Source organism: Adiantum capillus-veneris, chromosome 10, assembly GCF_014529385.1.
Source record: "Adiantum capillus-veneris isolate H3 chromosome 10, ASM1452938v2, whole genome shotgun sequence".
Taxonomy (NCBI): domain Eukaryota; kingdom Viridiplantae; phylum Streptophyta; class Polypodiopsida; order Polypodiales; family Pteridaceae; genus Adiantum; species Adiantum capillus-veneris.
In genome coordinates, this window is record NC_140940.1 from 89689097 (window position 1) to 89761185 (window position 72089).

Sequence of the window (72089 nt, forward strand, 5' to 3'; positions counted from 1 at the left end):
CAAAAAATTGTGTGTGACTAAACCTTTCCGTACAATAATTATTGAAGAATTGCACAAACCACCCTATGCTGGACATAGAGGATTTGATGTAACTTTTCAAAATTTATGTGGTGGTTTCTATTGGCCTACTATGAGAATTGATGTTAAAGACTATGTCTCAACTTGTTTGATTTGTCAAAAGATCAAAGCAGCTACAGGTAAGAAATTGGGACTCTTACACCCTCTCCCTATTCCTAGAAGACCTTGGGAGCACATTTCAATGGATTTTGTTACTGGTTTCCAACTCACAATGCACAAACATGACATGATTTGGACTATTATTGATCGTTTCTCTAAACAAGCGTATTTCATTCCTTGTAAGAAAACACTCACAGCACATCAAGCTGCACTTTTGTTTCTTAAGACTATTTTGTCACATCATGGTTTTCCTAAAGTGATTATTTTTTATTGAGATTCAAAATTTTGTAGTGCTTTTTGGACTACCGTGTTTGAAAATCTTGGCAGTACACTTGACTTCACTTCTGCAATTCATCCTAAATCTAATGGTCAAACCAAAATCACCAACTGCACTATTATTGACTTGTTAAAGGCTTATGTTTCTTCTCAACCTAAGAAATGGGATGATTACTTGCATATTCTACAATTTACATACAACATTACCACTCACACTGCCACGGGTAAATCTCCATTTGAAGTTGTATATGGTCACTCTCTTCCTACTCCTGCTTTATGTCTTTCTAATGTTGTGCCTGTCGATGATGATTTCACTCTACTGACTTTTCATGATATTTATGCAAGTGTGCATTCTGCCATTAAACACTCAGAAGAACTTTACACCAAGCATGCTAACAAGCACCGCAAGGCACACCAATTCAAAGAAGGTGATCATGTTTTACTTTGCATTGAAAAACGACGGATCAAAAGTGTTGATACCAATGTCTTTTTTAAGCTTCCTCCTCGTTTTTATGGACCTTTTAAGATTTCAGCTCTCATTAATGATGTTTCTTTTTGTTTAGACTTACCTGCACATTGACACATTCAGAATGCCTTTCACATTAGTCTTTTATGTCCACACACCACATTTATGAAGACCCACCTTCACTTGTAGACCAAGAAGATCAACTCATCCCTAGCAAAATAGTTGATCACGAGACCACCACTACACGCACTGACATGGTTTATAACCGTTACCTTTTGACTTTCAAGGGCCACCCTAGAGAAGATGCGAAATGGATGCCTGAAAAGTTTTTTCGCAGCTTCCCCAATCTTCTCTACACCTTCCATCACTCACGGTCCAGTTGGTTTCTCTATTGAGCAACTGAGGACAGTTGTTATCCCTTGTGGGAGGGATGTTATGAGACCGGGCACCCTCTTGTTGTAGTGGTTAGCTGCAATTGGGATAGATGACGTAATGGTGAATTATGTGTTGTCTATTTATTTTTTAATTGAGTTGATGATAATTTTGTAGACTGGAATGTGGGGAGTTGATGAAGAGACGCCAAAAATTACTCTTGGCCATTTTTTATTTGCACAGTATTTTAGAATCTCATTTCAATAAGCCACTATGGCTCTGTAAATATTTCTAGTGGGAACTCCCCTTATGGGTCATGCAAGAACTAATGAGCTTCACTCATTTACAAAAGTGAAGTGGTTGTAAAAAGAGGGGCCTCAATTTTTGGCACCATAAACTCAAAAATAATATATTAAATACCAACTCCACAAGAGAGGTGCCATGGATTTTGGGGCTAACCTCTTATGCTATGTTCTATTTGTTGTGTACTCTATAATTTAGTCTCCATCTCTTACATATCTCTTACACTCTCTTACAAGCATGCCTATGCCAATTCTATGTTGTGTGTGTGTGCGTGCTTGGAAATTGGAAGAAGAGGTGGACATGTTGATGGTGATGTTTTGGAGCATGTGTTGAATAGATTAAGCATTTGATCTCCCCCTCTTCTCCCAACAAGGGAGGCCTAGTCACTATATGGCACGGGCGTGTGGCTCCGAGGGTATCTAGGGCTCAAATTTGGGGGGGTGAAGCAGCTTTAATATGGGCCGTCGGATCCTTCAGTGAACTAGGGTGAACTAGGGCCGGCTAAACTAGGGTGTGGTTGTGTGCCATGCTCATATGGACAACGACACGCGCTAGCGTAATGGTCAGACTTTCGTGTGGTTCTCGAAAGGTCTCGGGTTTGACCCACACACCGCGAGGCGGGTGAAATGGTGGTGAACTGAGGGTGTCATTTTTATCCCCGAGTTCACCCCTAGTTCACCCCCTAGTTAACCAATCGATCGGATGGTCGAGATCTAAGCCGCTCAACGCCCCTCAATTTGGACCCTAGGTTTCCTTTGGCTGACCCCGTGTGAGATAGTGACAAGCGGAGGGAGAGAATCAACATGATTTAATCTTAACTAGCTTACTTGTTTACTTTTAACTAGTGCACTTGGTTTCGTTACACTAGGAAACCTTAGATTCTTAACCCTCAATAGATAAATTTTAACACTAGGTTGGTAATGGGACACTTTTATGTCCTTTTAAGTGACCATTTTCCTTGAATTATTTCAAGAGTTTCAAAATGGATTTTGAGGTGCTATCTGTCAAGAAAGTTGTCTCATGAGCTGAAAAAAACTCGACATTTTTTTGGAATATCAATTCCATCTTTAAACTTGTCCTTGCACAAGATTTCACAACCTAAATTATGTGAAAAAACGGGTCCTGTTTTTGGCTTTTTTCAACTTTTTGCAACTATACCACTCTAGAATTCATGCTTGTGAGGTGTATAATGCTAGAGAACTATCTTTAGTAGTCCTCAACATGTCCTGATGCTTCTAGGGAGAAATAAATGTTAAAGTTGTAAGTTATGACAAAATTACAAAAATTGTCAAATCCTGTTTTTTAGCCAATTTTAGCTCTTCTATGATTTTTTTGGTGGCTTTCATGATATCCAAATGTAGTTTTGATTTTCTATGTCGCATATTGTAACATAAAGCTAATATTCCTTGAGTTTTGGGGCACCTAATACCCTATTTTGCATAGTAGACAATGATGGTTGATTTTTTCAATTATAGAAGAAAACGAAACATTCTAGTATATCAAGTATAGCTTTTTCAATATTGCTAGTTTCTTGTGACAACTACATGCATTTTGTAGGTAGTAACCATATCTAGTCATAAGGATCAAATTTGGCTAGATATTGAATAGTTTCTATGGCATTCTACAACTCATAATGTTGAACCCAGTTTTTTCATGTTTGCTGTATTTAGCGCTTCATTTTTGTCCCCAAGATTCCCCTTGGTAAGAGATGTATTATTCTTTTGACATGCTCCATGGCTCCTTATGACCCTAAAGGACAATAGGGAACTACGAAAAGATGCATATATTATTTGTATTGAGCGTGGCTATAGAAACTTTGATGATAGGTTTGCAGAATGGTAAAAATTCAACTTTTTTGTACCTATTTCTTTTGGCAAAACAAAAAATAGTGAGTGAGAAGCAATCATATGTTCTCATCACCAACCCATTGAAGTTAACTAGGGATTTTATCTCAAGTCCTACAAAAATCCCTAATCTTATTTTTATGCAACAAAATGTAAGAAATGACTGTTTTGATGAAAATGTAATGGTCCATCAACTTTGGAGGCTTGGTGTGACCAAAATATGAGAAATTTTACAAGTTTCTTATTTTTTCCATGTGTAGTAGTCCTTGAACTATAAACCTCATGAAAGGATTTTACAAAATGAGTGGATCTACTATGGTTTTGGAGGTTTTTTTCAAAACCCTGAAAGGACACTTTTATGTCCTGTTAGGTTACCAACCTAGTGTTAAAGATGGTTAGTGAATAAGGTTCTCCAATAAATTTTTAGTTTTTAATTGAACTTTTGTCGAGCATCAAATGATCGTTGTCAAATAACGCAAGATGATGTGCCATGCTACGCCATGCATATGGCTTCCCATGTTTAACAACAAAAGCACTTCAAGAATATTAGCTTCAAAGGCATAAAATTCAAGTAGACTTTGGATAAGGGCTAATTTTTGAAGGCTTTGATGCCATTCGAAGGCATTTTTACCCTTCAATAAAGGGAAAAATTATTTTTACCCTTCAAAAAAGTATAGAATATTGAAAACTCTCTGAGTATCCCTTTTAATTTTGTCCTAAATGTAGCTTAATGGAGGATAGCTAAAAATTTACCCTAAAATCTTCAAATGAATGATAAGGGTCACCCTTGAAAAATGAGCCTTGCTTTGGATCACCATTCACAACCTCAAGAATCATTGTTTTTGAGTTTATGCTGACAAAGGAGTACATATTTTAGCATTGATCAAATCATCAATGTCAATCATACAAGATGATGTGCCATGCATGTGGCTTTAAATAATCGCTTCCCATGATTACTATAAAAGCAATTAAAGTTCAGCTTCAAAAGAGATAAGATTCAAGTAGAATTTGGATCACCATTCACAACCTCAAGAATTATTGGTTTTGTGTGTAAAGCTAACAAGGAAAAACGTATTTTAGCATTGATAAGATTGCACAGTGGTGGCCATGGAACATTTATTGAGAAAACACGAGCTTAGTCAGTAGAAAGATGGGATTAAACTCACCCTGAGAAGAAATCTACACAAAAGCATGTATGTCACCTAAATTTTTGTATTTACAATCAATAGTTTGCTTTCTATAACTAAATATGTCGTTACTCATATTTGATAGGATTAAGGGATTACTAAGTAGCAATTGAAGTGATGTACTTATTGGAGAGAGATAACATACACGAGAACGAGAGAGAGAGAGAGAGAGAGAGAGAGAGAGCATACAAAAAATATACAGAGTTCACCCAAGTGTGGGCTACATCCATAGGAAAGCAACCACAAAGAGCTTATAAGCCCTCAATTGTCATCTCTCTGATTCTCTCTCTACCTTGCATTTCCAACTTCTTCATCATGTGTAAAAGAATCCTTCTTTTATAAATGTCAAGGAGCCTCTAGGTGGCCCTTCCACATGAGAGGCAATTGCCCATGTGTAGACATGTCCACCTACCACATCGGCCATTCACCACTGCCCACCAGCCATGGACCACTGGCCGGGCACTGGCCAAGTATCCACCGACCACTTTTTAATCATTATCTATTCAAGATCTTTTGATGAAAAGGGAATATTTTGGCGAGCCCGATCTCAAGAAAAGATCAAGGCTAGGGCTTGATTTTTGTTTTTTCGACGAGTAATTTTTGTCATGCATGATGGCTTCTCCTCATAAATGGGTAAATCAAGCTCCATACTTAACAATATCCTTGATCTCTTCCATTCTTGATTATTTTACACCCACAATGGAAAGATAAGCCTAGCCTCATTGGAGATGTAAGAAATGCGGAATACAATAAGGGTCTAGTACCAAGGAGAGTAGAGAGACACACGATGCAAAGTAGATTAGTGGAAAATCAAAAACTTTAGATTAGCACACTATTACAAAGTGATGGCGTCATCCACCCATGCGCTCTCAATGTAGAGCTTAGATGGCAATTTAGACAACTAGAGCAAGTACGAATACAAGGGACTAGTAATCCTTACACAAGGATGTGCTATGTGCATCAAGTGTGCACACCATTCTGCCAAAATACTCATGAAAAGGCCTTCTTATATAGATGTAAGGGAGCCTCTAAACGCCCATTTGCAGCTGCCCTTAGATAGCCAAGTCCAAGTAGGACTCTCCCATGAACCCATGTGTAGCCGCTTTTGGATAGACAAGTCCTCCTAGAAATCGGCCACCGGCCCGCCGACCACCAACCAAAGACCATGGACCACTGGCCATCGGCCACCAAACGACCATTTTTTGATTGTCTTCCGAACGTCGTCCAGCCAAGATATTCCAACAAAAAGTAATATTCCGGCGAAGGGGAAAAAGAAAGTCGTGGCGGCTTCCGCCCCGGAGGCCCACAAAGTTGCCTCTAAATTTTCTCCGTACCATCCACGATCACAAATAGAGATCTCATCAGAGTGCAAAGTTGGAATCTACCAAATATATGTGCACCATTGGCTTCTCCTTATATGGGGGCCTTACAAACTATGCAGCATATATTGGGGTGGCAAAACTTAGAGAGGTGGGCATTGCAAGTATACCAATAGGAGATACCCAAATATCCTTGATCTTTGTCCTGTGAGCTTATATCTCTTACTCTAGTACAGTACAACAAAGGCTAAATAGAATCTTCCACAAACACAAAACATCATGTGAAACCAAGATACACTTCGTTTGTGTATGGTATAACTAGTAACCTTTGCTTTCAGTACTATAACCAACGAAAATGCATTTGACACCCTTATCATCCAATTTTTTGTGTTGCATTTGTGGCACCAAAGCACAAGCCAATCAACCAAAAATGTACATGTGATCAATAGATTGCTTTTTGTCATTCCATGCTTCATATGGAGTCATAGATTTCAAAGCTTTTGTAGGACACCTGTTAAGTACACAAGTGGTACACATGATGGCCACAAGCCAAAAAAAGTGGCAAAGCTTGACTCTTGACCATACATCGTGCAATCTCCGTGAGTGACCTGTCTTTCCTTTCATAGGCCCACAAACATCACTATGCACAAGCTGCATCCTACATGTAGCCCTTCCTGAACCATCATTTAGAAACTTCGAGCACTGCATCTTACCCAAAATACAGCCTTTACAAACATTCTTCACAGGTGCTTCAAGAGGCGGCAAAGAAGCAACCATATTAGATTTTTCCAAATGTCGCAAAGTGGCAAAATTTAGATGTCCAAAACATGAATGCCAAAGTTTTACATTTAAAATAGTCTTTGAATCTACAACTACATTTGGAAAGCTCTACCCATACTCGTCATACAAAGTGAGCTTATAAACCCATGACATAAGATGCCACATGCAAAATTTCATCACCAAAATTGAGATCATAAAATGTACATCTTTCATTCACAATTTTTTTATCTAGCAACAAGACCAAGTTTAGCAAGTGTAGACGTAGATTATCATAGGCACATAAAGTGCATCAACAAGTGTGAAAAACTGCCACTTCACAGAAGTCAGCACAATCTTTCAACTCCTTGGACATGATAAGAGGCATTGTTGCACAAGTGACTGTATTCCGATGAGGACACCTCAAGAGAGGTAAACAAGTCACGATGTGCGGTAATGTGCTTTGTAGCACCACTGTCAAAGTACCACACATGAGAATTTGTAGAAACTAACATACATGCATCATGGAACGAAGGATCATTAGTGCACTCTCCACTAAAATGCCCACTTTGTATCTACATCAGCATCACAATATCCTTTCATAAAAGACTACAATAGCTGCACTTGTAGTGAAACTAGCCTCTTTCTTCTTGGCCTCCTTTGCCTTCAATTTAGGACACTGCTTAATCAAGTGATATTGGCCTTGCAATAATGGCAATGCATCTTCTTTTTGTACTTTTCATCAGAATTCCCATCCCAGTAGAAGCTTCAAGAACATGTGATTTTCCACTCACGGAAGAACCATGAGAAGTGGCTACATTGTTGTTATCACTTTTTCTTTGAGCAACAAAAAAGCCTATTCAATTGCAGGATGTTTAGACCTATTCTTTCTTGTAAGTGACCCTTGCAACAACACTAGACAACATCAGGATTTCCCTGGATCATAAGTCTCCAAGTTCTAGGAAAATTTTGGTAAGCATTTGGCAAAGCATCAAGGATAGTTTGCACCCAAGGGAATTGTCTGAAAATGACTTCACTTGCGGAAATGAGTTTCTCATTTATATCCTTGATACTAGCAAGGAAAGTGTCCATGTCATTTTCCTCATGCATAATCTTCTATTCTAGCTCTTTAAGCAACAATGCAATTTTAGCCTCCCTGCAACTTGCCTAAAGACCAGCCACAATATCCCAAGCATGTTTTGTAGATTTAGTGGAACAAATGTGAGGAGTAAAAGTGTGCTTTACAGACAATGCAATCAATGCATGAGCTTGTGTGCGCTTTTCTGTACGTTTTGGAGGCTGGGAGGTTGCCAAAACACCATGTGCAAACCACGAATGGCTGCAATCACACAACTAGACAGTCCTAGCAAGCTCAAAGGGGCAATAGTGTGTCACTCACCGCTCAATGGTTCCGTCGTGAAGGACCATGTGCCACGAGGAAGAAGGAGCCGTTGCCACCACCGCGCTCAACCACCTCACCACCATCGATGCCGCAATGTCCGATCAAACTCTCTCTCTCTCTCTCTCTCTCTCTCTCTCTCTCTCTCTCTCTCTCTCTCTCTCTCTCTCTCTCTCTCGCACGTGCGCCCACACACACACACACACTTATTACATGACAGAAGATAATGTCCCATTCTCTCATACTTACTGACTTGATGCACTATTTTGTGCAACCTTGGACTTGGCATTTAAATAGCTTGCTCTGCCTCACAGTATCCTTGACACACATAGAGAGTAGAATAATGTTCTATGGCAAGGTCTTGGTTTCACCACCAACAATTATCCGAAGGAGATTCTCTTTCATTAATAGGGTTAGCCGAGTCCCCACTGGCTGACTCAAAGTTACATTAATACCTTCACATACAAGCATGTATCCCAATTGGCATACATATACCCTAAACCTGCCACCTTGTTCGACTGGATGGATATTGGAGTTTGACTGGACGGTTATTGGAGTTTGGTTCATTCAATAAATTTATGCGGAGTCCTATTTACAAATTTATGCATACCTTGTATATACACAAGGCTTTATACATCCTGGTGTTGCTCACCCTTGGCTTGGCGATACATCCTGGTGTTGCCCGCCCTTCTCAATGGTGTGCAGTAAACACACAAAGTCAGTAAATTTCCGAGCACCCACTCACTCGAGGAAAGGTGGTAGCCTTTTACTTATTTATCTTCTTTATCATAAACTGAGGGTCGTGATCATAATAGTTGTTGGTGACCTTAACAGGCATTGAAGTGACCCCATGTGGATATACCTTGCCTTGTAGTGGCGAGGATCCAAACACGGTGGGACCTTATCCTCTTGGCAGTTTTGGGCTCTTTTAATATCTCTCTAAGCTCTCTATTCACCATAACGCCGGCGGTCATGATGCCATGATGCCATTATACAGGCCTTTGTATTACGCATCCCCACACCGACAGGATCATGCAGGCCTTAGTATCACACACACACACACACACACACACACACACACAAAATCCTTCACTAGACAAAAAAGCTTAGCTGATAATTATTTCAGGAGCCCTTCATCTACATCTCTATTAAACCACCCATTACATGATCACAAAAACAGGTGTCATACTAAAAGCAGGTGTTTGGATGCTCTGCTAAAGGTAGGGCACGAGTCGCCATGGCTACCCCATACTCCCGAGTGCGGGGAATACTATTAAAATATCCTCTTAGTTGATGACCATAACTACGGTACAAGAAAATCTTATGAGGTGGTAGGAATTGAGCTAGCAGGTATAACCGCTTAGAGAAATCTGGCTTCAGTGAATGTTCTATGTAATAATACTGTGGCCCTAGGCCCAGAGCCTCAGTTACCATCGGCAATTTGATATTGTTCCTAAAATGTTAGCGACCCCAAAGGGTTACACGAGTCAATCAGTGCTGATATGTCCACCATTTAGTTTGGGAAACAGAGGTTCCTAATTGCGGGAATAGATGAAGTTCATAACGGAGTAAAGTTTCTCTTCCAGTAAATTCACCTGATTGATAAAGGTGAGTTGTTGCTATGGAAAATACCATTTCTTGACAATAAGCCATAATAGGTTAGATACACCTGAGGGGCAAATAAGCTGATATGTTAAAACTCGATAAAGTTACTCCATCCTGATACTATGGAGGTGGTTGTGTTAAAATGTCATCTGTCTTTTATAGAGTTACTCCATCCTGATACTATGGACGTGGTTGTGTTAAAATGTCATCTGTCTTTTATAGACTCACCTTATGACTTCAAGTCAAAATTGGAAATAATAAATGATTACCTAAAATTGTTGTCTCTTAGTAATGTAACTCACACTGTTAAGATCGGGGCATGAATATTGTACCCTAGTGCATAGCTATATGACATAACCTAATTGTAGGGATCTGGTGGAATAGATAATGGGTTGTGTATGATCAACCCTGGCTAGGTACAATAAGCTCCTAATGGTTTACAGACCGGGTATCGACCGCATAAGTGGTTTTTTAATGGTTATGTATGATCAACCGGGGCTAGGTACAATAAGCTCGTAATGGTATACAGACTGGGTACTGACCACGTAAGTGGTTTTTTTTCGGTTGCCATGGTGGAACTTGGGTCTATATGACTTGATCTTGCATTTTAACTTTAAAAAAATATCTGCTCTATACTCATAAGAATACTCAGTAGCCTTTAATGTCTTCTCTGCATTGTGTTCGCGCTTACTGCTACATGCCACTGCGTGTATGCTAGGGTTTGGTTTGCAGGGGATTGCAGTAGCATGTGTGGTGCCACTTTTTCTGGAACAACCGGATCTCTTGCTGGGGACAATCCCTGAGAATTTGGCCGAATGGTCGACCACGAGTGTGGGTAGCCTGTCCGAGACTGTGGCGGATCTTCTTCTGATTTGCATCAGCAAATATAAAAGCCCCTTAAAAGTGACTACTCATACTCACTTAGCATAGTGCATTGTATTCAGTTGTGCGTGTTGATTCAAAATTGTGTGAGTAAGAAGCTATTTACTACTGTGTGCTCGACATGCCAAAAAAGATTGGGAAGGAGATTGTGGAGGCTTCTTCGTCTCCTAATCTATAGGTTAATAGAAAATCTTTCTTGCTCTCAAAGACTATCAATAGATACTATGAAGCTTTGCTTTGAAAAAACCAGCTAATAGACTTTTCTTTATAAGTAACCTGTTCCGGAAACTATTCTTAATGATTTATGGGGAGAAATGTATGTGGTAGTGTATGATTACTTTGGGACAGATGGGAAGTTGAGATTATCTTTGACTAATGATGTATATTGCTGTAAAATAACCATATAAAAATATATATAACCATGTTCTAGAACCTGGCTCTTCCTGGTTATGAGAAGAAGTGTGAATGTCTCATGTAAAACTAAGAACTACCAAGTATTTTCAATGATGGAAGTAATACATCTGGTTTTCACAAAATGGACTGTAAAACTGGTTGTTTTGAGGAAAAATTTATCCTTTATAGATTTTTGAAAAAAGGTAGAATGCCAGGTATGAAGGATATCTTAACATATGGCTGCATGGAAAAGAGGATGGTGTGGTATTTAAAGGAAATGGTTTGTATATATGGTTGATTTTGGTGAAATAGCTACTCAATTGGGTAATGTACTTATGAAAGGGGTACTGCAGATTTGAAACTAACCTAAATTTCACAAAAAATGAGCTGTATAAGATTTGTTGGATAGTTGGTTACATTGCTGAGGTAATTTGGGTAAGAGGACAGACCCTGAACTGATTCGGTTTCTAGTTCGGGGCCCTATTTTATTGAATCTGCTTAAGATTATTCTGAGGTCATTGAATACAGGTTTCGGAAATGTTGCCCTGTCTTCTGATATTACAGTAGGTAGTGTGTGGCATCACATACCCGATTGTAGGAGTAAATATTGTTTCTGCAAATTGACTCGACCTTTTTTACCATAATACATCACCTACAGCTAAGATTGATTTGTTTTGTTTAGTCCAGATGCCTATCTTACTGAATCGGCTAAAAGTTATTTTGTATTTACTCAGTACTTGCTTCTGGTATGTTGCCCTATCTCAGATATTCTATAGAAATAAGGTGGCATCACATACCGATTTGAGGTTGAAAAAAGCAGATTTCAAATTTACTTGATTTTTCTCATCATATGCTAGGAAGATTAGTGATACTTTCCGGCAACCTATCACTGATTCAATGTGTTGACATATTTCTGATGGCCATGGTTATGTTTACCCTCGGCTATTCAATTTAATATGCTTGCCATCTTCTGATCGTCTCTTATTCTCACTCAAATATATAGGAACTGGTCCTTACTACCATCTTGCAGTATATACAAAAAAGCCTCTAGTGGGTTGGTTTAAAAGGTTCTCGATACTATAAGGAAAGTCATATATTTCCCTTTAGCAGATCCTGGCTAGTTACTCTGAATTTTTTAGAACAGACAATGTAATTTACTGATTTAACTAATAGATACTCTGAATTTACTGAATACTTCGGGGATATTGCCCTAGTTTCAGATATTTGGTAGGAAATGAATGGCCTCATATACAGGAGTGTGGTAGATAGCTGGTTTCAAATATACCTGGACTTTTTTACCATAGTACTTCACTAAATGGGAATATTAATGAATGTTTCCTATTACTGCTCACCTAGTCAGCATACACATTGATTTTCACTAGCCATAGCTTGTTGGCACCTCGAATATTCAATAATATTTCCTAGCAGTGACTGCTGGTTTTTTAATTTTTCTCTCAAAGTATATGTTAACTGGTCTTTTTCTAACATCTTGCAGTATATAACACAAAATGATTCTAGTATGTTGGTGTAAAAAGAAGGGGGGTGCTTGATATGATGAGTAGGTCATAAAGTTTCCCTTTATCTGAGCCTGGCCGGAGACTTTTTAGATATTTCTCGGACGGAGTCTGAGCGGGCTCTTTGTGACTGAGTCATCCAATGTATTCTGGTTTTCATTTGTTAGCTGACATGTGGCAGCAGTATGATTGACATGACATAATAGCAAGGTTATTTGGTGATAATGGTTATGAATTCATCTAAGATAGGGGTATCTGAGGTAGGTAAAGTGGTAAATACTGTGTTTTTTTGGGGGGATATCCCAGCTTGATTATATAACTGGTTCCAACAATAGGATCATTTCCAAAAGTTGTTTATATACAAGGAAGTGGTAAGTTTAGGTCTAGCTTAAGATTGCTTATACATAAATCAATGGAATATAAGTCGCTCCTATCTCGTTAGGGATGAAGTTCAGGTAAAATTTGATATTCTCTTTAACTCCTTTAATGTTAAGGATTGGTAAATAACTCTTTTTATATAAAAAAAAAATCAGATTTATGCTGCTCTATGGGGTTGATCACTTTCCGTATCAGATTGGCAGAAAAGCCAAGAATCTTCGTTTTTTCTAAAAGAAACTTTTTTATCTAAAAGAACAAATTACAAGTTAAGAACTAGGTTTTTTTAATGGTGACATGGATAACAACTGGGATGCCCAGCATCACCTGCGTATAGTCACGTGCTAACGAATTGTTTTCTTGTGGCTATGGGTGCAAGCGAGGGATACCTTTCTTGATTAAAACATTCTGTTCTTAACATATGGAGGATATCTTAATGTGAAGCAAAAGTTCCCAGACTTTGGGCTGGCGGTTTCCCGAGCTATAATCTGTTTTCTTTATTACCTTGTACAAAATTTATTTTCAACTACAAATAAATGATTGTACAAATCCATTGTACTTTTCTAGAATTGTTGGTCTGTGAACAGTTAGTGTTCGTTTGCATATATATATATATAGATTTAAAATTGCTACACACACAATAAACGAAAAAGAGAGATTGACTTGGTTGTTGATCTCTCTCAGACTATGGCTGTAGAAATCATCGCCTATTATAGTAAAATTTATTATACTCTAGTAGGCAGGGGTGGTATCACACAGTCTTAGTGGTTCTTTTTAACCTGACTCGTGAAAGGTTGCTAGCACTACCACTCCACTCTATATTCTTGATTCTCGTTCTCACTTTACTTTAAACACTATCATTTCACAAGCTATTACTTCGGTTTACCAGGGTTTGGGAAAGATCACTCCAAGAATTAAAGTCTGCTCTGACCCAGAAAAAAGAGCTCTGATTTCGGAGAAGTTACGACTCGCTAAAGAAATAGAAAAGACCTTCCCTAATATCTCACTTAGAATTAGGCCTTATCTACATAGGGCTGTAAAATTCAAAAAGATGTAACTCTTTGTGTTAGATCTTCAGGTCTACACTTTTCTGACAATTCTATGGAATTCTAACAACTGAAAATTTTGCAAATTGTTTCCCTTTCCCAAGGGCTCGCTCTTCCTGTGGAACCCCTTTATGCTGCTTCTCTTCTTGTACTAAAATGTATACAAGATAGAGAAGCCTCTGCCTTAATTTATGATTCTTTGAAGGAGTCTAGTATGTCTCTTGTCCAACATATTTCATTTGACCTATGGGTAAAAGTACTAGCTCTCCTTGTTAAGAATAAATCTGATGGTATCAACCTTTTGATGGAGTTTACTTCTAATCTGGCTGGTCTTTCCAAAGCCCTTATTAAGGACTTAGCATCTTTCTCTTCTAGAGGCTCTGAACTTTCCAATATTCTTAGAAAATTTTGCGGGCTTAGTCCCATCTTTGTTACGGCTCCCTCTACGCCTATAGTCCCTCCACCGAATAGCCTCTTTTGTAGAGATGCAGATGCATTAGAAGCAGTAAAAGAGTTTCAAAAGGACCTTTGTTCACCCAGTGAAGCTTCGCTTTTGGACATGGTATTCAAAGTCTCTAGGGCCTTTCCTTTTTTACCTTCACGACAAATCGAGGGAGAATCCTTGGGGGTAGAGCACAGACTGTGGATGTTCCCGAAAAAAGGATTTCTTGCACCGATTTCTATGGAAACCTAGGTCTTCCTGGCCAACCTGGCCCCTGCTACTATTGAGGAATGAAAACTTAAAGTTCTTAAAGGGATCTAGCTCTTAGACAAATGGGATCTGATTAAATCTCCATTCAATATGAGTTTCCTTGATGATAAAAAATGTAGTTCGAATGTAGGTTTATATGCAAGAACTAAAGGAGTGATGACCTTTAGTAAAAGTAATGCTGATTCCTACACTGAGACAGTGTGGAATGTGTTCAGGCCTTACCTTAAGTGTGCGTGTAGATTCTTAGACCCCAAAGCTTCTTGTGAGTCAAGCATAATTTGGTTTGACCATGCTATTTGGTACTCCCTCAACAATATGCCTAGTATCTTTCCTGACAAAGTGGAAGATTTTCACCTTTCCCTCTTTTGCTCTTGGCTTGGTGGACAAGCTAAGGATCTGGTCTTAGCGCAAATTGCCTTTATTCAAGACAGATTGATTATGTGTGACACACTTGAAGAGCTTGGATCGGATGGGTGTGGTACTCTGCTAACCACTTATGGCGGCTTTAAAGGTATCAAAAGCATGGTTGGGCAAATCAAACCAAATATTGAAGATGATGAATCTCAAGTTTCCAAACGACCTAATACTCTTATCTCTCCGGCGGCGTCTTACACCTCTTTCTTAACTCCCTCCTCAAGTGAATCTATGTTTGGAAGAGGGAGAGGTAGAAGTTATGTGAGAGGGTGGCTACGAAACCTACCAATCAGAAACCTTTTGGATATGTAATATGCAGGTACGAAGGAATGCGTGTGGAAGACTTTACCTACCTCCAAAAGAAGAAGCATGTAATATGATTTTCTCACATTGCTTGTTTACTAGCAAGATTTTGGATTTCTTTACTCCCCAAGCTATTTTCTTAGAATGTTTGGACATATTTTTGGATCGAATTTATTACTAAAAGATGTGATGATTGGATGCAAATACTCGCCACCTATTAAGAATCTTTTTTATTCAAATGAATTTCTCCATAACAATGAGATTCCTATCTGCTCTTGTCATCTATTTCATAAATTCTGTAAAAAATTCATTGACTTTGGATTACATGTTTGTACGTCTAACTTAGAAATCATTTCAGATCCACAGGTAAGGAGCCTCTTGAGTAAAGGCTTAAATCATATTCCTCCTTTTCCACTAAATCCTCAAAGTGCCTTATTGGTGCTACTTGAATGCCTGGCCGACTTGGCCTTAAAACTCCAACTGGAGGAGGAAGTTCACTTCCAACTTACCTCAGCACTCAAAGGGTTTTTTTGGAAAAAGACCAGTCTTATGCCACAAGTATGACTAAGCACTGATACTACCTGGCTTACGCCTAAAATTAAGACCTCTATTTTTGACTCAAAAAAGAAATGGCTCATTATTGCCTTAGATAAAGCCTTAAATACGGCGTGCTTTATATGTAAAAGATTAACATTCGAGGCTGCCAATTCAAGACTTAATAGTAAGGTCTTTCTTAAACTTGAGAACTCTCCGCTTTGTGTAGCTACAACATTAAATAATGAATTATCGGTACTTGGTTATTGTCCTGATTCTCTGAAAATTCCAGTACTCTTCCCAACATATAAGAATCATAAGCATAAACTCAGATGGATTTCTAGCGCTTCAAAAATCCTATTCTCTTGTGTTACGAATGATATCACCCACTGCTTAAATTTTGTTCTACTAGAAATTGAAGATATCTGTGCCATCAAACATAGAGATATAAAAAGATTCAGAAATATAAATTATTGCCCTTTTTGGGTCATAAAAAATGCAGCCAAGGTGTCTATCAACCTCCCAGAAAACACTTTCTCTGTCTTCATGGCAGACATAACTCAATGTTATGAAAATATCCCGTTAGATGGACCGTATGGGCTTGTTAATACCTTATCTTATCTTATAAACATTTCCTTTGCCCACAGAATGAAACTTGGGTATACATGCATCTCACTAAAAGGGAATAAAGGATGGGTGAAAAAATCCAATAAATCTACACCTTTCATCTTTAGAGAGGATGATTTATATAAGTATATCTTTTGGCTACTTAATAACAATTGTATCCAAGTAGGTGATAACTGCTACAAACAAATTCTTGGTATCCCAATGGGATTTGCATGCTCTCCGATTATGTGTAATCTCTATCTTTGTTACTTTGAATATCAATGGCTCCTAAAAACATTAAATAACCCAGCAAGTACTTCGCTACTTACACACTTTAAACATTCGTTCAGATTTATGGATGATCGTGTAGCCTCAACAGTCCTATGTTTGAGATTACTCTTAAAGATATATATCCACCTTGCCTTATTCTCTGAGAGAGTTCTGTGGTAGGATAAATGGATTTTTCTTAGAACGCACTTCTTGAATATTGAGTTTACTTTGACTCCCCCATTCTTGGGAATTTTTTATACTCACTTTTTTTTAAAAAGAGAAAAGCTTAAGCTTGTGTCCTCTAAATTTACAAAGAGGAAAAGCAATAGACCTTTCAAGAATTCTATACACACCTGTCTAGGAATGGTTTTTCTTATAATGTATGACTCATCCAACTGTTTTAGAGCATATGAAGAAATCAATACTGTAATTACCAAGTTCATTAATAATGGATTTACAAAAAAAGACCTTGTTGCATGTATCTGCAACTCCCTAGAAAAACACAACTGGACCTACCTTAAGTTTGACTTACAAAATTTGATAAGTCTATTTAAATCAGAACAAAATCTATCTACAGCATCGCATGTTGCAAATTAATATAAACACTTCCTGAGGTAGTAGGCCCCTATTCCATGCGGTCTACTATCTCATAGGATATGGTGCTTGGGTATGGGTGGGCACACACACACACACACACACAAAATCCTTCACTGGACAAAAAAGCTTAGCTGATAATTATTTCAGGAGCCCTTCATCTTCATCTCCATTAAACCACCCATTACATGATCACACAAACAGGTGTCACAGCAAAAGCAGGTGTTTGGCCGCTCTGCTAAAGGTAGGACACGAGTCGCCAAGGCTACCCCATACTCCTGAGTGCGGGGAGTACTGTTAAAATATCCTCTTAGTTGATGACCATAACTACGGTACAAGAAACTCTTATGAGGTGGTAGGAATTGAGCTCTCAGGTATAACCTCTCAGAAAAAACTGGCTTCAGTGAATGTTCTATGTAATAATACTATGGCCCTAGGCCCAGAGCCTCAGTTACCATCACCAATCTGATATTTTTCCTAAAATGCTCGCGACCCCAAAGGGTTACACGAGTCAATCGGTCCTGATATGTCCACCATTTAGTTTGGGAAACAGAGGTTCCTAATTGCGGGAATAGATGAAGTTCATAACGGAGTAAATTTGCTCTTCGAGTAGATTCACCTGATTGATAAAGGTGAGCTGTTGCCATGGAAAATACTAGTTCTTGACTATAAGCCATATTAGGTTAGATACACCTGAGGAGAAAATAATATGATATGTTTAAACTCGAATAAAGTTACTCCATACTGATACTATGGATATGGTTGTGTTAAAATGTCATCTATCTTTTATAGACCCACCTTATGACTTCGAGTCAAAATTGGAAATAATAAATGATTACCTAAAATTGATGTCTCGTAGTAATGTAACTCACACTGTTAAGATCGGGGCATGAAAATTGTACCCTAGTGGATAGTCGTATGACATAAGCTAGTTGTAGGGATCTGGTGAATAGATAAGGGGTTGTGTATGATCAACTCGGGCTAAGTACAATAAACTCCTAATGGTTTACATACCGGGTATCGACCGCATAAGTGGTTTTTTAATGGGTTATGTATGATCAACCGGGGCTAGGTACAATAAGCTCGTAATGGTTTATAGACCGGGTATCGACCGCATAAGTGGTTTTTTTTCGGTTGCCATGGTTAAACTTGGGTCTATATGACTTGACATTGCATTTTAACTTTAAAAAAATATCTGCTCTATACTCATAAGAATACTCAGTAGCGTTTAATGTATCCTCTGCATTGTGTTTCACGCTTACTGCTACACGCCATCGCCTGTATGCTAGGGTTTGGTTTGGAGGGGATTGCAACAGCGTGTGTGGTACGACTTTGTCTGGAACAACTGGATCTCTTGCTGGGGACAATCCCTGAGAATTTGGCCTGTATGGGCGATCGCGAGTGTGGGTAGCCTGTCCGAGACTGTGGCGGATCTTCTTCTGATTTGCATCAGCAAATATAAAAGCCCCTTAAAAGTGAGTACTCATACTCCCTTAGCCTAGTGCGTTGTATTCACTTGTGTGTGTTCATTCAAAACTATGTGAGTAAGAAGCTATTTACTACTGTGTGCTCGACATGCCAAAAAAGAATTGGAAGAAGATTGTGGAGGCTTCTCCGTCTCCTAATCTACAAGTTAACAGAAAATCTTTCTTGCTCTCAAAGACTGTCAATAGATACTGTGCAGCTTTGCTTTGAAGAAACCAGTTAATAGACTTTTCTTTATCAGTAACCTGTTTCAGAAAATGTTCTTAATGATTTATGGGGAGAAATGTATGTGGTAGTGTATGATTACTTTGGGACAGATGGGAAGTTGAGATTCTCTTTGACTAATGATGTATATTGATGTAAAATAACCATATAAAAATATATATAACCATGTTCTAGAACCTGGCTCTTCCTGGTTATGAGAAGAAGTGTGAATGGCTCATGCAAAACTTAGAACTACAAAGTATTTTTAATGATGGAAGTAATAAATCTGGTTTCCGTAAAATGGGTTGTAAAACTTGTTGTTTTGAGAAAAAATTTGTCCTTTATACTTTTTTGAAAAAAGGTAGACTGCGAGGCATGAAGGATATGTTAACATATGGCTGCATGGAAAAGAGGATGGTGTGGTATTTAAAGGAATGGTTTGTATATATGGTTGATTTTGGTAAAATAGCTACTCAATTGGGTAATGTACTTATGAAAGGGGTACTGCAGATCTGAAAATAACCAAAATTTCACAAAAAATGAGCTGTATAAGATTTGTTGGATAGTTTGGTTACATTGCTGAGGTAATTTGGGAAAGAGGACAAACCCTGGACTGATTCGGTTTCTAGTTCGGGGGCCTATTTTATTGAATCTTCTTAAGATTATTCTGAGGTCATTGAATACAGGTTTCAGAAATCTTTCCCTGTCTTCTAATATTACAGTAGGTAGTGTGTGGCATCACATACCCGATTGTAGGAGTTAATATTGTTTTTGCAAATTGACTCGACCTTTTTTATCCTAATACATCACCTACACGTAAGATTGATTTGTTTTTTTAGTCTGGATGCCTATCTTACTGAATCGGCTAAAACTTATTTAGTATTTACTGAGTACTGGCTTCTGATATGTTGCCCTATCTCGGATATTCTATAGAAATAAGGTGGCACCACATACCGGTTTGAGGTTGAAAAAAGCAGGTTTCAAATTTACTTGATTTTTTTCATCATATGCTAGGAAGATTAGTGATAGTTTCCGATAACCTATCACTGATTCAATGTGTTGACAGATTGCTGATGGCCATGGTTAGGTTTACCCTCGGCTATTCAATTTAATATGATCTCCATCTTCTGCTCACTTCTTATTCTCACTCAAGTATATAGGAACTGGTCCTTACCTACCATCTTGCAGTATATACATAAAAGCCTCTAGTGGGTTGGTTTAAAAGGTTCTCGATACTATAAGGAAAGTCATATATTTCCCTTTAGCGGATCCTGGCTGGTTACTCTGAATTTTTTAGAACAGACGATTTAATTTACTGATTTAACTAAAAGATACTCTGAATTTACTGAATACTTCTGGGATATTGCCCTAGTTTCGGATATTTGGTAGGAAATGAATGGCATCATATACAGGAGTGTGGTAGATAGCTCGTTTCAAATATACCTGGACTTTTTTACCATAGTACTTCACTAAATGGGAATATTAATGAATGTTTCCTACTACTGCTCACCTAGTCAGCATAACATTGATTTTAACTAGCCATAGTTTGTTGGCACCTCGAATATTCAATAATATTTGCTGGCAGTGACTGCTATTTTTTTAAATTTTTCTCAAAGTATTTGTTATCTGGTGTTTTTCTAACATCTTGCAGTATATAACACAAAATGCTTCTAGTATTGATAGCCGTTTTTCGGCTCTTTGTAATTGCCACAGTGAGTTACCTCACCCTACCAAAATCACCCAAACAGTGTGGCTATCCCTACCATTTCACTGTACATAGGCGTGCGTGAGTCACGGGACTTTTCCCATATCTTCTTAAAAAACCCTCAATTAGCTAGTCATTGGGCTAGTTGAGCCAAAAAAATTAAAAAATATAAAAAATATAAGTATATTATGGCCCATGCATATGTAAATATTTCTTTGTATATAGGGCCTAAATAAAAGATTTTTTCATAATTATTTTGGTATTTATTTAAATATTTCTACCTAGGTGTGTGCTATTTATGCTCTATACATTGCCTCACCATTACCACAATTTTTTCTTACCATTTTTCATACTCTTTATTCCATATAGAAATATTTTCATGTAAGCTTCTCTTATATTTGGTGTAACTCCACCCCAACAAAAATCCAAAAAAACTAGTTTTATTTATGTGTATATTTTTTCACTATTGTGATTTTTCCCTTCCTACATCTATTTTGTTTTTTTTTTCTAAAAAATTAGAACACCAAAAATATTTATCTTTTTATGGTAGCCTCATAATGAGAGAGATTTCTTTTGACCCCTTTATATTTTTTCCACTTATATTATTTATGTTTGACATGTACATATTTTTTAGACCCCTCAATATTTGATTTTCTTAGTTGTACTATTCACTTATATCATAATCTCAACAATATCTTCAATTATAGACCTACCAAATAAGGTCAAGGGTAGGTGGCATGCATACATGCACTATGGAGGGCTCACTCTTGGAGGTATTCAAAAGAATCATCCAAAGAAGGACCCCACAAGGACCTTGTGCAGTGGAAACAAACGGTCGGTTTTTCTGAATTTTTAAAGTTCACTTGATCTCCGAATTTGAAAAGGTGATACAAACAAAAGTTGTAGCTCATGGGCTGAACTTTTGTCTCAAATTTTTTCATATTTTTTTGAGCTACAAGCTGTGAGCTATGATTTTATTAGTGGACCCCAGTTTTCCCATGCTATGCAGCCACACTCTCTCTTCCACTTTATCATTTTCCTCTTTCACACACACTTCTCCACTCATCATCCCCACCTCTCTCACTACTCCTCTCTGCACCCTACTCAACTTCTCCTCAACCTTGAAGAATAAGAGAAACCATGGTGAACTCATACCTCCCAGACACAATTCCATTCCAAAATTGACCACCTAGTCTCATTTTTCCTCCTCCAATTTACCCATATCTATCAAGAAAACCACAAAATTCAGCCTCTTCTCTTAAAAAGACAGCATCATGGTGGTTGATTACTCAGCTTCAATTACCGTGTCTCTCAAGGAAGGTCAAGAGTGGAGAAAAAATTTACCGTCAAAGCTAGTGGACCGTCAACAAGCGTCAAAAATTGGCCCTACTCAAGACACTTGGAGTATCAACCTTGTAAGAAATCCACCTTTTCTTACCTCTTAAGAGTTTTTCTTCCTTATTTGTATCCTACATGGATACTCCCATTGTAAATATCCAATTCCATTTGTAAATTAATACTAACTCTACTAACACTAACCCACTATGAAAAGTCCTATCACCTCCATTTCTCTCCTCTCTCTTTCCCCACCAACTTCTTGATAATTCCAAGCAAAAGAAATTAGATAAATTGCGGAAAATCTAACCCAACCATGGTTAGAGGAGTAACCCTAGCCTTCAAAATATCTATAAAAGGAGGGTGTAGCTAGCACAAAAAAGGGGGAGCGATAAGCAAGAGCACTATGCTATAGCTTGAGAAGCCAAGCTCAACCTCTCTAGAAGGAGCTCTTGAGTGGAAGCTCATTGTCTTATGCATGTGCATGTGTTGTAATAGGGGATTAGCAAGGGAACTCTATGCCATTTGTAAGAGAGAGAGTGTTCATTCAATTGAGAGTAGGAAATCTATCATTTCTCCTACTAGTGTAAGCCCAACATTTGCTGAATCAAGGAGGGTGGATTTGGACTAATCTTGGATACTTTGTCTACCTTCCAACGTGAAGTAATGGACAACAATGATGCGTAAGTGTCTTGGTGTTTTTTGTTAAGTTCTTGATAGTTTGTCTCTGGTGTTGTCATCAATCTAGCCATAAATACCACATACTGTAAGAGGGCGACAGGGTGGAGAGGACTCCCCTGGCCTTAAGACAGTGATTGGGGTGGTTTTTCTTGTGATGCGTTGTGGTGAAATTTACGCAAGCTATGTTGAACAAATACTAATCTCACTTTGATTTGTCATGACAGATTTGTAAGAAGGTATTAATGCAACAAGCACCCTCTCCCCCTTTTTCTCTCTTTCTTACATATATATATTTATGTTTGCTTGATCATTAACGATACACTTCAAAGCAGCCCGAGCACCATCTCTCTCTCTCTCTCGTGTTTTAGTGTGTGAGAGTATTCCATTGGTGTTAGGGTTAGTGTAAATTCCTTGCTTGTTTGTGGGTTGCTCTAACGATTCTCCTCTTTTGCGTCCTAGTTCGCTCTTAAACTAGGTGGTGCCTCTTGTGTAGTTGGGATTTGGCTGGGGGTTTGTTGTTTTGGTTTGTGTTGTGTTGTGCCCCAGCCCCATTGAGCATCACGGGAGCCTTGAAGGGTGTCTAGAGGTTGCTCTTCTTGTTGCCCGCCCCGGACCGCTTCAGTATGTTGGTGTAAAAAGAAGGGGGGTGCTTGATATGATGAGTATGTCATAAAGTTTCCCTTTATCTAAGCCTAGCCGGAGACTTTTTAGATATTTCTCGGACGGAGTTTGAGTGGGCTCTTTGTGATGACTGAGTCGTTCAATGTATTGCGGTATACATTTGTTAGCTGACATGTGGCAGTAGTATGATTGACATGACATAATAGCAAGGTTATTTGGTGATAATGGTTATGAATTCATCTAAGATAGGGGTATCTCAGGTAGGTAAAGCGGTAAATATTGAGTTTTTTTGGGGGGATATCCCAGCTTGATTATAAAACTGGTTCCAACAATAGGATCAGTTTCAAAAGTTGGTTATATACAAGGAAGTGGTAAGTTTAGGTCTGGCTTAAGATTGCTTATACATAAATCAATGGAATATAAGTCTCTCCTATCTCGTTAGAGATGAAGTTCTGGTAAAATTTGATATTCTCCTAAACTCCTTTAATGTTAAGGATTGGTAAAGAACTCTTTTTATAAAAAACAATAAAATCAGATTTATGCTGCTCTATGGGTTTGATCACTTTCCGTATCAGATTGGCCGAAAAGCTAAGAATCTTTGTTTTTTTCTAAAAGAAACTTTTTTATCTAAAAGAACAAATTACAAGTTAAGAACTATGTTTTTTTTATGGTGACCTGGATAACAACTGGGATGCCCAGCATCACCTGCGTATAGTCACGTGCTAACGAATTGTTTTCTTGTGGCTATGGGTGCAGGTGAGGGCTACCTTTTCTGATTAAAACATTCTATTCTTAACATATGGAGGATCTCTTAATGTGAAGCAAAAGTTCCAAGACTTTGGGCTGGCGGTTTCCTGAGCTATATTCTGTGTTCTTCATTACCTTGTACAAAATTTATTTTAACTGCAAATAAATGATTGTACAAATCCATTGTACTTTTCTAGAATTGTTGGTCTATGAACAGTTAGTGTTCATTTGCGTATATATATATATAGATTTAGAACTACTACTACTACTACACACACACACACACACACACACACACACACACACATACACACACAGGTGCTTGAAAGTTCGCAACAACTAATGATCGGATTTCTTCCTTGGTGACACTATCTACAGAGTATACGCTCTCTCTCTCTCTCTCTCTCTCTCTCTCTCTCTCTCTAACACACACACACACACACAAGTTGTTGGACGGAGTGACTCACACACCCATGAAGTGCATGCAAACACTACCTAGATCAACATAATGTCAATCGATGACACAGATGACACGATAGGCACACGGAGGAAATATCTTTAGCTCATGAGGCTGAGACCATCCTACACATACAACACTCTGGAAGGCCAACTAAACCACAATCAAGAACCTCACTGCTCTCAACTACACCACCTAGACACATACACACATACGGAAGGTAACTCACCTAATCATGCCAGATTCGTACGAAACATAAGGAACACCATCCCCTCACTAGGATACACTTGTCCCTACACTTCTACACTCAAAACCCTCACTCTAAACCCGTCTGCGGAAAACGCATAGGATGACAGAGCAAAATTTTGAAATTGACCGAAATTGATATTTATGAGTACCTATGCATAGTTTATGTCACCACGATTCTATAGACTACTAGCACGTGAAAAACAGACATCGTTTGATACAATTACGGCCACAAATAGCTCGTAGATGCATCGGCGTGTGCGCTTTGTCTCGCATGGAATGCTTGGCGTTGTCGCGTAGCTCTCCTCGAGCCTACAACAATGGTGCAGTCGAATCTCCAATGTGTTGAGCGAGCCGGGCGTAGCGAGAGGATAAAGCTCACGCTCACTCTCTTTCTCTCTCACACACAGTAGTCGACAGCGCTAAGTTTTGATTATGATAAAAGTCTTCTTACAAAATGACCTAGGTACCTTATATACTAAGGCTACCTTAGGTTTAACCAAAAATGGGGTTGAAAGGGTCAAATGGCTTTGTATTTACAATCTGTAATGGCGATTTCCCGTAGAGGAGCAATAGGCATTACGGGAATGATTACCCGCAACTACATTATATGAACATCAACATATAGAATGACAAGAGAAGGAAGTACACAGTACACAGGCCCAGAACACCTCTTACTTCATTCATGTATATCTAGAGACAGAGTTACAACAGTAGATGCCCTGAATATCATAGAGACTGGCATAATAGACAGGTCGGAACCATCCTTGACTTTGTTTCTGCATCAGCACACTGCGAATAGCTCGATCCGAAGCATCCACAAACACATGAAAATCCTGATCCCCAATTTGGTGCAAGCATAATCCGAGCTTTGGATAGCTTAAGTTTTAATATCCGAAAAGACAAGTCACATTCTTGTGTCCATTCAAAATAGATAGCAGGAGATGCCTGAGTAATCGGGATTGCTAAATGCGCGACAAACCGCAAATGCCTCCCATGCCAACGAGCTTGTCCGAGGAAAATCTGGCACTGTTTCTGGTTCTGCGGTGGAGGCGCTTCAATAATTGTGGTAATTTTATCCGGATCCACGGAAATACCATCTTAAGAAATTATATGCCCCAATAGCCTGCCACTGCGAATAGCAAATGCACACTTTAAAGGATTCAAACTGAACTTCACCTCTCTGCATTTCATAAAGCATAACCGTAATTGCTTCAAATGCTCCAATTGCTCTCCAAAAACACTGAGATCATCCAAAAAAATTCTCATAAAATCTGTCAAATAAGGACCAAAAATTTGAAACATATCCCTTTGAAAAGTGGAAGGTGCATTCCGCAATCCAAACCACATCACTGTGCAGGCAAACAAACCCCATGCGGTAATAAAAGCTATTTTTGGCTGATCTCGCAATGCCATTCGGATTTGATTATATCCACTAATCCATCCAAAAAAGAATACATCTCATGTCCTGCTACATCATCCAAAATGGAATCCAAAAATGGAAGAGGAAAAGGATCTGGAACAGTAGCTACATTCAATTTCCGGTAATCCACACAAATTCGGATTTGCTTATTTTTCTTTGGTACTACCACAATTGGAGAAATCCACTCCGGATTATCAATAGGGGTAATAAAACCCACTTCCAACAGGCGATCAATTTCCATCTTAACTTGCTTTGCCACATTCGAATTCATCCTGTATGAGTGTTGTTTCACTGGCACCGCATCCGGTTTCAGATTGATCGTATGCTGATAAAACTTAGGATCCAATCCCTGCATATCCGCATATTCCCATGCGAAAACATCCTTAAACTCTGTCAGTAACTTGATCAAATCATCTCTAAAAATGGCCTCTAGCTGCTTATTAATGTATATAGGCTGCAACTCCACTTGCTCCCCAAGAAAAACCTTCTCTAATTCATCTTCTTTAACCCTTGTAATTTTTCCCATTTGCGCCTGAAACGCTCGTTCTTGCTGAATCATGTCCTCCAATGATTTAGGACTTGGAAGTACCTGTTGTTGCTCTCCTATTCCTGTTGGAGTTCCTGAAACCCCCACCAGATTCCCTTTCGGAATCAGAGAAATATCCGCAAGATATAAAGAAACCAAATCCGGATTAGCTTTGAGAAATTGTTCCTCTTCATCCTCTTCTAATCCTTCCACCATATTGACTGTTTCTGCTATCACCGGCCCAGGCTGCCTGAACTGGCTGTCTGCATTTTCCCAACATCACACGCACTTTTCTTCTACCCTTCTTTACTGTAAGCATATTTGCTTCCCAATTATGCTTTACCCTCGCTTGTCGTAACTAGGGTCTCCCCAAGATAATGTGATAATCTTGATTATGATCTTCAATATTCAAGACTACTAAGGAAATAGCAAAGAATAAGCCCGCCACATCCAAAACAATGCCCCGAAGTAAACCCACTGGCTGCACTCTTCTTTGATTTGCCATGCGGACTACAAAGGGTGCAGGCTCCCAATCACTGAGACCAAAACGCTCACACGCTACTTGGGTGATAATGTTTACTCCCGCTCCACCATCCAATAGTACATTGTCAATGTATGTTCCATGGTATCGAACTGAAAGCTCCGGAATGCAGGTATCCGTGATCCTATTCATCGCCAGCAACAGGGCTGAATCATCCTCCTCGCTTTCAACTTTCCCAATGGAGACTCCCCTCAGCTCAGTGGTCGTTTGTCACAGCAATGCATTATGGAAATTTGGGACCAATTTCAGCAATGAACCCAGAGGTACTTGAATTGGTGACGTGAGGACCTCTTTCAAAACTGAATTCCAATCCTCTTGTTCTTTAATATCATTCTTATTTCCAGTGTTTCCTTCCTTTATTTCCAGGCCCACAGTCGATGGTCCTGCTGTCTTCACTGGTGAAGCGGATTGTGGCAACCAGGACACAGTCTTTTTCCGCACCTCTTCCTGAGCTCTCCAATCCGGAATCTTCACATTGGGAGTTGGAACCACATTTTTACCTGATCACGTGATTAATGAGACCACTGGATTAGACTCCTCCAGTCCTTCGATCTGAACCATAGCCACACTAGGCTGTTTCCCTGCAGCGCGTTCCTGCTTTTTTCGATCGTATTCCATAGCTTCAGTACACTCAGATCGCCAGTGTCCATCCCCCAAAACAGAAAAGGAATATCTTGGGGCGATTAGGATCTCGGCCACCTCTTCCGCGACCGTGTCCTCCCCCTTGACCCCGTCCTCCTACTTGACCTTGCACAGGCGTCTCTAATGTATGAGCATGAGCCATCACCACAGCAAGCTCTTGTCCCTGCCCTATCTGTGGTTGTTGCCAGGTAGAAGAGTCCCCTCGACTGCGACAACCCCGGACATTGAAATAACATTCCACTATATTATGAGTATTGGTCGTGCAAATCGTACACCACTTCTGATTCATTGTGCACTCCTGAGCAGCATGGCCCGGATTCCGAAATTGGGTACACCATAGTTCCTTCAGACTTTTAGCCACCGCAGCCAATTCCGACCATCCAGATGAAACACCTTTCCCGTGATGCTGGGATTTTTTCTGCGGTGTCTCTTCCGATTCTTTCTGCGAATCTTTGTTGCCTGAGTCCGAGGAATCGGATACTGCGGATTCCGACTCCGAACTATCACTGCCACTCTCTTGCGACTTGCGATGAGATTTCTTCCTATCTTTTTTCTTTGACTTCTTTGGAGATTCCGTATCCTCTAAAGCCTCGCCTGCTACTACAGCCCTAGTGATTACATTATCCATTGGAGTAGTTACCTTATCCACTGTTGCCATAGGCATTCTGAGATCCTTGTTGAGCCCCCACAAAAAATAATCATTCAGCACTTTGGTTGCCGGCCTTTGTGCCTGAGGTACCCTCTGCAAAAGCATCCGAAATGTTGCAGCGTAATCCTCCACTGGCAATGACTTCTGTCGGAGCGTTCGAAGCTTCTCCAAATGTTGAGGGACTGTCTTTTCCGTTTGAAACCTTCGTAGAAACGCTATGGATCTGTCAGCATATGTCTGGAAATGATCATCAGGGTATTCGGACAACCATTTCGCAGCTTTCCCTGAGAGTGTAGATTCAAACACTGATTGTTGATGGAGAGGAATCACCACCCAAGGATGATTCAATCCATAAGCTTTATTGAATTGGTGCAAATGTGCATCAGGGCTTCACTCGAAAGACCTCGAAACCGACTATACTTAATCTGAGGATGAGCCATCACCCCTTGCCCAACTGTTCCTCCTCCTCCTGGAAAAAGATGACGAGCACTAGGAGGTGGAGACAGTGGCGAACATACCCCCGGACTGCTTACCGGAGACGGTGGTGAAGCAACCTGTGTGGGTGAGGGTAAACGTACGACAGGAGGACATGAATGACTGCGCGGAGTATGTCTTGCTCGCCGCAAATGCCTACCACGCACTAGGCTTGGTGATGGAGATACAAATTCCTCAATCTGCAATGAAGAAAAAACAAATTCATCTGAACCGCCTCTCCTCCGATGTCTTCCTACAATTGGAACAACAGGGTCAGGTGGACCCTGCGAACTAGTACGCATGCATATTCATCGCAAGCCGTCCATCACGCATCGTGGTCGCCAGATGTAATGGCTATTGCCCGCACAGGAGCAATAGGCATTATGGGAATGATTACCCGCAACTACATTATATGAACATCAACATATAGAATGACAAGAGAAGGAAGTACATAGTACACAGGCCCAGAACACCTCTTGCTTCATTCATGTATATCTAGACATAGAGTTACAACAGTAGATGCCCTGAATATCATAGAGATTGGTTAAGTTACATCAAAACATAGGTATGCCCCTCCGTATACAACCGTTGCTCCAGCGCAGATCGGGAACGGTGCACACACTCCTGTCCCATGATATCCTGTGAGAATTGCCGCTACGGCCGCCGCATACTGCATACCCCTGTGTCCAGACCTCCGCAGGTCCACATGACCGCATGTGCGGCTAATGCCGTAACACAATCTGGAAGTGCCATTGCACCCCGGCTTCTGAAACTAGAAGAACTACTCATTACAAATGACATTTATAGCCATAATCCGCAGCATTTCATAACTCGCAAAAGATAAGACTTTGGTACGAAACTTGAGTTATGTTGTGTTGTTGACCCAGCGGTCAACATTCCCCCCTTCCGCATTCATGTCGTCCCCGACATGACCTAATTGTCGATGGCGATGTGGGCTTTTCTGTCGTTTTGCTTCATCTGTTGCACTGCTTGTAACTTTTTCAAACCACAACAAGAACTATGATCCATTAGATCGGAAATTCTATCATCATAACCATTCATCTTTTGACATCCTCTGATTGCTTTTATGTCTGCTCTTCTTCATTGGGGACTTCTTTGTTCCTGTGCAATCATGTTGTTAGTGTTGTCTGCAGCTTTCTCATTGTAGGCCATTCTTTGACTCGCCATTGAGGAGAAGTATGCTATGATCTGCAATTGGTGCTCCAATTCATTTGTCAATTGATTTGAGTAGCATTTCCTTATTGTTGATGTAGAAGGAATATGTACAAGAGGATGGTGATAGGTGTCTTTAGATTAGGGTCTAAAACGTGGATGACCAAAGAGAAAAAACCCGATGGGAAAAAAAATGCCTTTGGTATACGCTCTTATTGGAGTTGAGGAGTTGAACGTGAAGTACATGTTCATGAAGGTTGAGTGCTTGGGTGAAACACGGAAAGAGTGCCCGATGTATGTGCCAATTATGGGACAGTCTATATGCTTATGAGAAATTTGTCAACAAAAGCATGCAATGTGAAAGAAGGAGATGATGGGTGTTTCGAGGAATAAATGTAGCACATGTGACATCAAAAAAAGTCTCAATAGCTTCCACCTTTCCAAGAAGGGTTTTCGATGTAGAAGTTTCTCCACTCGTATCTCACTGTGCTCAGTATGTGAGTGTCTTTTGGACCTTCTCCATCACTTCACCAGACTTAAGTACTTAGACTTCGACTCTTTTGCTCACCTATACTAGCATGAGTGACACAATGTAAATATGCTCAACTCTTCCAGCTTGAGCAGTACCTAGAATAGCTAAGACGCTTAGACCACATAGAATATTCTTGAAGCTTTGGGACTAACACCTCACTCATTTTTGTGGCTTAGCCACTCAATTCTGACTTTTATGACTTGTCGGTTGCATGTTGACACTGCTTTGTGACAAGTTCTTCGGCTGTTGTGATGACTGCTGAGACATACTTTGTGAAGTTTCATCGTTTTCCTGTACCTTCTTCTCCTTGTAGTGCTCAGGCCTCTCGTCAGTCTTTTCTTCATGTGGATTATGGATTTTTATTTTATTTTTTTCTTAATAATAAACAAAGAAAATCTTAAAACAACTCAACAAAAGAAAAATCAATCTAAATGCTATGTACACTATACACATGTCCCTAGGGGCTCATATATGGATTTTGTCCCCATACTCCTCTGTAACACTACTATGAGTACTCTAAATTTCGTCAAAAGATTATCACAATAAAACGCAAAAATTCAATGCCTCTCACAAAACATTGCCCTCTAATAGTCATAATGTTAGGGCCGCATTCAGAATGCCTCCCCCCTTCCTATTTGGAGTCATCCTTTACGATAGGGTATCGCAAAGGGTATGTGTTGTGCTTGGGCAATTAAAAGTTGTGCCTATGTAGGCCTTGTAATGTAGCCCTATTATGCATACACAGTCAATGCATGGAAAATATTTATGTTGTGCAAGATGTGGGTACAAGCAATTTGCTTATCGGAATTTGTTGGCGAGGCTTCCTATTCTAAGCAATGTAATGGTCTTTGAAGCTTCTGTATCATTTCTTGATTGAAGCGACTTGCTCTCTTCTAACTATACTGTAATCGTAGGAAGAATTGTAAGAATTCAAGCGGCGATGCACCAGTAGCAATTTTGTTGTTCTTCTTTGGGACCCATTTCTTTGTGATTATTGGCTGTTTTGTTGCTGGCTCTCGTTTGGAAACCCATACTTCCCCGTGCTTCGTTTGAGTTTGAAGAGACTTCTTTGGGATCCACCTTTTTGTTGTGTGAGTCGATAGTGGTCTTTGCTTCAACCCTTGTACGCTTGGTTGGGGACGGGATTTAGGCTTTGAAAGTTGATACTGTGGTTGTTTTGGAATCCAAATGAATTCCTGACTTTTTCATGCTTGAATCAACTTCGTTGGAGCCCAAACCTGGGTTGTGAAAGCTTGCGACTTTGTGATACTCTTACCCGTTCGTGCACGCTTTTCTTGTTTTTGTTTTGGTGCTGGATCTTGTGATTTGTCATTAGAGATCTTTGTCTTCTTCATATCTGTTTTTGGCTGATCTGGCTTTTTGGTATCCAAATTTGTCGAGCTTTTTGGCTTTGACTTGTTGTCCTGTTCTTTTGACCTGTCATGGTTGTTGCTGAAGGGGTTGGTGATAGTGATGGCCTGAGTTGATGATAGGGGATGTCAAGGTTGACTTCTTGTACTTTCCCTTGATTTTTTGGCTGGTAGTGGAAAGTTACTGTCTGTTTGCTCGTGGGTGGTAGTTTCTTGGAGAACTTTTCTAGCCCATTGATTAGAGCATTGTTAGCTTGTTGCTCTGGTTGCATTCCTCCTAGCTCAGTCTTTGCATCCTTATTAGGAGCCATGTATGAGAATGCTTGTGGTGGCCGTGTCTTCATCGAGGACTTTGGAATCCACTTTTGATGCACTTTATTCGTGTAGCAATGACATTGATTCCCGAGTCGTTGATCTTCTTGAAGCTCGAAGTGTTCTACAGAGTCATAGAACTCGTCATCTTCTTCATCTTTTGATTCTCCACATTTCTTTGTTTGCTCCTTATGTCGAGAGCTTGTTGATGTCTGGTTCTCTTCGTTTTCCTGGATTACACTCACTGCAAAATAAGGAACGACATCATAGCCATTTTCATCACAAAACTATGTTGTCGGAGCATCCTCCACGGCGCACACGTCCAGAGTAGCCAAGATGTGTTCCCATCCAAAAGGCTCTAACTCTTCTTCAGGAAATGGTTCTGGGATATAATCCATATCCTCTATAACCCGCTCTAGGATACATTTCTCCAGTTTCAAGCTACCACACTGTGAAGCTCCACACATCCACAGTTCTTTAGGCCTACCTAACCAAGCTCGAAGTTCTGATCCTGCTACTGTTGTGGAATCAAACTCCTCAACCGGTGTTCTCGTCACATCCCTATAGCTATGGTCCCTCAAGTTTATCTTTGTTATGGTTTCCATATGTCTCAGGTATATATGGTCATAACCCCAATCTTGGACCATTTTCAATTGTCGCATGAATGGTCTTCCTAGAATGATGTCATAGCTGCACGGTCATTCGTGTGGATATCAAGGCAGGTTTTCCCCATTTTTTCCAAACCTCTTTGGTTGCAATGGCCACATCAGCTCCAATGTTTCCATATTCTCCCTCGTAATACTCGCCTACCTTGCTTAATGGCACTGGCCTAGTATTTAGTTGAGGCATTTCAAGCTGTTTGATGCCTTCCTCGATTTGAGTCATTAGGGTTTTTACACCAAATTTCTCTACACATTTACCCACATTAGCCCACATGTTTGGTCTTATTCTGAGCAACTCGGCTAACATCATTGTACAGGTGACTAGGGTAGATAGAATATCTACTAGCCCCTTTGAATCGATGGCCTTGTTGGGAGACAGTCTCTGTGATGGGATTGCAACCACATCTGACTTGGTCTCGTACTCTCCCATGTAGGACGGTAGTGTTCTTAGCGAATGGGGTTGACTATCCATATTGTACAGATCCTTTGTCGCCCCAATACAATCGCACGTCTAGATTCATATGAGATCCAGTCTCAAATTCCTCTATTGGTGGTAGAAACACTCCTCGTTCATCACCAGTCTTTTCTACTCGTCTTCCTAGATCATCGGCTTCATTGGCCTCTTTGACTTGTTTCCACAATTCATCAAGACCATCTATCTCTTTACAATCCTCAGGTATAGCTTGGTGAAATGCCTCAGAAGAGTTATCCGTGGTATTCAGTACTATCCTTGGTTCTAATGCTGGGTCTTTGAGGTTTGGTCTGTGCTGATGACTAGAATCTGGCTCTTTTAGTTCCTAGTTTGGTGGGATTACTTGTGTAGGCATGACACGGATCACATCCTCAGGTTTTGCAACTGGTGGTTCTAGTAAAGCTCAATGGGCTGTTTGAATCATTTTTTGGCACATTTCAAACCTTTGCTTTTCTAGTTCCGCATAGGGACGTGTCATCCACCTGTGTTCTTGGGTTTGGTTGTTTTTGAGCCTCACATCATAGGCTTTCAAGAGGGCATCTAATGTCTCATTAACCTTCTCTGCCAACATAGATCCTCCTGAACTAGCACTTCTCGGTTTCTCATCCGTGGATGGTTCTTCTAGAGGTTTAACCATCTGTGTAAGAGAAGGTGCCTCATTTTCCTCATGTTGTTGTATCTTCTCCTTAGCTTCGGTAAGCTTCGCAGCTAGGGATTTTTACTCTCGTTCCCTGCGTGCTTTCATCCTAGTCTTTCTAGCTTTCCAACTATTTCATTTGCTCTTGGTTTTCTGACTAGGTGCGTCTATCTTTGGTCCATCATCTGTCTTTGGACTCGTGTCACTTTTCGTGTTCCTTTGTCTCTGGATTCTCATCAGGTTTCTTTTGAGCTTGTGCTCTCGTAACTACTTGAACTGGTACGACATTTTCATTTTCTGAGCTACTAGGTAGCTGAACAACCCCTAATACATTTGTCGTGATTTTCCTGATTTGGTTTGGTTTTTTCGGGCAATCGGAGATCAAGTAAGTGATGCCACACTCAAGAAAATAGGCATTTACTTCAGTGATCTCCGTATGAGGACATTGTTTGACCAAGTGGTTGTCATGACTTTTGTGACAATCTGTCTCTGGTTGAGGAGATTCTTTTATCATTTCCTCTTAGCTATAAGCAAGCTTTGACCTAAATAAGCCGCTATTTGCAATGAATTGCAATGTCCCTTCGTCCATTTCATACCTTCTTTCTTTTGACTAAAACCCAGGAGGTGGAGGTTGTACCAGCCTCACCACTCCATGTGTTTCTCTCACATTTTGTTGCTCCGAAGGGTAGTACTCACTTTGGTTGCTATACCACATTGTAGCGGGTACTGGCGTTGGTTTATTTGATGCTTCCATCATTGGCATGTATCTCATGTCTACCGGCATTCTAGCACCTGGCAGCGGAGGTTGTTGTCCTAAGACAAGCTCTGGCCTTAAAACTCCTACTGGTCTCGACGCATTCCCCGTAATGTATCTAGGTGGAGTAGGTGCTTCTGGAACACGTTGAACATACCTCTCCCTAGAATTTTCCATGCTATAATAGCACTCTTCCCTCGTATGGTTCGTCCATTTTCTCTCAATTTCACACCACTTCGGCTCTCCCGAATCAGACCTTACAAGAGGAATCAATCTCTTGACCAAGTCATCGATAAGCTTTTCTTGATCAATAGGTGCCGTTGGCTTGGCAATGGACTCACTTATCTGTGAAACAGTGTACTGAGAGGATGTGTCATCTCCTTGACTCTTTAAGTCCTTTTCTTTGTATGCCTCACAATTATCCATTAGATAAAGAGCTTCTTTGATCAACTCGTTTAGCGTCATCCTCCTTATCATATGCAGATCCTTCTGAAGGCCCGCATGTCTCATTCCCTGGATAAAGATCAGCATCAGCCATGCTTGCCTAGGTAATTCCGCTCTCGGAAAAAGCTTAACATATCTCTTGAGCCGTAATGATCCTTTGCGTACTGATTCATCCTCTTTCTGTTTGAATCTATGGATTTGCGAGACCGTGTTGTGAGCAATACCTTTTGGCGAGAATTCTTTAATAAACTCCTCAAATAGCTCATCTAGGGTCTCAAAATCCCATTTTTCCACCGAATCGAACCATGTAGCTGCATCATCTTCTAGAGTCAATCCAAATCCTGCAAATTGTGTCGCAAAATCTGAAACTTCCTCTGTTCTAATCACTCTTCTAAAAGCCGTTACGTGATCTCTCGGATCTTTATCTCCGGAGTATTTTCTGTTTACCCATTTCTGGACTTGGGATGGTCTAACTCATCGATTGTCTACAAGTCTAACCAGAGACTCTCCCAATCCTTCTCTCGTTATCGCTCTTGAAGGGAATCTTGGTGGCTCTCTTCTTGGAACTCCTATAGGAATTCTCGTGTTTGGTGGAGGCATTTGTGGTCCTTCATTGACCAAATATCCACCTCTTTCTAGTACAGTCTGTGGATTTGTGCTTTATACAACTCTGTATTCTCGTCCATACTTGTCGACAACTATAGATCTCCATTGACAGTCGACTCTGTATGTGTAGACATATAAGTTCTTGTAATCCGTTGTATGGATCTGAGCACCTATAAAGATTGGCCTCATTGTCGTCAATGTATCTATAGAGTCCTTCACTCTCACGACCAATCATCCAAACTCTCTCCAACAAGATGGATCTTTATCAATTGCAAGTTTGGAAGATCCATTGTGGGAGGATATTCCTCTATCGTCGGGATCTCCATGCTTGTGTAAGCTGCGTTTGAATCTAGGGTAGACATGATTTATGGGCTTAAGAGATTTTTCTTGGTTCAAGTAGACTTAGTCCACTGTGTTCAAGTGCTTTGGTTAGGGAAAAGTTGAAACTATGTCCAAAACCACAATTGTTTTGTCACAATTCTCGCAAATTGTCGCTTTCGAACTCCCCTAACTTGAGGATGTATTTTGAGGCCTTAAACGATGTTTTTTTAAAAGTTGAAGTAAATGGTTGCCGCTCTAAATGTTTTGCTCTAAGATCTGTAGAGCCGCTCTCACGCTACGTTTTGATATAAAAAATTTTCCGATCCGATATTGTTTGTGAAAGTTATGGCCAAAACAGTGAAATGAAGTTTAGAATGGTCAAAATGAGTCCAAATTCAATTTTAAAAGAAGATTTGGGATCTCTGTGACACTGTGAACACTTTTGTATGGTCAAAAGTACAGTTGGACCCTAAAACTGGCCTAGAGATATCCTACGCGTAGGATGTCTATATGCTCAGAATTTAACAAAATTTGGTCCAGAGACTCCCCTTAAGTCCAGCAACCCAATGATATGCTCAGAATTTCATTTGGACCTATAAATGGCCTTGAGACATCCTATGCGTAGGATGTCTTTTTTCTCAAAATGACTTGAAATTTTTGCCCCAGCTTCTCCTTGATGTGCTGATCACAGTGGTGTGCTCATAGGTTGGTTTGGAGTCCTAAATCAAGTTGGACACATCCTACGTGTAGGATGTCTAACTGCTCAGATTTTGTCCAAACTTAATCCCAAGATTCTTCTAGTGCTCAGCAACCCAATGGTATACTCAAAATTGAATTTGGATGCCAATAGGTCAAGATTTAGGCTGCAAGAGCTTCTAGCGCACTCCAAGAGTAGGATGTCTGACAATTCTTGTCTTTGCTTGGTAAATAGGCCAAACAAGGTCCAATTTCACTTTTGAAAAAAGTTCTGGAATCCTTGATACACTTAGAACCTCCCTTTATGGCCAAAGTAGAATTTTGACCACTTTATGACACTGGAGACATCCTACGCGTAGGATGTCTTTTTGCTCTGTTTCAGCTCAAACTTGCACTGTAGCTTCCCCTTGATGTGCTAAGCTCACAGCTATTTTTACTTTTTGATTCTAACACCTATAGGTTGGTCAAATGATCAAGAATCTATTCCAAAAGCCTGATGTATGTTCTGATGAATTCCCAAGTCAAATCAACTCCAAATTGGACCAAATTTGCCTAGGAGGCTAGCCTAAGGCTATACAACACCCTGCTATGTCCACAGTTTGAATTTGGCCTCTAAATCATGCTTTACACATCCTACGCGTAGGATGTCTAACTGCTCAGAATTGCCCCAAATTTGAACCACGGACTCTCCTTAAAGTGTTGATCACTGTGGTATGCTCAGAATTTTGTTTAGAGTCCAAAATCACATAGAGGACATCCTACGCGTAGGATGTCTTTTTGGCCTGTTTGACCCCAGACTTGTCCCACAACTTTCCCTTGATGCCAGTAACCCAGCGGTATGCTTAGATTTTAATTTGGATGTCAAAAAACCCCAAAACTAGTTGTTCTTGCCTTTTTCAGTCAAAATGCTAAAGTCTGTTCAATCTTCCTTTCACTGACCCAAATGAGATGAAATTTATCACATGCACTCAATACAACATTTAGAACATGCCTATGGATCCTATGGTTTGGTCTCAAAATTAGGCCTTGGACACAATTTGGGTAGGATGTCTGACAATTCTTATCTTTTGGCTTTGATCTGTCTAAATTTGGTCAAATTTCCACTTTCCAGGTGAAAATGGGGTAAAACCTAACCTTCTAAACACACTGGTAACCTCATATTTTTAAAAAAAATGCCCAGATCACCTTGTAGACATCCTACGCGTAGGATGTCTACTGTTGATTTTTAAAGACTGAAGTATCCCTGATGCTTCCTTATGCTCTCACCAAGTCCAAGTATGCTTCACAATTGCAAAAACATGCAAAAATCACTCCAATTAAGCCTTTGCTGAAATTTTACGTTTTCTGACTCCGCCTTTTGGCTTTTGGTCAACAAAAATAGGGAAAAACACCCAAGTCAATATGTTACTAGGGTAAAACCTACCCTCTGAATCCACTGGTGCAGGTAGAATTTTCAAATTTGGTGTCCAGAACCCCCTTGAGACATCCTACGCGTAGGATGTCTATGTTTACAGAATTGCAGGTTTTCTTCACAGAACCCTTGCAAATGCTCTTTTATATGCACAACATCAGTCAGTCATACAAAAATATCCACAAAAGCTTGTTTAATGCATTTATACCCTCAAAAGCACACTTTTCCGTGATTTCAAATGAAATCAAGTACTTTAGCAAATAATTCAGTGCTGAATAGCTCTAGATCAGAATCGGATCACTTACCTAAAGCTATTCCTACAAATCATAAGGGGTTTTGCATCTATGAGTAGAAAAACGCTTCACTGCCACACACGGACTAGTAAACGCTTTTATCACCTCACAAATCCCTCGACCACCAACAACTACTCTAATCCACAGATCCTAACTAAACCTGTCTAGTTGCAAATCCTCGGCAAGACACACGCTTCGTGGCTATCCACTTGATCACGGAATATCCTCTTCCGGATCCACTTAAGAAAAATGCTTTCTTTAGCCGAAACTAAATCAAGCAACCATCACACGAGTGTTAGTACGAAACCTACTTAGGTCCTTGTGTCCCCGGCAACGACGCCAATGTTGGACGGAGCGACTCACACACCCATGAAGTGCATGCAAACACTACCTAGATCAACATAATGTCAATCGAGGACACAAATGACACGATAGGCACACGGAGGAAATCTCTTTAGCTTATCAGGCTGAGACCATCCTACACATACAACACTTTGGAAGGCCAACTAAACCACAATCAAGAACCTCACTGCTCTCAACTACACCACCTAGCCACATACACACATACGGAAGGTAACTCACCTAATCATGCGAGATTCGTACGAAACTTAAGGAACACCATCCCCTCACTAGGATACACCTGTCCCTACGCTTCTACACTCAAAACCCTCACTCTAAACCCGTCTGCGGAAAACGCATAGGATGACAGAGCAGAATTTTGAAAGTGTCAGAAACTGAAATTTATGAGTACCTATGCGTAGCTTATGTCTCCATGATTCTATAGACTACTAGCACGTAGAAAACAAACATCGTTTGATACACTTACGGCCACAAATAGCTCGTAGATGCGTCGGCGTGTGCGCTTTGTGTTGCGTGGAATGCTTGGCGTTGTTGCGTAGCTCTCCTTGAGCCGACAATAATGGTGCAGTCGGATCTCCAATGTGTTGAGCGAGCCGGGCGTAGCGAGAGGATAAAGATCATGCTCACTCTCTTTCTCTCTCACACGCAGTAGACGGCAGCACTAAGTTTTGATTATGATAAAAGTCTTCTTACAAAATCACCTAGGTACCTTATATACTAAGGCTACCTTAGGTTTAACCAAGAATGGGGTTGAAAGGGTCAAATGGCTTTGTATTTACAATCTAGAAGTGCCATTGCACCCCGGCTTTTGAAACTAGAATAACTACTCATTACAAATGACATTTATAGCCATAATCCGCAGCATTTCATAACTCGCAAAATATATGACTTTGGTATGAAACTTGATTTATGTTGTGTTGTTGACCCAGCGGTCAACACAAGTGCTTGAAGGATGGCGATTTGTGTTTAGCTTTCCTCCTGAGGGAAGCTGTTTTCAAAGTTATTTGATGTTACAAACATCTTCATGAATTTTGGTTTCACTCTCTTTTTACATACTAGCGAGATGCAACAAACCACATGGGTTTACATTCAGTGGCCACAATATCGACCTTATCAACATGAGGCATGGGATTGAGCAACATACATTATATGTTGGCTATCATGTACTTATTGAGGCCTTTTCAAATTCTACTTATGGGAGGATTATGAACAAAGACAAGTGCTTAACCTATGCTTCAACAACGGGATTGTGCGAAAAGCTCAACATATTGGTCTTCACGTAGGTACATCGTCCCTACTTAGTACATGTGTATTTGAATGAGCATCCCTCAAAAATGTGTATTCTACAGGTAGGGGACACGCACCTACTCAGTATTTGGGATTTTGCATACTTTTTCTCAACACTTTCATGATGTTGTCTGAAGCAAATTAATAGTTATTGTTATGGTTGTATCATCTGAAAATCTTGGTGTCTAATTGCTGGCTGCAATACTGAGGTAGAGCATGTGCTAATCTACTGAGGTAGATTACCCACTCAGTACATTTACAATTTTCGATTCTCTAAAATTGGTCAATCTTTGAGCAACATAGATGATCTGGCACCTATTCGGTACACACACACACACACACACACACACACACACACACACATACATGATACAAATACTGGTTGTTTTTATACAATAATTCTTATGGTTAACGGTTAAGGTTGACATGTTAAAGTACGTTTTTCCAGGGTTGGTACGGGATGGTTAAGTATCAGCTCTTGATTGATATGACACATGAAGTGCAAGCCTTTCAAACCTGAATAAAAACTGGTTTTTTTAGTATCAACTTTTGGGCGATATGACAAATAAAAATGTGATTCATAAGCACACATAGACACACGGTAAGGCCCAAGTGCAGGGAGATTTGGTTTTTCATTTAACCCTAGCTAAAGACATTTGATGCATGATGTTGAGCCTTAAACCTCATGTAACGGTCTCAGTAGAGATGGCAGTGAGTGGAATTTTTCAAAAATCATCCGTTATACAAAGGAGATGCTGCCCAAATTTTCACCTTTTAGAGAGCTTTAATGCGAGAAGCGGTAGTGGTGCAGCATGCCTGCTACTTTCTTTGATTGTTAAAATATTTGGTAATTAGGAGTTGAAACTCTAATGATATGTAGATACATGGAGTCTACAATCCCTTTTGATAGATACTTTACATTAGATAATGTAGATGAATGTCTAATACAATGGACATGTTAAACTTCAATCAAGGTAAGTATATATTGGTGAGCTCATAACCAGAAGCTGTTTTTTGATACTTTCCTCTCTTAGAAACTATGTGGAGGTCTTGGTCGAGACGATATTCGATTGATTTTCTTTTTTTAAAGTTTACTAGCTTTCTTGTGGGATGAAACAACATTGACCTATGCGTCTCTGATGACCTAGGGCTACACAATATCAGGCATCTTGATGTTGATTTTCGGAGAACACCAAACATTCCTAGTTTTGATACATTGAATGACAATTTTCAAAATTTCTTACATGGTTTGGGACTGCAACTTTCTTAGTAGTATTTTCTCTAAACTGAGTAAACATAGGATTGAGTAATTGGTGGTGACAATCTTAGTTGATGGAATGTTGGCCTTTTTCTATGACTCTTAACTGTGTCTCCATGGTAATGACACCATTGTTGATAATAAAGAAAACATAAAATGTATTTTATTGAATAGAAGCATAATTTTTGAAATTAGTGTTAGTGCTTTACTTTGAAACACCCCAATGGTTTAACAAAAGGGCCTTAATCCTCATGTGAGGGTCTTGGATGAGATGGCATTTTGATTGGATTTTTTGAAAATTGATTAAAAATACAAAGGAGATGCTGACCGATTTTTTCTGGAATTAAATGACGTTTACAGTACCGTAAATATATGGCTCATTCTTTAAACTTAATATTTGATCTATGTTATGTTGTTAGTTTTTGTTGTAATTTTTGACACCAATGACAAGGGGAGGGAGTTGTTGACACCTGTCTTCCCAAGTAATGCCAGTTCTGACAGGCTTGTGTTTCTTGGATGGTGACAGGTAAGAGATTCTTTCCTTAGGATTACAACAAAAACTGTAGTAGTAACAGAAGATTGTCCAATGTACCAGCTGGATCCTTCTCCATGTAGATGTAGTGGAAAGCGCATCCCAAAGGATGTGCACATAGAGATACAACACTAAGATATTATATTGTAGTGATCAAGATCAAATTTTTGATCTAAATGATGTTGGAGCTATATATGGCTCACTCTACTGAACTTGGTCTCACCTATATATTTGTATCTTGTCCTCAATATGAATCAGTCTTTGGGAGCGTATATGGTGTGTCTCTTGTCTCGTCTCTCTCTCTTTCTCTCTACATCTCAACATGGTATCAGAGCGGTAACGATCACGCGCCGATTCAATTCATGGTGACAACAGTATGTGTATGCGATTCGCATGTAAGATTCAAAATTGTTACAAATTTTATTTTTGAGCGTTGATTCTTGTTAACTGTGGTTATTTTGTGTTAAGAAGAATATGATTAGTGTTTTATGTGGCGTTTATTTATAATCAATCTAATCGTTGATTACGTTTTCTTGTTAATGACACCCTGAACTTCATCTCAATTTTTATTGTTGTTCTGCTCAAAATTTGGAGAAAGAGGAAAAGTGCGATCGAGCGTAGCGCAATGGCATTTTTCATCCAAAACTTGTTCGTCTCCTCGAGCTCTTCGATTTGAGTTCTAGGTTTGCGTCAATCGGAGTTCGCAGCAGAAAGTTATGTTGTTTTTACTGCAATAGAGCTTGACGTAGCTTTCTTCGTCCTACTTCTTCGTGAAGCATCCGCGATCGTTTTTCTTATTTTGGCGTTAAATTTTTCGAGAAGATTTAGCTTTTTGCTATTCGTATTGTGGCCGTCAATCTTGCGTCTCACGCCACTCTATTTTGAGGACTCGTTTATTATTAACGTCTCCTTTACCCTGTCTTTTTTGGGTGACGTCTCTCACATCTTTGGACGTTCCTTGAGCATCCTTCTTACGTTTATCGTTGACAGAACGCAGTACTCATATCTCTCTCATTCTCAATTGCGACCTTCACCATATATGGTGTGCAGATTCTGCGATCTTATCTTATACGTCTTCTCGCAACAAGATATGGCTATGAATATTCTCGTCAACGGCTTTCCTTCTGGCCAACGTTCTGTTCCTCCTTTCCAAGGTCAAGGATTTCCAGGCTGGAAAGCAAAGATGTTGTTAATTCTTGAAGGTGATGAACTCTCCGATGTTGTTCTTGGAAATCGTGTTTGTCCGCCTCAGCCTGTTGATACGGATAATGATAACGTGCTTATCACTGAAGGACCTATATTTGAAGATTGGAATGTTGCCTATACGGATTGGCAACGACGTGATAAAGCAGCTCGTCGGTATATTCTTTCTGCTCTTACTGATTCCCTTTTGCTTGATATGTATGAACTGCCTACTTCCCATGACGTATGGAAGTACCTTATTGCAAACTTTCAGAAGAAATCTGTTATAGAAATACTTTATTTGAGAGGGTTGCTTAACAAGTTACAATATGAAGTTGGTACTGCCATGACGGGACATATTGAGTCTTTCAAATCTATTATTAATCAACTTGCTGCTGCCGGTGATCCTGTTCCACAAAAGCAACTGATTACACTTCTCCTTGATACGGTGAAGGACTCTTCTTATGATAACATTGTTACTATTCTCTCTAATAAAGATGGTCTTGATTTCGACCAAGCTTGCATGTCTTTAATTGAATACTCTCAACGTCAAGAACGTCGGAATGCTGGTCACAATACAGCTATGATTTCACAAGAGGAGACTGAGTCACAACAGATGGAACGTGCTTTTTATGCTCGAAGGCGTCCATTTCAACGAGGAAACCGTAGAGGTGGCCGTCGCGGTAATATTTTCTCTCGTCTCAAATTTCCTAATAAGCAATGTTCTTACTGCAACAGAAATGGCCATACTGAAGATGATTGTTGGGCACGTCAATATGATGAAGAACACAATATTACCACAAAACAACCACGTTTATCTAGAGACTCTTCTTCTTCTTCTGGTGAATATTGTGGACGATCTGATCATCCCACTCATATGTGCTATAAGCGTCGATTCGACACAGATCGGAATAGAGCATATGCTACTGAACATCGAAACAACATTGTACCAGAAACAAGCTGCGTCCTTTGTTCAGTTGCTCCAGATAGAATACTTCATGTACGTGATGGATCACTTTTTATTGTCGATTCTGGTGCTACAGGAAATATGAGATATCAGTCTAAGTGGCTCCATAACTATCATCCACTGCCAGTTCAACGTGTTGTTTATCTTGCTGATGATACTACTTGTCAAGTAAAGGGTATTGGAGACTTATATCTTGGTACCTTATCTTCTTCCACTCGAATTTTGCGAGGAGTATTACATGTACCAGATCTTCAACGTAATCTTCTTTCAGTTGCTAGACTTGTTGATCTTGGTCTGTTTGTTGGATTTGATTATACCAAATGCCGAATTGAGAAAGATGGACAGACTATAGCCACTGCTCCTCGAAACGGTAATTTATTTGAACTCTCTCTCAACGATGCTGTAGCAAATATTGTCACTGCTCCAGGTGATCATGATTGCAAAGTATGGCATCACCGTTTTGTTCATGCTGATTTCTCAAAACTCCTTGATCTTCGACGTCGTGATCTTGCTCATGGCATGGATCTTAAAGCCCATCCCCATATGGGAATTTGTGAATTTTGTGCTCTTGGGAAACACAATCGTAAACCCTTTCCTCTTTCAAATACAACTCATTCTCATGACATCTTGGATCTTGTTCATACTGATATATGTGGACCTCTACCTTCTTCGAGATCACAATATCGCTACTTCATTACTTTCATTGATGATTTCTCAAGGTATACGACTGTATTTCTACTTAGACAAAAATCTGAAGCCTTATCTGTTTTCAAACAATTCCACAAGGCTGCGGAACTTCAAACTGGTCGTCGCCTTAAGAAGCTTCGTAGTGACAATGGAGGCGAATATGTTTCTTGAGAGTTTGTGAGTTACTGTGCTGACAGTGGAATTCATCATGAACACACTATTCCATATTCGCCTCAACAGAATGGTGTTGCTGAACGAAAGAATCGCACTATTCTCAATGCTGTAAGATGTATGCTGATTCATTCTGGCTTATCTCGTGTTTTCTGGGCTGAAGCTACTTTGACAGCAACATTTATTCAGAATCATCTTCCTACTACTGCACCCTCTGGTAAGATACCCATCACAGCATGGACAGGTGACATTCCTTCTGTATCTCATTTTCGAACCTTTGGATGTATTGCTTATATTCATGTTCCCAAAGAAACACGAACAAAGCTTGATGCTCCTGGTCTTAAAGTTATTTTTATTGGATATTCTGACACTTCCAAAGGCTACAAATTCTATGACCCTTCCTCCAAGAAAGTAATTGTGAATCGTGATGCTACTTTTAACGAACAGCTTATGGGAGGCTCATGGTCCATGGATGATTCTGATGATACTAAATCATTGCTTCAGGCTTTTCCATTTCTTTCAGAAGATGAAACTCTTCCTATAGAGCAACTTTCCTCCTCCAAACCATCCATTCCAAATGTTGCCAATGATGATATTGATATTTTTGTTGATCTGCCTATTGATTTTGAACATGGCTCATGTCATGTTTATGATGACGATATAGCTGATAATGCTTTTTCTACTTCTGAAGATCCCGTTACTTATGATGAAGCTATCTCTTCACCACAAAAGGATCAATGGCAAGAGGCTATGGAAGCAGAGTACGATTCTCTTATCTCTAAAGGTACATGGATACTAACTGAATTACCTCCTGGTCGTACAACTATTAAATGTAAGTGGGTGTATAAAACAAAAGTAAAAGCAGATGGATCTTTTGACAAGTTCAAGGCGCGTTTAGTTGCAAAAGGTTACTCCCAAGTAGCTGGTGTTGATTATCAAGAGACTTTTTCACCAGTTGTTCGCATTACAAGTGTTCGAGTTTTATTGGCATTTGCTGTTCAATTTGATTTAGAAGCTCATCAAATGGATGTGCGAACTGCTTTTCTTAATGGTGACTTGGAAGAGGAAATTTATATGGAACAACCAGAAGGGTTTGTTATTCCAGGTAAAGAAGACCTTGTTGCTCAACTCCATAAGGCACTATATGGTCTCAAACAAGCTTCGCGAGCCTGGTATACAAAATTTGATCTTTTTCTCACCTCTAAAGGATTCATCTCTTGCTCGTCAGACCCCAACTTATACATAAAACGCCAAGGTAGCAGCTTTGTGATTCTTGCTCTTTATGTGGATGATACCATCCTTGTTTCCAATGATTTGAGATTTCTTCAGCAAGTGAAAAATTTATTGTCTTCTGCATTCGATATGGTGGATCTTGGAGAGATTCACTCTTGTCTTGGCATTCAAATCCAACGGAACCGTACAAAAGGTATTTTATTCCTTCAACAGTCAAAGTTTATTGCAGATACTATTCAAAAATTTGGTATGGAATCTGCACATTCAACCAACACACCTTGTCTTGCGAGCTCTACGAAGAATACTTCTGACAATGGCGGTCAACTTGTCACAAATCAACCTTATGCTTACTTGATTGGATGTCTTCAGTTTGTTGGCATGAACACTCGTCCTGATATTCTGTTTGCTGCTAACTATCTTGGACAACATCTTGCATGTCCTTCTCTTAAGCATTGGTCTGCTGCAAAGCGTGTATTGAAATACCTGAAAGGCACTACAGATTTTGGTTTAGTCTATCGACGACAACTCACATCGGATTCTATGCAATCTCTTTCTCTTTTGGGTTACACAGATGCAGACTGGGCAAGCTCACATTTATCTATGCGATCTACTAGTGAAAATTTCTTCTTTATAAATGGTTGTCTTGTTTCTTGGACCAGCAAGAAACAACGTTGTGTTGAAGTTTCTACGACTGAGTCAGAATATGTTGCGGCATCACTTGCAGCTCGTGAGTTGATTTGGCTTCGACAAATGCTGGTTGATATTGGTCACTCTCCTCTTTCTAGCACACCCTTGCGGTGTGACAACCAAAGTGCTATTAGTCTTGCAAAAGACTATGTTCAACATAATAAGTCAAAGCACATTCCTGTCCATTATCATTATGTCAGGTATGAAGTACGCAAGGGAACCATTATGGTTGAACACTGTCCAAGTGACCAGATGATTGCAGACATTTTGACCAAAGGCCTCAATGAGTCACGTTTCATCCTCTTGCGCTCGGAGCTTGGAGTTGCTTCGGCCTCACTCTTTCTAGATTAGCTTCTTTTCTATTGTAATAGCTTTGTACATATGACATTGTAATCTTTTAGGTACCATGCACTATGCACACTCCACATTTGCACCTTGTGATATCTAAGTCACTTGAATATTTGTACATAGATGCACAATTCACTTTCACATCATCACCACTGGTTCATATTTCACATTGTATAGGGGCTTGGGTTTTTCCCTTGAACTCCCCAAGGGTTTTTTCATCCAAAGCTAGAGACCTTTGTTTGAGTGGGGGTGTTGGAGCTATATATGGCTCACTCTACTGAACTTGGTCTCACCTATATATTTGTATCTTGTCCTCAATATGAATCAGTCTTTGGGAGCGTATATGGTGTGTCTCTTGTCTCACCTCTCTCTCTTTCTCTCTACATCTCAACAAATGACTGTATTATCCATTAGATACAGAATGTTGTATTGGTGTATATGAAATGATAATTAAGGTTTATGACATCTTGTTTTAAGGATTTTTCATACTTAAACACACACTTCTTTTCCCTACTAGTCTTTGGTCAGACTAGTGCCATATTTAGCAATTGGAATTAGATAACATATCAGATAATAATATAGATACTCCAATTTATCGTGACTTCAATCAAACGGTTTTTGTCAGGATATGGGTATTTATACCCTAAGAATTGGATTGCCTACTCTTTCATACAAGTTACATTATTACTAGCTTGATCCACCCAATCCAAAGGGATGGGTTGGGGCTCTCAACTCCTAAATTGGTCAAGCATCTACATGTTTACATATAATCCATATACTGTAATCATTGACCCCCCTCGAGCAGGTGTGGATTTTGAAGTTATCTTGATCTTGCAGGATCGGAGTATTGTATAGTAACCAACATCACGACATAATCCACAAATTTGGAGTGACATCAACCAAAATCATGAGATATCAGGTATGTAGTTTTCATAATACCTTACTCTCCTCCCTGGAGGACCCCTTTATCATACAAAAATTGGGTGTACTTACATCTAAGTTCTGTTCAACACATTACAAATGAGTAATCTTGCATCTGAACCTTTTTAATATCGTACATGTGATTGAGCTATAAAACATGGAAGTGTTTAGGAATCATTTACTACAATTGGTGGGGGATTGGTCCACTTGGTGGACCATCCTCCACCAAGTGGATCTCTACTCTAGGATGGGGGAGGGCCACACACACACACACACACACACACACACACACACACACACTTATCTACATTGGTAGAAGATAATTGTTTGCGGGTCGCCGCGACGGACGTCCATATCATAGCTCTCACGCATCCATATAAAATATCAATACAAGGGAAGCAACCAGGATGAGGCATGGAAACTCACTAGGGTGTCAGTCCTAATCAAGTGAACTCCCTGAGATGCAACTACTAACTATGCAAGCAAATTTTACGCACTAAAGCCAAGTAATCTGCCTATGTCCTTCTACACAGCTCTACAGTCATCACGCCTGTTTACCATCCAAATCATGTCGGATTTGCATGAAACTTGAAGGGGAGCTACAGGGGACTATCAGGAGCATATCCTATCACTGTCACAGCATTCTGTAGAGGTACAAAGATCACGATCGTTCATCTTAAAGTCAACACTAAACATGTGATCCTAAACGATCGTTTTTTGGTCCCTAAAGCCTCTCCTAGGGTCAAAACAACATAAAGTACGCATATAAGCACTCAAAACAGCAATTTAAGGTCTCAAACTCATAGTTAAAAACCTACACCGAATCTTGAATGATTATACTTGAATGGAAGAGCAAAGTAAGAGGAACACAATGCAATAAACGAATTTGAATTTGGATTACCATAGCCATAGTAGCGAAGTTTACAAGTTGGAGAAAGAAGAAGCTCTCAAACATACGCTGTCTTCTCACTTTCTCATCAAAAAGATAATGTGCAAACTTACAAAATTGTCCTTTATAGTTTAGGTCTTTACAAATGGCTTGTCCGGCCAAAAGCTCCTAAACTTCTAGTTGGCTCTCTAATATACAATTGCTCCCATAAAAATAATCATAAATTCTTTTACAAGTTCTCGGCTTTGAGATTCTCTCTTACAAAATAATTTTACAAGGTTTCCCACAAAAATGTGACTCCTTCTCTGGAAACCATTGCTTCGTTTCTTCATCCACCAAACACTCCCCCCTTCCTTATCCTTGCATGTCCTCGTGCATGTTCAGAGCTTTGGTCGTTGATGGGGCTCGAAGGAAGCAAGTGTTGCTGAAAAGCTCCATGTTCGAAGGACAGCTTCCAGGGCTTCTTGATGTTGTCTGAAAGGATTTTCACTTAATGTGTGCTGGTATGCTACGTACCGTGCCTTGAGGTCCTTTGCCATAGGATGGAAGATTCTTGAGTTGATTTCGAAGAAACCTGTGAGACGAAGGCCTCTTTAAACGTCTGCAAGTAATGTGAATGTAGGTACATTAGTCTTGAGTACATTGCCATTAGAATATGTCGTGGCGGTGAATCTTGGAGATTCCAAAAGATCCCTCGATGCCCTTCTAAGAACAGATTCCATGGATGATCGTCGCCTTCAGTGTCTTTGAACACCTGGATGCAGGTGATGATCATCCGGGCTATCTTTACCAGCATCTGACAGGCCACGTCAAGGACATCCCGCAGCAAGGTGATTATCGAATTCAGGGTGTTGACTACATAGGCTACTGTAGGAGGATTTTGCGCTGTCAGGACTGGGTAGTTCATCTTTTGTTGCCTTGAGCCTTTCCATGTGGCAAACTCTTTCCATGTGCGTCTTCTAGGGACTGGGCAGAAAGTAGGATCTATTTGAATGTGTTGAGGAGCTTTGTGGTAGTTGGTTATATCCTGTGGACACTTGTCCAAACACTTCTACCTCCACTTTGGGTCGTCATCGGCGAGTACCTGTGATTCTTCAGCTGCTGTCAGTGCAACACCTTCATAACCGCCATCTTTTTTTCGTGGCAGGGTCGGCCGCATCTTCTCCTTCCATGGGATTGCTTTGTGGCATATCAAGGGAAAAGGTAGGTACTCATGACCAAACCCCTCCACCTGCTCTTCTGGCTGTAAGAATGCCAGTGCCGCTGACTCCATTATCTTCTATTTGTATATCATGTAATCTTTTGCTGGTCCCTCTAGCATGTACTTGATGATTTCAGTGAGCTCATCTCTAATATCTAGGCCTACCTCGCTCGATCCCTGTCCTTGTTCTCCTTCATGTGAAGTTTCAAGAAAATCAGGCATTTATTATTCTGACAGCAGTTGCAGTTGCAGTTGGGCTTCCACCATTCTGATTTGCGGTGGAGAACTCAATGCTTCTTTTTCTTTCAGCAATGTGTTGCTGATCTGTTTTTGAGTCTCTAACTCGGACCTTGCTTGTGCAAGTTGCTGCTCCAGCTCTTTTACCTTTTGCTCGTTGGCCGCCATTTGGGTCATCATTCCCGATAAGAGCAGCTGCCTCTGAAGACTTTCCTGCTCTAGATCCCCTTTCAACGCCGCTAGGGTGTTCACTACTGTGGCATTGTCTGATGTGGAGACCAATGCTCAAGCAGGTTCTTGGTTTGCCATCAAGGTTGTCAGAGTACTTTTGACAGTGAGGTATGAACTGTTAACTCTCTGAAGCCTTCCGCTTTCGTAAGCAAGCTGCTCCGTTGCTTTATGTACCTTTGCTGTCAATTCTTGGGATTCTTTTTCCTTGGTGGTCAACTCCGTTCTGACGTCCACTAGATCTTGGATCAGAGACTGAGCCTGCTGTCTCTCAATGTCTCTTTCCTTCGTTGTGAGCTCCAATTGTTCCCGTAGGCTCTCTAACTCCTCTTGCCTAGATGCTTGCTTTTGTTGAGCCTCCTGTACCTGCTTTTCTTTTTCTCTCAACACCATGTGCTGGCATTGGAATTTTCTTTCTAATTCCTGTAAGTTTTTTCTGTAGTCAAAATCAACAATAGCCTGACAGGCTTCTTGGTATCCTATTGCTTCCATAGGAGGCATAGACTCTTTTTGTGAGGATGAAGGAGGAGGAGGAGATTTCGGCGAGGGAGGAGGTGGTGATTTAGGTGAGGGAGGAGGTGGCGATTTCTCCGCTTCTTGTTCACGCCTCTTTTTTGATGCATCTTCTCTTGGCTGCGAAGGAGACGCGTCCACTTTTCTTTTCTTTAAAATCTTTATGATTCTTTGGCGAGTCAAATCTGCCGCCCGTCGTGCTTCTACATTCCTCTCTCTTTGAGCTTTCTTTAGCTGCTCTGCTTGGTTCGTATCATCAGCCGCTTCTTTCTCCTTTGTTCCTTCAGTGGACTGAGAAGATACGTCCACTTCTGTAGCCTTTTGTTCTGCGGGGCTATCCTTTGTTTTTCAGCTTGTATTCGAGCTGCCTATTCTATTCTTGCATGTCTTTCCCCCTCGAATCTTCATTTTTCTGCTTGTGGTGTTGCAGCAACTCTCTCCTTTCTGTCAGCCCTCAACTTGGTCCTTATTTCCTCAACTCTTTGTTGGGCCTCTACATATGCTTTTTGAAGGTCGGGGGACTGCGGCACTGTACTTCTTTCCCTCTTTCTTTTCTCAAGTGGTGTGTTGGTGTCTTCCTCCTCACTTTCTTCAAATTCCGATGGTCCTTTGTCTTTTGACCCTTGAGAGTTTTCGTCGTCTTCAGTCTCCGTAGCTTCTTCATTACTTGAGCTTTTGTTGGATGCCTTGGCTGAGCGCGATGATGTTGCGCTGGTGGTCGTCCTTACTCAATGAGCAACCAGCTTTGCTTTCTGAATCACGGCCGTTTGAGAACTGGCCGCCGGAAGATCTTCAATCATTCCCAAAGCTTGGTATGCTATTCTTGCTAGCATTGGCCCTGCACTCATGTAGCTTTTGTTCTTTGCCGAGCCTTTCAAATTTTCTTCGACCAAGTTCTCCAAGATGTAAGAACCATAATCGCAGCGGATGGTTCTGTTTTCAGTTGTATTTTGCTAGATCCATGACCACTGCGATGTGTAGAATCGGCTCGGTGTAGCGAGGAGGCTTTTGTACTCTAAAATGCTGAGAGATCAATCTCATCAATAATTCCAGCTCACCGTATATCATGTCACTATACTTGTACTTGTTTCCTTTTTCTTTGATAAATGCCTTCTCATTATCGAGCGACTTGGTCTTTTCCAACAAGTCGTGTTGCCCTGGAAGGAAATGCAAAGCTTCATTGATGATTTCTTTTGTGATCTTTACTTTTACCTTTGATCCATCCTTGTTAGTGAGCATTGCTTTCCCATCATACTGTATTGAGCTCATGAGGTCGTGGCCCCTCATGTAGTCTGTTCCCCATGGCTGCAATCTGAAAAACTGCTCCAAATGCACAGCCTGCACGGCTTCTGTGACCTCCGGCCTTTGGTGGAGATTCCATATTTCCCGTGGCATGATAGTCGTCTTTACCATATCACCATCAACATCCCTAAACTTCGTGAGATGAAAATGTGAGCAGGGACCTGAGCTAGTATTTCATCCGAGATGTGAGCTTTTTTGTTTGTAGAGAGCTCATCCACTACACATGGTGCTGCTGCCACTGCCTTGCTTGCTTTTGGCAAGGCATTCTGTGTCATTAGAATCACAAGCTGTCAGGATTTTTCTTTCGCGACCAGTAGCATTTAGACTTTTAGTAAAAGCAGTTCAAAAGTTAAAATTGATCATAGCTTGAACAAATCTCATCCATTCTTGTCCATATTTCACCAGTGGGACTAGGAAGACTAGAGCTATGTCTGATTGAAATCTGAGCCAAATCTAGGCCTAAGGTACACCGATCGCGATCGTAGTACAGAGGCCAAAATGAGATCTGATCACATGAGTGGTTTGCTGATAGCTAGAGGTTAATTTTGGTCCACTTCGTCATTTATTTGAACCACTTTTGAGTTTAAAAGTCCCAATTTTGGGTTAGAAGGGAGTTTTGGACTAGACTTTGATTTTTCATGGGTTTTTGATGTCCAATTGGCTTGAAACTTGATGTGTGACTTGAACAAGATGTGTACAAGAGATTTGTTGGGTTTTGGTCAAAATCTGATGCTGAGGTACACCGATCGCGATCATAGTACCTAGGCTTTTTTGGGTGAAAACTGGATGGCTTTGGTCCCCCATGGCTGCCTAGCCCACTGATGATTTATTTTCAAGTTTGGACTTTAAATGAACAAATTAGAGCAATTTTTCATTGTTTGACCTTATTTTACTAAGTCTAACCATATTGGGTTTTCCTGATGGATTATGGTTTAAGCCTAGAGTTAGTTCATGTTAGTTTTTGAGCTTTTACTGCTTCCATGATGTGTTGCTATCATCAACCTACTCCGATGTCTGATTCTCACTTGATCCGGCATTTTTTACCACGTTGGAGAGGGGGAATGGGGAAACACACCCAGCACAAACAAAAGGGCCTCTCTATAGCTCAGGGTATTCAGAACACCCCTATCCTCTAAGAAAACACCTTCAAAGAAGCACTTAACACTAGCAGACCACCGCCTGCTCAATTGCCACTGCTCACACACTCTACCAATCACCACACAAGATACACCTACTACCACTGTCTCTCTCCACCCTTACACACGCACACAACAACTCAATCTCACTCTCTCACTCAAAACACCATCGCTCCGGGGGGGCACACACTTCCACATAGCCAGCACCGAGGAGAACCATGAAAGCAGGAGAAAGAGAAGGGGGGAAGGGGAAACAATGACATGGGAGGTAATTGTGGTTTGATTGCACTTCAGAAAACACATACATCGGCTTCCAATGCCATCACCATGGCCATTTTCAAGGAAAAGTTACAAAGGGGCTAGCTTACTAGAAAACTCCACTATGTAGGCTTCAAACGGCACCTCAAAAGGCTAAGAAAAAGCCCCAAATTTGATCCTTTTTTGACTTTTATAGGGGGGGCCTTTTATTTGGGAATTTGCATTTCAATTGGTCCACCTGGCATCTTGAATTGGTATCTTTGGGAAAGAGGGCACCACTTTGCTCTATCACTCTCTTCTTCACTCTTTGCACTTAGGAGGGGGGGCATTAGCGATGTCGCTATTGCCCCCTAGGATCTTCATTTTTTATTTTTATTTTTCACCTTTTACCCTTCACCTTATGGTGCTCAATTTTGACTTTTGACTCTCTCCCTCTATCCATCCGACTCCTTCTTGGCTCCCTTTTGGATTTGACCTCCATCCTTCGCCTTGGTTTGGCTTTGCACCCTTTGATTTGCCCAGACGGCCAGGCTCTTTGCCCTTGCCCGGCCTTGATTTGTACCCAACTTGGCTTGTCTGGCCTACACTGCCCCTTACTTTGTCCATATGGTTGCCCTCGGGCTTTATCTCTCTCTCTCTCTCTCTCTCTCTCTCTCTCTCTCTCTCTCTCTCTCTCTCTCTCTCTCTCTCTCTCTCTCTCTCTCTCTCTCTTTGGCTCGCCTACCCTGCTGTGGGACCTTCCCCTTCCCTTAGGGGGGGAGGCAATAGCGATGTCGCTCTTGCCCCCTCCCTTCTCCTTGAAAACTTCAAGGCCCGATGGGCCCGTGGGAAGTGCCCCTGTCGGGCACCACATCATCACCTGCTCCTCTCTCGCGCGGGTACTCCTTGCTCGACAGCCGCCGCCAAAACCTCCGGCATCTCCGCCTGCGCAGCGCCACCCACCTCCATAGCAACGCCCACGGGCATCCGCGATAACCACGAGCTCCAAGAGCTCTCTACACCACACTTCGATGCTAATGAGGCCTCACGGTGCAGCATATATACACGAGACTCGCAGCCTTCCTCAGCTCATGTGGGGCTAACCCCGTGACACCTGGCGCCCTTTCCTTCGACTGCCGCCCCTTGGGGGTTGAAACTTTTACACAACAATGGTCAAAGATGTCCCTTTTGTGACCCACTTTAGCAGCACCCCTTACATTTCTTGGTAGGCCGACTGCCCCCCTTCACAAAACCCCGTCAAAGGTGCATGTTGCCGACTTGGACTTACGCGATCCTCGTGCCTCTAAACTTTCCCAGGCGCGCGATCCAAGGCAACCAAAATTTGAAAAATCATCTGCAAACACTTCATACTCAACTGCCCTAGGGTTTTCAAGCCGTAACTTGGTGCTCGAGGTTTGGAATCAGGTGCCGTGACTTCGTGCTAACTCCACATGATGCACCCTGTCACCGAGAATCTTGATGAGGCGGAAAAACTGCCAAATGGCATGTCCCCCCATGCGGCCAAGTGGGCTCCTCGAAACTCTTCTAATGGCCATAACTTGCCATCGAAATCTACGATTCGCATTCTGAGAAGAGAGGCATGCTCCATAACTTGAGCTCTACACATGTATGCACTGACATCAGTCCGGACCGCCTGTCCCCAGCTCCCCTGTCCGTCGAGGATCTTCTACACACCCTTTCTTTAAACTGCAATATCTTAAGCACCGGGGCTCTGTTTGACGAGCCGTCTGGACCGGCTTTTAGAGCATGCTGAACTCTACATTCTAGAGATTTGAATTGGCATTTTGGACATCTTTATCTGCCACCCCATCTGGACCATTTCGCTAGACTTTTGGCCTAAAAAACCGCATCAGGCATACTTTCCCGTTATCCTTTGGCTGCCTAGGGCCTTGGTACCTGCGCTAGCCTTCTGCACTGCACTCGATTGCTGTTTTGTCCTAGCATAGAACACCTGCTAGCTTCGACCAACTTTAGCTGCACCATCAGCCCCCTCGTTGAATATTTATGTTCAACCAAAAGCATATGTACAAAACTTTTAAACTGGCACACCAAACTGACGATAAAAAGAAATCGCAAAACTATAATTGTATGTACAGGCTATGTACAAAGCTTCATCTTTTGCCTTTGACACACCGCATGCTTTAGGTGGGTTGCCCACCCCCCTTGACTATAATCTGCTGCACTTCAGGCCGCACTAAATCCCTCCCGAAATACAGTTTAAGCCGCACACCATTTACCATGTTCCTGAGAAGTTTGCCATTCGCTCTTACTTGATAGGTCCCATTTGGAAAGGCCTTCCGCACTTTATATGGACCCGTTCACTTCTTCTTGAACTTCTTTTGGAATGTGAAATCCAGGTAGCTTTTGTACTTCATGACTAGGTCTCCTTCCTCTGTCTTCTTGTCTGGCAAGTTCTGATTGAACTTGGCAAACCGCTTTTCCCTCTGCTTTACATCGTAATCTGCCGTTGCCTCTCTCTCCATCTGCAAAGCCTCCAAGTTGGCTATCCGATCTTGTAGAACCCCTTGTTGAGTGTCATTGACATGTCACATACCCTTTAAAGCACCTAGTTGTGCATGCACTGGCAACACAGCCTCCTTACCATAGAAAAGCTCGAATGGGGTGAAGTTTGCCACTTTATAAGATGTTCTATATGCCCACAGACACTTCTCTAGATTTTCTTCCCACTCAGCTTCCTGCTTATACACATACTTCGTTAACATTTTGACAATTTGACCATTAGCAGTCTCGACTAGACCATTGCATTGGGGGTGATAGGGTGAGGAAAACCTGTGCTGAATCTTTAACTTTTCCACTAATGCGCTCATGAGCTTGCTTCTAAACCCTTGACCTCTATCAGAATCTAACACCCATGGAACACCAAAACGGCAACATATATTATCAAACACAAACTGAGCCACAACACTAGCATTTACTTCTTTCACTGTTTTGGCCTCAATCCACCTTGTAAGGTAGTCAATGTCTACCACCACATACTTCTTACTACTAGTAGACTTTGGGAGAGGGACTATGGCATCCAGACCCCACTTCTCGAAAGCGCTTTGTGCGATGATGGCGCCCTGTGACTCCGGTACCAATCGTCTTTCACCACTCATGGCACGTCTTGCACTAGTAATGCACATCCTTCATAATGGAAGGCCACCAAAAGCCTGCTCTAAGCACTCGAAATAGAACCTGATCTTTGCCCTGGTGTCCGCTCTCTTCATGTCATTGCTCCAGCACCATCCCTATCTCTTCTTTGTATAGCACCCTTCATGAGATCTTCACATACCAATGTGAATTTTCCGGCCTTTTGCACCACTCTTCTCTTTTGCAGCTTGGACAAACCCTCTGAACATTGCCCTGTACTCAAAAAGCCTTCAATCTCCTTAAGAGTCTCTCTACCTGTATAAGTGGCTGGGGCCACATATAAGCCTGCAACATGTACTTGCACTTTGCTGCTAGCTAGCTGATCCGCCTCTTGATTATGCTCTCTCCTCACATTCTTGAATTGGAATTCTTCAAAAGACTTCAACATCTTCTTGATGGAAAAGAACCAATGCTTCAAAGAATCGCGCTTTACCTGCCATTTCACCACCAGCCTTGAAATGCCGAACTCTATGCATTGCTTCAAACCCAAATATAGAAAGAGATACTCCGCCTCATTATTGGTGTGGACATCCTCTAAATCATACACCTTTGAAAATATTGTTTTGCCATGTGGGTCGTGTATCACCACCCCTCCTCCTGCTTTCTCCACTACCCTTCGATATGCTCCGTCAAACCACATTGTAAAAGAATCTTCCAAGTCGGGTTCCTCCTTGGCTTCATCTCGTACCACCCTTGGATAGGCCGGTAAATCGATGGCCTTGCTGATGAGAATGTCTGCCAGGTTAGACCGACTCATGTGATCTACCTTGAACTCGAACTCCTATAGCTCCAACACCCACTTCATAATCCTCCTTCCTGGATTAAAATGTAGCACTACCTCTGGCAATAAATTATTAGCCGTCAACACAAAAAACTTACGCACAATCAAATGGACTTTGAACTTTCTGCAAGCGAAGACTAGAGCCATCACCCACTGCTCCGCCTCGGTGTAGGTAGCCTCTCCTGGGCTAATCACACTGCTCTCGAAGTATATCGGCTTGTAGCTTCTCCCTACCTTTTGCAACAGAACCGCCCCAATAGCAATTGTGCCCACTGTCATAGACACATAGAAGTCATCCTCTCGATTGGGAGGACACACCGCTACCAACCATCTTTAACTCTAGCAACCATCTTTAACTCTATCAAAAGCCTCCTGAGCTTTCTCATCCCACTCATAACCATGCACTTGTTGAGCCCTCTTTTGAAGAGGATGCACATATTGCGAAAGCATCCAAAAGAAACGTGACAAATACTTTAGCTTATGAACAAATGAAGCCAAACCTTGAGCATCTGATGGCGGCTCCATCAACACCAATGCCTTCACCTTCTCGGGATCAGCCTCTATACCATTTTGCGACACCACATGACCTAACAATTGTGCTCGAGGCTGTGCTAGTTTGCACTTCTTGGGATTCAGCTGACCTCCTTCTTCATCAACCTTTGAAAGCATAGTTGGAGATTCGATAGGTGCTCCAATCTTGAACTGTAGCAGTCGATATCATCCATGAAGACCCTAATAAAACAGCCCAAGTATGGACCAAATACCCTTTCCATCCAACGTTGGAAGGTGGCATATGCATTCACCAATCCGAACGTCATTCTGTGGTAAGCAAAACAACCCCATGGAGATATTAATGCGGTCTTCAATTGGTCCTCAAGTGCAATCCCTATTTGAAAGTACCCCGAAAAGCCATCCATAATCGAGTACCTCTCATGCCTAGCCACCTAATTTAGGACTTCATCTTGAAACGGCAAGGGGTAGTGATTCCTCTTAGTCGCGGCATTCAATGGCTTGTAGTCGACACACATTCTCCATTTCCCATTCTTCTTAGGGGTTATGAACACTGGCGAGACCCACTTTGACTCCTTCACAGTATATATGATGCCTGCATCCAATAGTTTATTGATCTCCTACCAAAGGGCTTCTTTTTGAATTTCCCCTAGTCTTTGCAGCTTCTGTGCTTTAGGCTTATGCCCTTCCTTAAGAACAATCTTGTGCTCCACCCCTTTTGCACCTCGCAAATGCTTGTTCTCCGTCACAAATAGATTTGGATAGGACTCACACAATTGAACATAGCCCTCCTTTTCCCCTTTGGTAAGGTCTTCACTTATCATACTCAAAACCTCTTCTATGCTTAAACCATGAGCTTGAGGCTGCATACCTTCTTCTCTAGGTGGAGAGTCGTCTATGGTGACTCCGAATAAGTATACATCTATCTTCAGCATATCGTCCTTGCTCTCCTCTTCCTCTGTTCTAGTATAGACTTCATCATAGCCCGTCTCAGTCTCGTACTCATAGCTCGTCGTGTCACCCTCATCCTTGACTGCCATAGGACAAGAAGTTCTCTCTTTGGTCTTCAAATCAAGCACAATTTTTCTGCCTCTCTCTTTGTCAGGCAAAGTGAACACTTTGCTCTCCCAATCCTGCTTTGCTCCTATTGACAAAAGCCATGGCCTACCCAAAATGATAGGGTAAGCATTATCCCCTGATTTCATCACAAAGAAGTCAATCAGACACTCTATGCCCATCACCTTAACCTTCACATCCTGCGCCACACCCAGACACCTGGCTTTAGTGTGGCTACCCATCCTCATGCGCACATTTGACCTGCCTACTGCCTTGACTCCTATCTCTTTCATGGCTGCTTCCGTCATGACGCAAACCTGTGCTCCACCGTCTATGTACGCTTGTACCTACATCCTCTTCTCTATAATCCCATCCACCAACGGAAGAACATCAGTAGGGCTACCTACCCTCAAAGCCATGTTTTGCACTACTTGCACATTTCCCTTTGCTCTTGGCAGTCTGGTGCTAACACTCGTGGACCACTGCCTTCTTAACTTTCGATTTAACGCTAACAACTGACCAAACGTAATATTTTCTTTTTGATTTTGAACATCACTCACCATGTTGTACTCGGGATAGCCACATCCTAGCTGGAAATCCGCTTGATTGATTTTGCGATGCCTCCTTCTTTTGCTAGGATCAGGCTGCTCTCTACCTTCGTACACCTTCTCTTTGCATTTGCGAGCTCTAGTTTCCCATTCTACCTCTGTCTACCTCTCAACTCTTGCCCTTTTATTGGCCAAAACTTCGACATCCTGCTTGTCCACCTCTATGATGTTTACTCTTGGAACTTCACCTCCGTTTTGCGGAGCTGGCTGTACCGGATTCTCCACCGCTTTCTCTCTCGGACCATTGTATTGTCCTTGACCTCGACCTCTACCAAAAAGTGAGTACATACCTCCTCTTTCTCTCTGCGGTTGAGGAAAATCAGGTGCATAGTTCCCTTCTTCTCCACAATTATAACACCTACCTAGCAGTGGTCGTGCCTTTCCTCTCACTCCTCTTGGCTTTCCTCTATCCATAACAGTGAGCCGCAACTCCTGCATCTGCTCGAACAAATATTGCACCATACGCACCCAATTTTGCGGCACAACAGCTACACCTCAAATTCCCTAATTTTATTCATGTGCAGCCTCTCTCGGACTCTGCGGTTGAACATGGGCCATCGTCTCGTAACCTAACACACCCTGCTCTATCGTTTTCTTTATCTTTCTGCTCTTTGACCGTGCAATGTCTACCGCACCATTATAAATCTCTGGCCTCTCGAAATCGACTTTCTCTCTCAGCTTGGAATGCAGACACGCCATGAATTTTTCTAGCTTGAAGTAATCTCCATTGGCCAACTGCATGGCTGCCGCTAATTTTGCCCAACACTCTTCAAAGTGACCCAAAAACAGATTGAATTCTTCACTTACATCTTGCTTAAGCGTCTTCATCTTTGTATCCATTTCGATTGGGGAAGTCTCCTTGCCCAAGTCGTGAAGAAACCTCGCCCGTAGAGCCTGCTTGCTTCGGCTCGCCTTCTAATGCGTCGTACCATGCTTTAGCTCTACCACGCATCACCAAAGGAAAAGTTTGCATTTTTCTATCCTCGTTCAGCATACACAATGATAGCATGTACAGCTCAGAATCGGACATCCACTCTTTAGGGCTCTCTTCTCCTGTGAAAATCGGTCCATAGCTCCTAGCTGCCATGACTTCCAACGCGAAAAACTACTTCTTTTCGATCAACTGGGAGCAATCAGTGTGCTCCTCAGTGTGGGCACCAGAAGATGGACAAGGGGAATGGGGAAACACACCCAGTACAATCAAAAGGGCCTCTCTATAGCTCAGGGTATTCACAACACCCCTATTATCTTAGAAAACACCTTCAAAGAAACACTTAACACTAGTAGACCATTGTCTACTCAATTGCCACTGCTCACACACTCTACCAATCACCACACAAGATACACCTACTACCACTACCTCTCTCCACCCTTACACACGCACACAACCACTCAATCTCACTCTCTCACTCAAAACACCATCGATCCAGGGGGGGCACACACTTCCACACAGCCGGCACCGAGGAGAACCATGAAAGCAGGAGAAAGAGAAGGGGGGAAGGGGACAACGACACAGGAGGTAGCTGTGGATTGATTGCACTTCAAAAAACACATACATCGGCATCCAATGCCATCACTATGGCCATTTTCAAGCAAAAGTTACAAAGGGGCTAGCTTGCTAGAAAACTCCACTATGCAGGCTTCAAACGACACCTCAAAAGGCTAAGAAAAAGCCCCAAATTTGATCCTTTTTTGACTTTTATAGGGGGGGCCTTTAATTTGGGAATTTGCATTTCAATTGGTCCACCTGGCATCTTGAATTAGTATCTTTGGGAAAGAGGGCACCGATTTGCTCTATCTCTCTCTTCTTCACTCTTTGCACTTAGGAGGGGGGGCATTAGCGATCTCGCTATTGCCCCCTAGGCTCTTCATTTTTTATTTTTATTTTTCACCTTTTACCCATCACCTTATGGTGCTCAATTTTGACTTTTGACTCTCTCCCTCTATCCATGTCACTCCTTCTTGGCTCCCTTTTGGCTTTGACCTCAATCTTTTGGCCCTTGGACTTGGTTTTTCTTTGCACCCTTTGATTTGCCCGGACTTCCAGGCCCTTTTCCCTTGCCCAGCCTTGATTTGTACCCAACTTGACTTGTCCGGGCTACACTGCCCCTTACTTTGTCCATCTGGTTGCCCTCGGGCTTTATCTCTCTCTCTCTCTCTCTCTCTCTCTCTCTCTCTCTCTCTCTGGCTCGCCTACCCTGCTGTGGGACCTTCCCCTTACCTGAGGTGGGGAGGCAATAGCGATGGCGCTATTGCCCCCTACCTTCTCCTTCAAAACATCGAGGCCGGATGGGCCCATGGGAACTGCCCCTGTCGGATGCCACGTCATCACCTGCTCCTCTCTTGCGCGAGTGCTCTCCCTCGCTCGCCGGCCGCCACCAAAACCTTCGGCGTCTTCGCTTGCGTAGCGCCACCCGCCTCCATAGCAACGCCCACGGGCATCCGCCATAACCACGAGCTCCAAGAGCTCTCTACACCACACTTCGATGCTAATGAGGCCTCACAGTGCAGCATATATACACGAGACTCGCAGCGTCCCTCAGCTCATGTGGGGCTAACCCTGTGCGACTTGGCGCCCGCTCCTTCCACTGCCGCCCCTTGGGGGTTGAAACTTTTACACAACAATGGTCAAACATGTCCCTTTTGTGACCCACTTTAGCAGCACCCCTTACATTGCTTGGTCGGCCGACTGCCCCCCTTCACAAAACCCCGTCAAAGGTGCATGTTGCCGGCTTGGACTTATGCGATCCTCATTGCCTCTAAACTTTCCCAGGCCCGCAATCCAAGGCAACCAAAATTTGAAAAATCATCTCCAAACACTTCATACTCAATTGCCCTAGGTTTTCCAAGCCGTAACTTGGTGCTCGAGGCTCGGAATCACGTGTCGTGACTTCATGCTAACTCCACATGATGCACCCTGTCACCGAGAATCTTGGCGAGGCAGAAAAACTTCCAAATGGCATGTCCCCCCATGCGGCCAAGTGGGCTCAGAATCGGTCCCTAGAAAATCGTCTAATGGCCATAACTTGCCATCTAGATCTCCGATTCGCATTCTGAGAAGAGAGGCATGCTCCATAACTTGAGCTCTACACATGTATGCACTGAAATCAGCCCGAGCCGCCTATCCCCAGCTCCCCTATCTGTTAGGGATCTACTACACACCCTTTCTTTCAACTGCAATATCTTGAGCACCGGGGTTCCGTTTGACGAGCCGTCTGGATCGGATTCTAGACAACGCTGAACTCTACATTCTATAGCTTTGAATTGGCATTTTGGAAATCTTCATCTGCCACCCCATCTGGACCATTTCTCTACACTTTTGGCCTAAGAAATTGCATCAGGCATACTTTCCCGTTATCCTTTGGCTGCCTAGGGCCTTGGTACCTGCCCTAGCCTTCTGCACTGCACTCGATTGCTGTCTTGGCCTGGCATAGAACACCTGCTAGCTTCGACCAACTTTAGCTACACCAACATCTTTGGAGATTTTCCAGAGTTGTGCATTTTTTAGGCATTCTTTGGATACCAATGGTATAATTGGGCATCTCTATGTCGCCTTTTAGTCTTTGACACTAGTTTGGCCAAATTCTTCCCTTGTGTGGTCACTCGAGATTGAAATGGTCATCTTCGTCCTTGTAGGAGATTCTGAGCTCCATTCAGGGTTTTCTACTACTGTGCTGACTCCTAGTCGGACAAGTATATCTTTCAAACCATCCGTCATAATTTTTAGTCAAATTTTGATAGTTGTAGGTCAACTTTTCCTGATTCAGGTGTGTTTGAAGAATTTGGCCCATTCCATGAGTAAAATTTGTGCATTTTCCATGAAAATATAAGAGAGTGTATCCCTCACTGAGTTCTAAGCCTGGGCACCGATCGCGATTGTACCATGGAACCCAAACTGATTTTTGACACCTACAGGTTGTTGGCAAAGCTGAGAGGATGCCTTTTGCAATTTCTGCCAAGTTTGGTCAGTGGGGTACACCGATCGCAATCATTGTACCACCACCAAACTGAGATTTGATCACATGGCCTAGTTCCTGACATTGTGGGGAACACATTGATGTGTTCTGTGCTTGAAAAAGTTATGTCATGATGCCTCTAAGGGCCCTTGACCTATTTGACTCAATCCGACTTTGATTTTATCCATTCGCCCATTTGTGCAATGATTCGCGCTTGCATGTGTAATAGACTTTATCTTTACTTGATAAGGAACATACCTGTGAAAGCTGGTATGAAATGCTGGCTCCGATCGTCCGTACCAGGTAGAAATGTGGCAGGTCGCTCTAGGTCAAGAAGCTCTCTTCTTCTCTCTCAAAATGTGAAAATGAACAATGAGCTAGAATTTGGCATGCCTGACCTATATCTTTTCGAGGTTTTCGTGAAATAGGACTGATTTTCCTTACCTTTGATCCTGATATAATCTGCATACCATCTATGGGTCAAACCGTTCATCATTTTGGCGTCGTATGACCATTTCATGCGATTTTGGCGAAATGTGCTCATGATCATTAAGGCTGAAAATCAACATCTTCAGATTGGCTTCATATCTTCCATGCTTGATAACCCTATCACGATACTTCGGCGTTTCCAGAACTTGATTTCGACACCGTGGGCGATATTTTTTAATTTTTGGAACAATATTAACGAAAATAAAACAAAATAAATCAAAAATACTTATTAACTGACCAAAATTAGCCAAAAATTATGATACTCACCCTTCAGCATATAATTTCACTAGAAACATCCCAATGCTCTAGATTTTGTCATTACAGCTGATTATTATGCTGGTTGGATGATAAAAACGCTAAAAATGCCAGCTTTTGATCAAATTTGTTCGAAATTGAACTCTAAAAAATGGAAAAAAACAACAAACACACACATTATGTACATATATACACATTGGACCCCTCCATGGTCTTGACTGCTACTAGATTCAGCAGTTACTCCCCCCTTCCTAAACTGAGTCGTGTCGGACGAAGGTTGTGTGCATGTGCATGGTTTTGAAATCTGTGTCTATACATGGCCGTGTAATGTGGCCCTATCCTCATGTTTGAGACAATGCATTGGGAAAAAAAGTGTTGTGCAAGATACGAGGACTGAATGTAATTTTCAGTGGCTTTGGATGGCGAGGCTAGCTGTTTATGGAACAAAAGAGCTTGCAGTTTGATTGCTCTCTCCTTGATTGTTGGTTTCTTGATGGCAACTATTTTTGGAACCCATTTGTATTCAGTTTTTTCCATATTTGCCGATTTTGATGTAGGTTCCTGAATTTTCTTAGGTTTCCATTGCCATTTTGTTAGATCATGCTTCCTGGGTTGAGTTTTTGGTTTCCGTTCAATCTTTGTCGATGAATTTTTGCTTGTCTCCAGCTTTGGTTGCCATTTCCACTATGGATTAGCTCCTAAAGGTCTTTGATATGGTGTTGCTTTCGTCGGGAGTTGGGTCTTGGGTAGCCATATATGTCTCTGTTTGTTCTGCATGATGGTTTTCTTTATCCATACTTTTCGAACAACCGTTTTCGGTGTTTCTGGCTGATGAGCTGATTGCTTTTTGTCGATGGGAATAATCGGCCACGACACGAGTAATCTGTTTTTGCAAATGGATCCATGTACATGTTCGAGTTGTGTGTGTACATCAGCGCATGTTCCGAACATGCGTTAATTGCATTTTACGTTCTCATCCATGGAACTCCCAAACATAGTGATTCTCTTCCTCCGTCTTTCATTACGTGAAATTGATGAGGACAACTATTTCCATCAATATTGATTGGTAAGCTTACTATCCCCAATGTTGGCATTGTTGCCCCATTTGCGGCTTGTAAATCTCGTATGGATTGCACTAGAGGTTCGTCGGTAAGCATCTTGTAAGTGGAGAAGTTGACCACATTGACTCTTGCCCCTGTGTTAATCATTGCTCGTTGATATCTTCCATTCGAAAGACTGACATTGATGCGAACATCAATTCCTATTTCCCATTGCTCGTCAGTGTGAATTATAGAAAGAGGAATTTGAGCTGTATCTGCTGGTGGCGGAAGACTTGTTGTTGTAATTTCTGTTTTCGCTTTAAGATCCTGATTCTGGCTTCCTCTTGGGGTTGAGCTTTTGTCTCATTTGCTTTGTTCTTGCGCTCCTTCGCAGCGCGCATTTTGGCAAGCATCTCTGAGGTTAGTGGTAGGTTGTACTTCTTTAATCTGCAGCCACTAATCCAAATAGGCATTTCCTCTCTCTCTAATGTCGCAAGCTTAATGGAACCGCTAGATGATATGTCATGAATCACATAGGGTTCATTACCTTGGTTTTTGAGTTTCCGGGAATGTTGTTTCAAGGTATACATTAAGATATAATCCCACGTAGCAAATTCCTTGCTGATTACATGCTGGTCAATGAATGATTTCATGTTTCGTTTTTGCACGTAGATTGATGCAAATGCTCTCCATCTAATTTCATCCAGTTTTTCTAGGTTATCTATTTGATTGGATAATTCATGGCCCGTCCATTCTAATTCTTTAGCTACCCGAAGTGTGGGGATAAGAAATTCAAGTGGAAAAATCGCTTGAATTCCATAAACCATGTTGAACGGAGTCGTTCCGATTGAGGTTTTGTACGCTACTCTATATGCCCACAAAGCTGAATGCAGCTTCTGATCCCAGTCGGCTCTCAATTCACTAACAATTTTTGTGAGAATTGTCACCAAAATCTTATTCGTACTTTCTGCTTGGCCGGTAGCTTGTGGATAATAGGGAGCTGACTTCTTGTGAATTACCATGAATTCATCCAATAGGAATTCCATCACTTCATTGGCAAAATGAGTCCCTCTATCGCTCACTATCTCTATCGGTAAGCCATACCTGGTGAAAATGTACTCGTACAAAAACTATGTTCTCGTGTTTGCATCATTTTTGGTTGCTGCTTTCGCTTCAACCCACTTTGTTAGATAATCTGTTGCCACAATGATGTATTGAGCATGCGTTTTATATCCAGGAGGTGCAATTGGTCCTACAAAATCTATTCCCCATTTTGCAAACTCTCTTGCCCCCATCATTGGCCTCAAGGGCATGTCATCATGAGCTCTAGGAATCTTTGTCCTCTGGCAATCACATCATTTCACAAACTCTTCGGCGTCCATGAATAGTGTGGGACACCATATGCCAGCAATAAGATTTGCTTTGGCCGTTTTGTCAGCTGAGAAATGTCCCCCAGCTTGAGTTTGCCATGTGCTTGCTCTAAGATAGGAACGTATTCCTCTTCCGTCTCACACATTCTCAATTGATTGTCTTTTCCCCTCTTCTAAAGATTGTTCTCAATCAATACATAGTTTTCTTCCTCTTTCGTGATCGTTTTGATACGTGATCTACTCATCCCTTCAAGCAGTATTCCGGTGGTGAGTTATTCTACAATGTAGTTACTCCATTGGGGTGCTACAGATAATTTGAACACAGTCGCGTGTTCTATCGGCTTTTGAAAAGTGCAAATAACACATGATTTGATATGCATATAAACACTTTGTTGCATTTTTGGCCAATATACACCCATCCTCATCAATCTTTGATACGTATGTGCATGCCCATTGTGAGTCCCCGTTGTTTGCACATGAGATTGGTGTAGATACAAGTCCTGTTCACTTGATTCAACACAAATCCTAAGGATTTGATCCGATCCCTGTTTGTACTTCCATCTAGCGTTACCAATGATCTAGATGCTGCAACGGTAGATGGTTGTCTTGTCGAGTTCAATGACCCAATAGTCAACAAAGGAATTACATCCTCGCTCCATCTTGGAACCATTTCTATGTTGAAGAGATATGCATCTGGCAAATCATTATCAACTCCTACGGAGTTTTCTCCATGCACCATTCTAAATAAATGATCCGCTCTCTGGTGTGTAGTTCCTTTTTTGACTACAACCGTGAAGTCAAACTCAAGCAGTATGATGAACCATCGTACAATCCGCCCCTTACTACAATGTTTGTTTACCAAGTACAACAGTGCTTGGTGATCAATGAAGAATACAAATTTGTTGGAAAGTAGGTAATGTCTAAACTTTTTGACAGCATAGATCATACCCAAGACCTCCCGTTCAGTTGTTGTGTAATTCTTCTATGCGCTGTTTAGTTGTCTACTGGAGTAACTGATTGGAAAATCCATGTTGTTTTCTCCAGGTTGTGCAAGTATGCATCCTATAGCATATGCTGATGCATCTACCTGGACGTGGAATATCTTTTCCCAATCCGGAGCCTTCAAAATTGGAGCGGATATCAATCTTTGCTTCAAAGTTTGAAAAGATTTCTCGCACTTATGCATCCACTCAAATTTAGTTATCAACGCATAAAGTGGTTTTGCAATTATAGCGTACGAGTAGATAAATCTGCTTTAATATCCACAATGGCCCATAAATGCCTGTAACTCCTTTACCTTTACTGGTTGTGGTAGATCAACAATTACGCTGATCTTCTCCATGTCTGTAGAAATACCATTTTTGGACACTATATGTCCCAATATCTTGCCTTGTCTTAGGTCATGAAGACACATTTCTCTGGATTCAGGCAAATCCGATACAGTCTGCATTTGTTGCACACTTTGGTCAAGTGCTTTATGTGTTCCAATCTTACGAGAGAGTGAACGCACTAGTCATCCATGTAAATTTCTAAGAACTGTCTTAGATATTCTTTAAAAGCATGACCCATCAGCCTCTGAAATGTAGCTGGTGCATTCGTTAAGCCAAAAGCCATTACCTTGAATGCAAAAATGTCCCATTCAATTGCAAAATCCATCTTGTGTTGATCCTCTGGCTTTATTGCGAGTTGGTTGTAGCCTGAAAAGCCATCTAACAAACTTTAGGCTTCGTTTCTTGACACTCTTTCTATTACATGATCAGTAATGGGGAGGGGATAGTTGTCCAAAATCGTAGTAGCGTTTACCTGCTTGAGATTAACGAACACTCTCAACTTTTCGTTTTTCTTTGGGACCACCACAATCGGTGAAACCCAGTGAGTGTGCTCAATTTCGTAGATAAACTCTGCCTCTCTCAGCTTATCTATCTCCTCCTTGATCTTCCTTGCAAACGTTTCATTGTAAGTATAAGGACGCTGTCTTCTTGGTTTAGCGTCATTCTTAAGGGGTATTGTGTGTTGACAAATATTTGGATCCACCCCCTTAAGATCTTTGTATAACCATGCAAACACATATCTATATTGTTTTAGAGTACCTATCAAAAGCTTTTCCTCTTCTTTAGTAAGATCTGTGGCAATATATGCAGGTTTTGGATCTTCTCCTGGGTCCGCTAGATCTATTCGTTTGGCTTTTTCAGGACCGTCGTATGATGTACCAGGTTCCTTCAATTCCCTCATCGGTTGTAGCACTATGATTTTCCTATCTTGTATGGTATATTTCTTATAATGGGATGGCACATCCATCTTGTCAGAATTCGTGTCTTCATCTGTTTCCATTTTAGTTGTCCATATGTCATTGAGGGTCCCTTTGAGCTTATTGTACTCTGTTTTCCTCTCTGTTTTGGTCATTCTAGACCCTGTTTCCCCCTCCTTATGTCCTCACCCCTCCTTATGTGTCTCAGTCATTTGCTTTTAGCGCTTCTTCTTCTTGTTGTTTTTCCATGGTTTGGTTTTGATAAACCGGCCAGTGACCTTTTCTTTCACACAATCATCAGCTTTTACAAGCCTTAGATATCCCGTTCTGTCATTGACAAGAGGCATGGGTTTATGCTTATTCGTTGTTGATTTCCTTGTTCTCTTTTATCTATACCGCTCTCGTCGACTAGGTTTTTGGTTAGGAAACTCGTAAAACCTGTTCGGTCTCGACATATACTTCCTATTCGTCTCTGATCCACTTGATCTTTCGTCATCAGCATCTATCATTTGGATTTCATCACCCAGTGATGGAAGGTCACCGCTTAGTGAGTATGTGGATTCCTCATCTGTTCGATTCCTATCACCCACTACAAATATCTCATCAACTATTCTTTTACACTCAGTCTCACGTAGTGGTTCTTCTCGTTCCTTGCTCTTTGATCCTGACTCAAGGATGACACTAGCCATTTGCAACGTTACTGGGTCGTATCCCTCATCGTCACAAAATTTTGTGGGCGTGCATTCGTTAACACATACATCCAAGGTTGACAATATTTGAGTCCACCCAAATGGCTCAAATAAATGTTCAGGGAAAAGTTCTAGGAGATAAGCCTCGTCTTCTACGGACCTTTCCAACACACATTCCTCTTCGATTAAGTCTCCAGAATCAGAGGCTCCCCACATCCAGAGATGTGCTTTCCTTTGTAACCATGCAGGCATTTCTTTTCCAATCATTGTGGTTGAATCAAATTCTTGCACTGGTGTTTTTGCAACGTCTCTATAGCTGTGATCCTTCATGTTGATTTTCGTTATTAACTCCTCATGCCTTAGGTAAATTTGGTCGTACCCCCAATCTTGTATCATTTTGAGTTGACGCATTAAAGGTCGCCCCAAAATAATGTCAAAGTTGTTCTTTTTTCCGAAATCTACCATGGCAAAGGTGTGCTCATAGTTAATTTCACATGAAGTTACAAATATTCCGTCCAGGATTCCCAATGGTCTCTCTACATACCCATCTGCGAGTTGCACTTTCATTCTCGTCTTTCTGAGAGCTGGACGGCCCCATTTCTCCCAGATTTGCTTTGTAGCAATCGCAACTCCCGCTCCACTGTCTAGGATAGCTATCATCTTTATATCGTGATATTCGACAGGTAAGGTTGTATTAGCTTCCTCACCTTCACAATAATCTTGGACCTTGTTTATGGGCACAGGCTGGGCTTTGGGTTGACCTCCTCGCTTGTTTTCTTCTACCGTAGGGTTTGTCTGAAGAGGAATCTTTATTACTTTGTTCTCCAAATGTTTTCCCATGCCTTCCCATAAGTGTGGTTTGACTCTCAAGAGTTCTGACAGTGTGATTGTGCATGTTACAAGTTTGGAAAGCATTTCTTGAAGACTTTTTGAGTCAATCATTTGCGGAATAGATGTCATCTGGGACGGAACTAATCTTATCTCTGATTGTGCCTCGTATTCACCTATAAATGAAGGCAGGGTTTTCAAGGATTGAGCTTTGCGTTCCATCAAAACCTCCATTCCTGCATGTCCATAAAGCAATTGTATATCTCTAGGATAAAATTTATTGTCCAAGTTAACCTCGGGAATTGGTGCAGACTATAATGTCGCACTTCGGTTCTTTTTATTTCTAATGGTTTCCCATAAGTGTTGTGGCCATGGTTCTTCCACTTCTGAAATTTTCATTATAGTCATTGACTTGGCATCATCAGTGGTGTCCGGCACCACTCGATGATCCAATGGCAATATCGTTTCAGGCCTAGGTCCATTTATTTGTTCTGATTCATCGATGTTTAATTTTTCTCTCTCTTTATGAATCGACACTTCTTGTTCTGGGGTTCTAATCGCATTAGATTCCATCAATGCCTGGGATGTTTCAATGAGGTGTTTACACATTTCCAAACACTTCGTTTCCACTTCTGGTTGAGGATAAGTCAACCATCTCTGCTCTAAGGTTTGGTTTGTTTTCAGCCTTGCTTCATATGCTTGTAATAGAGCATCTAAAGGATCTAGCACTTTCTCGACCAAGACTGACCCCACTAAGGATGCTTTCACCGGCTTGTTGTTGTCCTCAACAGTTTTACTATCCATAACACTGAGCCGCAACTCCTGCATCTATTCGGACAAATATTGCACCATACGCACCCAATTTTGCGGCACATCAGCTACACCTCGAATTCCCTAATTTTCTTCATGTGCAGCCTCTCTCGGACACTGCGATTGAACATGGGCC